General features: G+C 41.0%; 2 protein-coding genes across 3 annotated transcripts; one reads left to right on the top strand and one right to left on the bottom strand.

The window, feature by feature from the left end:
- Nucleotides 1-6,318: 6,318 nt before the first annotated feature.
- Nucleotides 6,319-15,858, bottom strand: LOC137024606 (protein mono-ADP-ribosyltransferase PARP11-like). 2 transcript variants are annotated; one of them, XM_067392350.1, is made up of 8 exons: nucleotides 15,727-15,858; nucleotides 15,334-15,487; nucleotides 15,101-15,221; nucleotides 14,909-14,984; nucleotides 14,728-14,800; nucleotides 13,363-13,490; nucleotides 12,832-12,983; nucleotides 6,319-11,211 (listed from the first exon to the last, which is right to left on the bottom strand). In XM_067392350.1, exons 2-8 carry the CDS (start codon nucleotides 15,484-15,486, stop codon nucleotides 10,895-10,897), a joined length of 1,020 nt encoding a protein of 339 aa, XP_067248451.1. In that variant the 5' UTR covers nucleotide 15,487; nucleotides 15,727-15,858; the 3' UTR covers nucleotides 6,319-10,894. The 2 variants fall into 2 exon arrangements, with proteins under 2 accessions (XP_067248451.1, XP_067248450.1); XM_067392349.1 differs by having other exon boundaries at nucleotides 15,334-15,523; nucleotides 15,727-15,823.
- Nucleotides 15,859-19,306: 3,448 nt separating this feature from the next.
- On the top strand, nucleotides 19,307-62,311 carry LOC137024604 (sodium- and chloride-dependent GABA transporter 2-like). The gene is made up of 16 exons (XM_067392346.1): nucleotides 19,307-19,349; nucleotides 19,724-19,943; nucleotides 20,554-20,688; nucleotides 22,080-22,220; nucleotides 30,974-31,082; nucleotides 31,671-31,733; nucleotides 32,575-32,704; nucleotides 33,689-33,823; nucleotides 50,025-50,128; nucleotides 50,232-50,356; nucleotides 51,325-51,437; nucleotides 51,608-51,739; nucleotides 51,942-52,044; nucleotides 60,189-60,289; nucleotides 60,845-60,988; nucleotides 61,863-62,311. Exons 2-16 carry the CDS (start codon nucleotides 19,745-19,747, stop codon nucleotides 62,022-62,024), a joined length of 1,896 nt encoding a protein of 631 aa, XP_067248447.1. The 5' UTR covers nucleotides 19,307-19,349; nucleotides 19,724-19,744; the 3' UTR covers nucleotides 62,025-62,311.
- The last annotated feature ends 9,778 nt before the right edge of the window (nucleotides 62,312-72,089 follow it).

The following is a 72,089-nucleotide window of genomic DNA, read 5'->3' as shown; positions in this document are numbered from 1 at the left end:
TTAGCTATCTGCTCGTCTCATGTTAACTGCTGTATTAACGCATTCTCTAGCAGAGCATGGCGAGGGCTCCCTCTTGTGGTTTGGATAGTTTACGCCACTGTTTACACATTAAAAGATATAACCTCCCTGCAGATAGTATCAACGTGTATATATATATTAAATAAAAGGAGCCAAAAACCGAGTTCAAACATATATATAAAACTCAACTCAAATTTTAAATGGGGGGGGGTCTTCCGTTTAAGTCTTTTCTTTACAGTACTGCCACACATACACATAACACATTATCAGTACATTAACATTTTTTCAAATCCGTTAAAGGATTGTTACGCTGCAATAATTAGGTCGGCCGGAACCGAGAACATTTCCTATAACACTAGATATACCTGTACATCAGAATAAGAATGGCATCTACGCTAATATCTGTCTCTCTGCTTATCCTGAGGTTTGCCGGGTGCTGGATCCAGGCCGTATCCAGATCAGATGGAGAACCTGTGTCTGGACCTGACTACAACGTAGCCCAGGAGACAATGGGCCTACAGATCCAGTTCTGGCTGCATCTATCGTTCAGATTTTTAATCCCCGTATCCGCTTACATATATTTATATATAATCTATTTTTAATCTCTATAATAAAAATGTATAATTCAGATTTTGATCTCCATATCCATTTACATATATTATATATATCTTCCAAGGGGTTTTTTCCCTCCTAGGAGTTTTTTCCCAGTGCTAGCACGCTGGGTTTTTCTCCTAGGGGTTTTTTTCCACCCCTGGGAGTCAGCCGACACTGGCTTAATGTAGCGCCATCTTGTATATGTTACATATTACCACGCTTGTTTGTACAGCTTATTTTTAACCACTTCCCTTTTTTCTGTGCTTCTAATATGTAAAGCTGCTTTGAAACAATTACCAATTGTAAAAGCGCTATATAAATAAATTTGACTTGACTTGACTGACAGTGGCATGCTCAGACCTCCGCTGGGGCAGGGGCGAAATTGCGTTGTGGTGGGGTGGTCCCCCTCAGTACAAATCGCGTTCTGGGGGCAGGAGAAATGGAAACGCGGGGGCACCCGCGTATTTAATAAGTGCTTATTATTTAAGTACTTATTACTTGTTTCCATTTGAAAAATGTGTTTATCAATCATTTTTACAGACATCTTTTTATATTTTTTATTTAACAATCACATAACCCATAATGGCACTGTTAGAGAGTTTGGGAATATTCACACATAATTTATACACATAAAAATCATGGTATTAGAGTTTTAAAATAAAACATTTTAAGAGATCAATACATCATGGTTGTTTAAACCAACAAGCATTGAGCTTTGTCAAAGAATATACACTAACAAGAAGTGACACTCAATAGAACGTTCCATTGCAACACCGGCACCCAGCAGCAGCCCTGCGTTTCCACCATTTTGTGGTAAAAGCCAGTCTGCAGTCCACTAGTTTCTATGGCAATATCAGCTGCTTTGTTAAAACAAAACGTATTAAAGCTGAAATCCAACCTGAATGATGACAGAATAAAATACTATCACTAGTGATCATCAAATCATTTTAACAGTTTATTTTACACACTTTGTGTTTAAGTCTTCAACTTTTTTCACAAAACCTTTGCTCTCTAGAAATCCAGTCAGTATGGGTTAAAATTTGCATTATAAACACTGAATTAATACCAACATATGAGATTAAATTAAGGACCTGCATCAGAAAAATTGGGAATGTTGGACAATAAATGCTTGATTTTGCAGTGTTGTCTGTTAAAGCAAAAGTGTCCAAAAGTAGAATGCGATAATGGACACAGCAATGCATCATGTATTATAAGATCATTAGCCTATGTTTGTAGCGTGATCCATTAAAACGTACAATATAGCCTATTTTAATTCAGATACTATTATTACTATTACTCCATTAGGTCTAAAATATATTGTTCACTGCAAACATGATGATCTTAAATGTATTAATTATTACTTTACTATTGAGATGGTTGGATTCCTCAACTGGTAAAATAAAACATATACAAGACAATACAACATTTACTGTAGGAGCCATACAATTTACTGATGACTTAATTTAAAAAAAACTGTTCTATTGCGCCTCTGATTTGGCAGTGAAATTCACCGATTTTGGGTGCATAAAATGTGAAGGATTCTATGGTTCAGTTAGTATTTTCACCTCATAATGGCGGCCGCACTACCGGAGCGCCATCTGGTGGCTGTTATCCCAAAAGTATCAAAGTGTCACCTCTTGGGTTCTATTCGGTTGTTAAGTCTGATGTCACGCGGCAGCGCTTCCGGGTCCAAACGCTCTATCTCATACTACAAGAAAACAACAAATGGTGCTAATATACACACGTAAAACTACAAAAAATATATAATTATAACCTTTATCTCCATACCAATATTCCAGATGGCCAGACAATGATTCATCTTTTATAAATTGTTAAAAAAATATTAATAACTGTGGCGCTGTGAGCACGGAGACTGTTGTGTAGACTGTAAGTATTTAAAATGTTTAACTTTTTTAAAATGATTGATGTTTAATATGAATAAATAGCGCTCATAAATGGCCGTTGATGACATTTGCCCGTGAAACGAGTTGAGGCTTGGACCCGGAAACGGCGTTCCTTACGTCATGACTTAATAAGCGGATACTCTTTGGCTGTGTCGTCAGCAAGTCATTTCCCATCGTGCTCTGAACATGCGCAGTTGGTGGAGAGCAAGTGAGGCATGTGTTGCGCAATCGCTCCAGCGGCCTCGTTCAGCTCCCACAGTCGGTCAACAGTCGGTCCTGCTCTGCTTCATACTACAGTAACGTTAATGATCGCATCCATGAACATGATTTCTGTCCGAGTCCTATCCTGATTATTTTCCACCGGCTGTGAGGTGAAGACCACATGTCCAAAGATTCCACGCTCAAACTTGACGTCATCAAGCTACGCCTTTGTTTTCTGATCTAAAAAATTATCTGATCCATGACTCGAAAACTGAATATGATCCGAACCATGAGTTTTGTGATCCGTTGCACCACTACTTGACTGTAGCCCTGTTTCCTGAAAAAGTGTGAACGAGATGCTGCGCTTCATTGCCGCACTGAGAGCATGTCCAGGATGTACTTCAGACAAAGTGACCTGATGAGCGCACCTGTCACACGTCTATTGATAGCCTTCAGTGTTGGGGAAGCTACTCTGAAACTGTAGTTTGACAAGCTACAAGCTACTCATAAATTAAAGTAGTTAAACTACAGTCAAGCTACCCTTCTTAAAAAAGTAGTTAGCTACACTACAAGTTACTAACAAAAAGTAGCTAGCTACATTGAAGCTACTTTTAATGTTTTTTTACACATTACACCTGCACTTTACTATAGCACCCTCACTTATTTCAGAAGCACCCTCAATGTTTTGATTCTGGAACCGGACCAGGGGCCCGTTCTTCGTACGTCGCTTATTACATCCGAGATCAAATGACACATCCAAGATGATATCATCGTGCTAATCATGATCCGGCCAATTGGGTTCTTCGAACACACCTGTTGTGTATGATTAGTATCGCTGGATTGAGTTATCTGAGATAATTGCGCGTTCATGTGTTGGTTTAAAAGGGGATATGTATCGATAGTAGAAACATTGATCAGCAATGCAGCGATTGGCTGGAGTCAAGACGGCAACGTAATGACATCATAGAATGAGAAAAGACACCTGACGAAAAACTTGACGAATTTCTAGACATTTATAAGGAAACAGCCAAACGAATAAATGACAGAAGAACGACATAAATGTTAGATAAATGAAATGTGCACTATTTTTTTTTTTTTTTTTTACATGATTACCCAATTATTTAGGCTATATTCACAATTTCTATTATTTGAACATTCAATTTTTTATTTCAATGTTGTAATTAGCAACTAATTTACCTTTGAAGCATATTTGACAGCATTAATTAAAGTTTCTTAAGGGTCAAGATCAAGTTATCTGCATCTCCTGCGCTTCATCAAGCCACTCCCATAATATATGTCGCGGTTCAAATGCACAAATGCATGTATGGCATAGACATCTGTACATCATGTGTGTAAAACTCCAATAAAAAATATTACGTAATTATTCCCTCACGAATGAATCTCAAAGTGTAAAACTGTCGGTGTCTATATCATGACACTACACGGCATTATAGTGTTATTTGCAAATTTATTTTTAAATCATTATTATTGTCCCTGGTTTACATTAGGGTACTCTTGTGGGAAAGTAGCAGAGGCTGGGACAGACTTTAAACATCACCTCCGCTTAAAAAGATGCAATCTAATCCTGTTTACATGAAATAAGCCTGCTCCCGAGCAGGTTTGAGCTTACAGACCTGTTGCTATGACAGCAAGTCTAGGATGACCTTCGAAGAACCAAACGATCCAAGATCATGCCAAATCGTCAACAATCAAATCCAGCTAACTGAGTTAGCGACGTACGAAGAACGGGCCCCAGCACTTAAACCGAACCGGAACTTAAATTGGATACACAGAAAAATGCACGTTAAACTCACAGCACATGCAGATGAAGCTTTGAGACGCGAATCATGTGCTTCTTGCGTCAACATTCTCATACCCGAGCAACCGATTTGATTAGATCAGCCTTTGTCGTGTGATAAGCGCACTAAACTATATTGCGTGCGAGTTTGTTTTCGGTTCAGTTGACGGATGTTTTGCCAATGCAATGATCTTATGTTCATTATAAAACTGGCGGGACAGATTAGACTAAGACGGGTCACCACTGTAATAAAATAGTTAGCATACATTTGATAGGCTATATACTGCAATAAAGCAGGACAATCCATTTAAAAAGGCTATTATTCACCTGCATGTGCTTAGCGTTTTAATCATTTGTTTATAAATTAAGTGTAACCTTTACTAATCGATTCGTGCAGTGTGAAACCCACTCCTTTACATAATCACCAGACGATTTCTTCTCGATGAACTGCTGATGAACTGATGAACTGATAAAGCCGCAAGATGAGTTAATTTATATAACAATAGATGGCGGTAATGGACTGTTTTACTTCCTGATCTGAAGACGCTGTGCTGCTTCAATGCATTGCAGGCTCTTCAGAACGCAAAGCTTGTAGCTTTTGGTCGCGCTACACCGATACTTGCTGGAAAATGTAGTTAACTACTGGAAAAGCTACACTGTTTTAAAAGTAGCTGAACTACATACAAGCTACTGAAAAATGTAGTTAAACTAGTAGCGCCGCTACATGTAGTTAACTACTCCCCAACACTGATAGCCTTTCACGTGCACATTCCGATGACGTCATCATCAGAGGTTATATAAGCCAAATTCTTGGCATGTTTGCAACACGTGTCCACAACCGGTCAAACAAAGAGGTTTTCCCACAGCGCTTAAATCAGCACAGCATCTCATTCCAGCTTTTTCAGGGAACAGGGTTACAGTCAAGTAAGCCCTTTACACAACACCATTTTCAACTAAAAACAGAAAACGTTTTATGCGTTTTGGCCATTCATTTACACGACAACAATGTTTTGGGGGCCTGAAAATGCAAACTTTTGAAAACGGGTTTCAAAGTGCAAGTTTTTGAAAATTTTGTTATTGTCTGATGCATCATATTTGATACATTTTAACACGATTTTTCTAAAAATGATGAATGGATAATCAAGTAAACTTATGTTTAAATGCATAAACTTCCTCTTTTTAAAGGAAGACAGAAAATTATATGTTGTAAATAACAAAAATGTTGTAAATAATCTTACATTTTAAGTACATTTGTATACTATGTTAAATTATATTTGAATGTATATATTTTGTAATAGTTCTTTTTCATTTTTTTCCAGATTTCTGCCAGCTCACTCTGGATCCAAACACAGTGAATAAATGTCTTTGTCTGTCTGAAGCAAACAAAATGGCCGATGATATTGGTACAGTCCAGCAGTATCCCGATCATCCAGACAGATTTGATAAATATCTTCAGATGTTGTGTAAAGAGAGTGTGTGTGGACGCTGCTACTGGGAATTGGAGTGGAGTGGTCGTGGTGACGCTTAGTCAGTGTCATATAAGAGTATTAGTAGGAATGGAAAATATGATGAGTGTGTGTTTGGATTTAATCGGCAGTCCTGGAGTTTGGAGTTCTATGGTCTGTCCACTTGCTCATTTTATTACGATAAGAAACCAACTAAACTCTCTGTACCAACCAGCTGCTGTAGAATAGGAGTGTATGTGGATCACAATGCAGGAACTCAGCCTCTCTATCCTGGGTTTTTACTTTCTTTTGGATGAACTGTAAAATTGCGCTTGTGAAAAATGTACTTTTAAGAAGAGTATTACTATAAAAGTAATGCATACTTTCAAAATTGAAATATCTTACTTAACCCTCTAAAGCCTGACATATGAAATAATACTCCAAAAACTATTTATATATTTTAAATGAAGCATTTTTTTTTAAAACCTTTAGTCAAAATCTAAAGAAAAAGTCTAAAACAAATGCATATGTTTTTCAGCATCATATTTGATACATCGGGTTTTTATGACTTAGATAGTACGATACAGGAGAATATGGATCTTATACTCAAGTAGAAAAAAGTAAAACAATAACAAACTGGGTAAAACAATAACAGTATAGGAGACTATACATAAAATGCATATGAATATTAGTTGTCACTAAAAGGCCTATTACTTGCTTCAGACAAAAGAAGGCATGTATAAATTGTTTAGATATTTTTCAGCAAAGTTTTGATCAGTTTTGAGGCCTTAAAAATGTGGGTAACACTTTATTTTAGGGTATTTTAACTAGTTGCTTATTAGCATGCATATTACTAGAATATTGGCTATTTATTAGTACTTCTTAAGCACATATTAATGCCTTATTCTGCATGACCTTATTCTACATTCTTAATCCCACCCAATACCTAAACTTAAAAAACTACCTTAGTAACTATTAATAAGCAGTAAATTAGGAGTTTATTGAGGGAAAAGTCATAGTTAATATATATATGTTAGTAAATATATGTGTTCCCTAAAGTGTTACCAAAATTTGTGTATCAAATATTATTCAGAAGGCTTTATAGTGTTAAGTATGTACTCAGCGACTTTGCATGCAACTTCATTGTTCAGTATGTAAGTGGTAAGTGATATGGAATTACTGGTAAAATTGGACTTAAATGCAACAAGTTCAACTTTTGAGGGCTTTTTAGTAGCTCTTGAGCAAAGCTAATGCACTTTAAATACTTGGTGTAGTATGTACTGACAGCAGAACATGATTTCACCATGTGCAACATGTTCCTGGATCAAAATCTTTGTAGATCCTGGAACAACATCCCAATCAGCCAATCAGATTTGAGGGACAAGTTTACAGTTTATATCAAGTTTAGGCTTACAACCAGGGCTAGGTGCTTCTACATCAATGTTATTCACCTATCAATTCCCTTTGATTTTAAGGATAAGTTATGGGTATAGTTAGGCTTAGGGATAGGACTACATTTTCAGACAAGAATGTTGATCCAGGGACACATTTTAGTGTAACCATGCAATTCTGAAACTTAAAATGTATTTTTATTATAATCTTGAATATGTGTGCACATATTCTTCAGTTATTTGCAATTGTACATTTGGCATTACATTTTAATGTCATTATACATCAGTACATTCAGTATATATTTGCTGTATTTTAAGCACAACCAAGAACAAAAAAAGTAAAATATAAATATCTAGTAATATCTAGTAATACTAAATACTAATACTCTTCATAAGCCATGAGGATATCACAAGAATTGGCTGAAAAACTACTATAAAAACAAACAAATAATTTCATTGGTGTTCAGTGAATTTGATAAATCAGGTCTGAAACTGACAAATAAATTTAGAAGTGCATGCATTTTGATATAGATTAATATATTGGGTCAATATGTTGTGCATAATATGCTTTATGTATTTATTTAAAAAAGAACAAAATCAGGAATAAGTTCTGCAGTATATACAAAAGTAGACATATGCCGTTTATAAAACTAAAATTATGATCAAGGATTATTTAATAATCTCTCATTGAGAGGAGGAATAAAAGTATAACTCTGTACTGGAGGTAACTATTTGCTAAAAAGTTGAAATCTTATGACAAGATGAGGAATTCCAACCATGTTGTTTTTAACACACATTTACACTCAATAGGGTCTACTAAACCTCAAAAACATCTCAGATTTCATCATACATCTACAATATCCTGCAAAGAACATCTCCAAAATAGCTTCTTCTCCACCTATACAAATCTCCTAACCGTTTTCTTGGAAATCGCTGTGTTTCGTTTTGTTTTGTTGTACTGTATATTGTCTGCTTTTCATTAATTTGATCATGGCTGCTTTCCCAACTGGTGTACTTTTACATGTCAAAATAATGTACTGCATTTTTTATAGTAATATCAAAGTAAAATCAAAAGCCAGTATTCCATTAGAATTATTCCAACCAAGATGCACAGAGAATGTGATCCAGGCACCTATGATATACTATTTTGATTTCAGATGCACAAATTCTTATCTGACATACTCTATAGAGGCAACTAGGCCCAAAATCTATTTTGCTTCCTCATATGTGACAGATCTATTTAGGATATCAGTGTGATAACTCTGATAACTGTGATCAATTCGAGTCATATTGTATATGGAAATAAATGTGATAGGTATTATCAGATTCTTTGTAATGTGACCATTGTAATCAGGCAGTATGGAATTCAAGTGATTAAACATCATCTACTCAGCATTAATTATTTGCATGCTTGATTTATTGGGAAGAAACCACCTGGCAGGACAATAGAGGCATTAGACCTCATTAATATATTACTAAATAAATATGTCACTTTAAAAACATTTAAATTATTACATTATTATTATTATTATTATTAGAATTTATCTACATACATTTTAATAATTATAATAAATGTTTTATGCTGGCAGCTTAGTTTAGGATTGTTGCCTGTTCTAATAGAGACAGAGCATATATAGGCCACACCCACATTGGAGGGGAAAGCAATCCAACCCTCTCCAATGACTTTGTGTTGCATGAAGCTGCCTCCTTGTCATTTCTAGACATAACAATGCCTGAAAGCTGCTGTGTGACAGGGTGTACAGCAAACAAGCGAAAAAAACAAACAAACAAAAACCCAGAACTAAGTTTTTTTTTTTTTTTTAAGCTTTAAGTAAAAGCCAACCTTTAAGACAAAAGTGGTTACAGGCAATAAGACATGCAGCATCAGCAGGAAGAATAGGTAAATTGTGGGATCCTGACACTCAGTATGCCTATGTGTGCAGTAAACCTTTTGTTACTGGTAAGTTAATATCCAAATGTCAGTTTTATATATTATATTTCCTGTCGCCAATTACGTTCCTCTCCTGTGGGCGTAGTTCTCAGAGTAATATGACATGTTGTGCTCTGTCTCAATTGCCTGTAACCACTTTTGTGTCCTTAAACGTTCTTTTTTAGGTTAACAGCCTATAAAAACTTCTCTGTTTTTGGTTCTGGGTTTACTGTACACGCTGCCACATGGCAGCTTTTAGACATTGTTCGTTTTTTGTTATAAGTCAGAAATGACAAGGAAGCAGCTTCACACAATACAAAGTCAATGGAGATTGGTGGATTGTTTCCCCCCCGGTGGACGTGGTTTTCAGATTACGTGTGTCGCTCTGTCTCTATGGGTGTCCGATTTGTGCCACATTTAAAATATGTGAATAACCTGGCAGAAAGAATTGGAACCGGTTTCTGTCTATAGTTTTACTAATTGTATACACCTGCATGTGACTGATGAAGAATGGTTTGGCAAAATGTATTAAACCTTGCTGAGAGTATCACAATGTTATTGCTGGTTTGAAGTATATATTACATTGGACAAAATGTTTAATTAATGAATGGGCAGGGGATACTTTTTTTTTGTCAAAAATTGACAATCTAAATAAATGCATGTTATTAAGCTTATTGGTGAACGATTTATCCATGCATGTTTAATTTTTTAAATTTTATTTATTTTTTTGACATTGTAAGTTTTAATCAAAATGTCAACTTTGTTCCGTGAAACTACAGACGTTTCTTTGGTGACGTATGCCAGACTTTAATCATCCGATTGTACAATCGACTGCAAGAGATCTGCCTCCATCCAATCAACAACTGATGGATAGAACCAAGTCCCTGCCCTACATTTTATTATTTTTCAATAATTTGTTTCACTCAGATATATGTCACAATACGGAAGAAAAGATCTGTCACTGACTCAGTTTCATTGCGACTTTAAGACGTCATCAGACTTCCATTAAATGCATGTTTAACAACTGGCCATCAGAGATTTGTCTTTGTTTTTGAAAATACATGACAAGAGGTAGAATTATGGAGAGGTAGATTATGAATAATAATAATAATATTAATAATAATGTTACGTGTGCAAATTTGAAAAACATAACTTGAGTACCCAGTCTTTATGGAATCACTTTCTGACATTTGTTTTTCTACAAGGCATGATTTCTGGATATTACAAAAGTAAATAATACAAGTTATGGCATCTTGTATGGAAGCAAATTTCAAATGAAAAAAAAAAAAAAAAAATGGCTGAGATAAAGAGAAAAACCAGTTCCCAGTGGAACATTTAAATAAATGTAATAATAAAACATAAAAGTTGATACAATCCGTATAAACTATAAATATATTACCCATGTATACTTTTTTTTCTTAGCCCCCTAGTCACAGTATATAGTTATATATTTCATAGTTTTTCACCAAAGGCACTTTTGCAGTAACTGGCCTCAGCACTGTTACAGCACTCTGCTCTATAGCTTCCACAACTCCACGGTACAGTAAGTTCTTCAGAATGAAAGAATGAAACGCTGTTAACCGTTTATGCTGATTTTCTTTTGATCTTTGACATCAGCAAAATTCAATTAGGTATTCCGGATAGATCTGGTTGCTGTCGAATATAACGAAGATCTTAGGGTTCATCATGTCATCCACACAGCTGTCGAAAAAGTTGGCAATGCTCATGTCTTTAGAAGGAGGTCTGCAGTACTGGGGGTGACCCAGTGTGTATTCCCCAACTAGAACCCGTGCAAGGAACATGCACTTGTAAGGTGGGTCACTCTGGAAAATAGCGGGCGTTAAACCGTGCTTCTGTAGAATAAAGTTATGCTTGCTAGTCGAATGGCAAAACTTGCTGGAATACCTTGCGTCACGTGCAAAATAGCTTCCTGTGAAGACAAAAATTGTATGCGTACAATATAAAATGTTACTATAATGACATTTCAACAGTAGTGAAATGTTTACAATAACATTTCTCTCATACAAAGCAGGAATTGACATTAAAGTCAAAATTTTGCAATAATAAGACAAATATGAGATAAAAAAGTCAAAATTGCGATATACTAAATCATAATGCGATTAAAAAAGTCAAAATTATGACAAAAAGTCAAAATTATAAAGACAATTATGACTTATGACATAATTGCAACTTTCTATCTCATACTGTAATTGATAAAAATGTGAATATTATTATTCTTTATGACTTTCATTATGACTTTTTATGACATTATTTCAACTTGTACTTCATAATTACAACTTATTTTTATGACTGAGTATCAAAAAAAAAAAAAAGATTTACCGAAGCATTTTTTTCATATGTCGAAGAAATTCCATATACAAATTTAAAGATGCAGTCTAAACATGTAATGTACATAATTAAGGTTTTGTCTTGTAGCAGTTCTTTTAATCATCATGTATGTTGAAACCTGTATTTTTCTGTGAAATACAAAAATAAATTATTAATAATAATAATAATAAATTTATATTATTTATACGCAAATGTTGAAGCTGTTCTTTTCCACACAATGATAGTGGACAGTGACCATGGCTGTCAAGCAAGATTTTCAGTGTAAAAGTTATGAATGATTTTTCAAATGTATGATGTATGAATGATTTTTTAAATGGTTTTTGGAGTATGACAGCCCTATCCACATCCACTGTACACTGTAAAAATGATTTTATGTTGAAGTAAATACTACAGAAAAAACAAATGTAAATTTTACATGAAAAAGTTAATTCAGGTAAGAATTAAAAAAAAGTAAATTCTATATTAGTACTCAATTCAAGCTTGTAGTAATTAAAGTGTAAATATCAACATGATAAAATTAAGTAAAAATACTCAACATTTCTCACACTGCTGTTCCCATCATGCACTGCACCTTGAATATTCAATGAGGTAGATTTTTCACTGTTTTATCATTGCTGTGAGACATTTTGTGAGATTTGGAGTTCATTTTCTACTCAAAATGGCACATTCATACTCAAAAACAATCTATCGAATGTTACCGTCATTGTATATTGTGTACCAAGTAGTGAGCTCTCTGTGTTCAGGTTCCGCATTACTTCTATTATTACTAGATATGGTGTCTACATGATATCTATTCTATTATTTACTTAGATGTTTCTAAGTAAAGCATACACTTTTAAAGCATGGCTTAATTCAGTGTTATATTGTTTGAGTAAAATGTATTGCAAAAGAAACTAAGTAGAAATTACTCAACCTTTTTCTGGCCAATTTAAATTTTTAAAATACTTACTGTCTTTGTTAATTTTGCTTAACTTAGTTAAGTAGAGTTACTTAATTCCAAGTAAATTTTACTTTTTTCAGTGTATCACTGTATGTAAAAGAGCTGCGTGAACATTCTTCAAAACGTCACTTTTTGTGTTTGTTGAAAGACAGAAGTATGACCTGTATGGTTTGGACCGACATGAGGATCCATAAATAATGACACTGTTGTCATTTTTTTTGTGAATCATCCCTTTAATGCAGAAAGACTCATAGACTGTACCTTTGCCATAGACGTCCCCATGACTTCCTGTGAGACGCCAATCAAAGTTGTATGTGCATATAGCCTGTATGTTACTGTGGCCAGTTCCGTGGAAAAGCATCTTTTCTTCAACGTTTACGACACGTTTTATCTTTCTCAGCTGGGCTTTTTTCCTGTAATATTTAAATACATGTAAATACATTAAGGCCCGGCTTCACAGACAGGGCTTAGACTAAGCCAGGATTAGGCCTTAGTTCAATTAGGACATTTAAGTAGCTTTTATAAATGTACCCTAGAAAAAAAAACATTACTGGTGTGAATCCTGAGACAAAACAAAGGCACTGAAGTATTTTAAGATATGTCAGTGCAAGTTGCTTTCAGTTAAAACAGCTCAAACATGCATTTTAGTCTGGGAGTAGCTTAAGCCTTTTCTGTGAAACCGGGGGGGTAAAATAATAATTTATTTGCTAAGAAACCTTGTAATAACTGTGATAACATGCAGACAGAGAGTCATTATTCAGGTTTGTTTGAAATATTGGAAAATGAGACAACCTGCAGAAGAACTCCCACAAGTCCAGGTTCTGTATTCTCTGAATGGATCTTATGGGCTGGCTCATGGTTCTCTCATATAACCGGGCCACTTCTTTGTACTCAAAGGTATCTCTACATAGAGCAATGAGCTGGAGGGAAACACAGTCAAACAACAACAAGATCAACATTCTTTTAATAAAGCACATTTAAACAAAATATGAATTGATCCATAGAGCTGTACAGTAATGCAAAAGCAAATCTACACTATAAAACCAACAAATACAAACTTCCAAAAGTTAAAGAATAATAATATGATTTAAGAGTAGATTTAAAAATGTCCAATGAAGGAGCAGAGCTCATATGTTATTCCAAAGATTTGAGTGCTCTAGCAGGACGGTATAGCTGAAGAAGGTCACTATTATATATTTTGGTGCATGGCCAGACAACAGCTTGCATACAAACATGAGAATTTTAAAATCAACCCTGAAATTAACAGGAAGCCAGTGTAGGTATGCTAGAATTTCCCCTGTTCTAGAATTAAAAGTCTCATGCTTATGTCTTGTCTACTCCTATAGTATAGGGCCCATGAACTGTTTGGTTACCAACATTCTTCAAAATATCTTCTTTTGTGTTCAGCAAAAGAAAGAAATTTATAAAGGTATGGAGCAACTTAAGGGTAAGTAAATGATAACAGAACTTTAATTTTTGGATGAACTATTCCTATAAGCTGCACAGATTTATTTGTCATCCAATTCTTAATATCATTTATGCATTTCAAAAAACATTGAATGAAACAGCGGTGTCAAAAGCCTTACTGGAAGGTAAAACAGAATCGTCAGCATAAAGGAAGCTACAAAGGGAAAACAATAAAGGTCTCAAAATGGATCCCTGGGGCACACCACACGAAAAATTTAGAGAATTTTTTTTTAACCTTTATTTATATAGCGCTTTTTTACAATACAGATTGTGTCAAAGCAGCTTTACAGTGACAACTGGTATATATTTTTGGCTGCACAGCAGCTCTTAAAGAAAATGGTGTCAGTATCTATCTTAAGTAAATTCAGTACTGATTCATTCCGACGTAAGAATCAATAGTTATTAATTTAGGTAATTTATCTATATCAGCACTGGAGTAAACGGTGATATCATCATCCAGCTCAGTTCAGTTCGCACACATTGGTGTCAGTGCAGGCAGATCAAAGCACTGTTGAAAATCAAGTGTCCCCAACTAAGCAAGCCAAATGCGACAGCGGCAAGGAACCCAAACTCCTATTCTCTAGGTGAGAAGCCTGTAATGTACCAGTGTAGTTCAGTCAAAAGTCATTCTGTGTCATTAGAAGACTGTCAATAATTTAACTGTTTTTACTTCATTTTAAATATTTTTACCTGATAGGGTTCCTCTGTATTAACTCTTTCCCAGTGGCTGGGTACAGGAAGGGCTGGGTTATCACAGATAAATCTGTGAAACACAAAATTAAAAACATTTATTTTTTTATTAATTTAATGTACAATATAAAACATTACAATATACATTTTATAATAATAAAAGCTGTATAAATGATCTTACCTGAAGTCAGTAGCTGATTGCAATGCCCTTTTGATTGGCCTTTCTTTTCCAGTAGTCACATTGACTTGTTTCATAGCTAGTGACATAATAAAGTGATAAAGAGAAATGACAGTCAAAACACATATCACAGTTCTCAGGGCATTTATTACCACAAATCTAGGTAACTAAAATCTGTTTTGCTTGGTAACTGACCAGAAAAGTCTAATTTATAGGTATATTTAGCAGTATAGAAGTCCATTGAAGCATGCTGATTCTTGCAGTAGCTTTGCTCAATTTGCTCATTGGTGACAGAACAACCTGTGCTTGGAACTTCCTGTAGTGAATAGGAAAACAGCATGATGTGACTAGCAAGAAGGCAACTTATGAATAGCCATTCATATTAGTCTAATCTATCAGACTGCAGTTTGATAAAAGGCAGTACATACTTCAAACATATGCCAGACGCCACACTCGGCAAGGTAAAACCAGTGCCACTTTGCTTCAGATGTGTCCATTTCCTCCTCACATAACTCTTCATCAGGGGGCTTGTGGAGGACCCCCGAGCTCTCCAAATGTTTGTCAGTGTCCACACAGTGCATCCTCAAAGCAAATACACAAATATGTCCATCTGCCCAACTTCAAGTGCATGACAACAAGTGCAAAATAACAAGCAATTATTCATCTGAAACAATTATTCATCTGATTTGATTTCACTGTACGCGATCTCATTCAAGCAAGATATTTTGTTTTCTAAAACATGATGAAATGATAAAAAATAACGTTACTTCTTAATTCAGATTATGATTTTGCATTTAACCGTATTAATGTATTGTGTATACCTTTCGAAAAAGCCTTGTTCCTCTTGCAGTAATGAACAATGTTGAATTCATTTAAATTCGTGGAACATCGTTTCTGATTACATGTTATGTTTCGTTTTCCTCAATCTCTTGTTGTTGTTCGCTTCACTTCCGCATTCGCAGCTATGACGTAATGCGCCCGTCAACATTTTTATTAAATAAAAATACCTAACCAAAAATAAATAAATAACAAAATAAATAAATAAAACCTAAGGAGATACATGGACTAATAAACAACACAATGCAATACTACTACTACTACTAATTATAAAACTATTAAATAATATGGGATTCATTGCTTTTGCATTTGTCACAGCAAAGGCGACTTATAAAAAAGCCTTACTAAAAATATAAAATGTTTCTTATGATAAATTGAAGAGTAGTGGGGTCATGCTATGAGGAAACACATTTTTCAGAACTCAAAACTTCCTCGGCAGAAATCTCCCACATCCTTAATTTTATTATTTTTACTACATTAAACATTATACATATCATAGCCTAATACCATTAGTAAAAAGTAAAACTTTTTAACTTCTATATTTTAAAGTTAAACCAAAATGTTGTTCAAATGCACTGAACTAAAGTTCGGGGAAACTGGGAATTCAGACTATATACTGAGGACAGCATTGTATCAATTTATTTAATTCCTATTCCTATTACCCCAAGACTTTTTCTGCTTTACTTTTATCAGTGTGGGCCTATAAAAAACAGTCTACATATATAAATATACGTATCAAACATAAGTATTTCATACGTATCAAATCTTTACAACATTGTAGGCCTAATTCATCATCTTTTTTGGTCAGCTGCCGCAGGATGGCGACAGAGAGGACCGTGTTGCATGGACGGGGATGAATGGTGATGGTAGAAGCTACTAGTACTTATTCGTCTGTTACTTTTTGACGCGTTTGAACCTTCCCTTTTAAAAACGCTACGCTTCCTAAAAGCCTCTTCTATGTCTGTGGTGCTGCTCGCAATAAGCGCTAACTGAATAAATCCGTCAAAGTGATTTAAACAAAGGTGTACTGATTCATAGATGCAAACTCCTCACTTTCAGTGACAACTCACCTTTTTGAGATCAAAATAGACCACCTATGGGATTTGCATAGATCCAGTGAGAAAGTGTTTTTAGAACTGCAGGCAAACCATTGTTGTTTCCGAAAGTACTGTACAGTGCGTCCTTTACTCTTTACTTAAAAAAAAAACTATAATATAAAGGGTAATATTTTATGTATGTGAGGTCTGTGATGTGGGAATGGTGAAGAGAGAGAGGGAAAATATTTTGCATTTCAGCTCAGTATTGCCGTCTAATCAGCCAGTATTGCCTTAATTAGCCTTGAATAGCACTTAACCTGACATGAGATTTTGACCAAATGTAGCTATTCAATCCTGATTTTGGTAAAATGTTGCAACAATGTTATTTTTTTTTGTGTGTGAAAAATTACAGTTTTGGACATATAAGGTAGTAAAAATTACAGTTTTGGACATATAAGGTAAACAACAACAAAAAAAAACCCTTAAAGTAACTACAAATGAAGCATGTAAAGTGAATATCTTTTTTAAAAAAATCCATGCGGAGCTGCCCCCACCAGACGCAATGTTCTCACCTTTTTCCCCTTTACCTGTTTGCATCCCTAAAACTGCGAATTTTCAGCACATTTTACTGTGCCAATATTGTTTAATTGACTCTTAAAATTTAAAATGGGACAATACACACAACGAACCGCCTATATTCCGCCATCACAGGGCGTTAGTGTGGACATAATGACATTGTAGGCTAGTAGAGCTAGTTTACTGCTCTACTGTAGGCTACAATTCTTTTTTATGAACAGTTGAACTTCTATAATAAAGCAAAAAGTCCCAAGAAGCTGTGGTTTACAGTGAATTTATAACAGCTAAGGGACATTGTTAGGCATGACGTAGAGCGGAGGAAACCCCCTTAGCTGTTATAAATTCACTTTATAAAATGGTTAGTCCTGTCTTTGATTCTATGAGGCTATGACTGCTTCACCCAACGGTTCTGTGTATCATTTACACAACACCCTTAGCAACCACTCTTAGCAACGTAAACTGCATGTTCTCAATTGATATTGTTCATTGAAGCTTACTGTATGCTTATGCTTCATAAACTCCTTCACTCAATCTTTTTCTCACAATACTTTGTGAGAAAAAGATTGAGTGAGCGAGTTTATTACCTGCATTCAGATTTAGCATTTTCCTTCAGGTCAGTCCTATGTTCATAATAAAAAATCAGTTTAAATTTCTGATGTATTATCCTGTCCTTTTAACAGTAAAGGGGATTTCCCGTGACTGACAGTGCTAGTCAAAGCATTTGTTAGTTGCGTCTTGTTCCATGCTCACAATAATTCAGTCTTTTCAGCGTAAAAGTCCTCACTTCTGACTGACACACTCATAAAGACATATTTGCCGGCAACTAATGGTGTAATAATGTAACTTCTGTTGCTGTTCACGGTCAGGTAGGCTACTATTTTTTTCCATCAGAAGGAAGGCTTCAATGAAAGTTTTCTTAAAGTTGCATTGATACATATTTTTGACTTTAATATTTGTATTGTGTGGTAACCGTTTTATAAAAGCAATAAGGTACTCGAGGCTAGTGCTGTATTGTGAATATCGTTGCACCTAACAATGCCCTTCAGATGTGACTTATTCACAATACAGCACAGCCTCTCATACCTTATTGCTTACGTAAACTACAGCTTCAGGACAGGAGGTTACCACACAATACAAATATTAAAGATGATATAAAAATAAAAATTTAAAAAATGAAAATTCCACACTCGTAAGACCTTTGTTCATCTTCGGAACATTAATTAATATATTTTTGTTGAAATCCGATGGCTCAGTGAGGCCTGCATAGTCAGCAATGACATTTCCTCTCTCAAGATGCATTAATGTACTAAAAACATATTTAAATCAGTTCATGTGAGTACAAATGTTCAATATTAATATTATAAAGCGACAAAAATATTTTTGGTGCACCAAAAAAACAAAGTAACGACTTATATAGTGATGGCTGATTTCAAAACACTAAAACACTTTAAAGCCAAAAAATATGTATCAATGCAACTTTCATGAAGTAAAATCATTAAAAGGCTTCCTTCTGCTGGAAAAAAAAAAGTTCCTGACCATGAACAGCAACAGAGGTTACATTTAATACCCATTAGATGGCAGCAAAGATTGTCTTTATGAGCGAGTCACTCAGTCGCAAATACTTTAATATTGAAACTTGTTCTGAACACGGAACAAGACGCAAATGACAAATGCTTTGACAAGCGCTATCAGTGTCAGCAGGCCATGGGAAAACCAAATTAAATGTTAAAAGGACTAGATCTATCTATCTATCTATCTATCTATCTATCTATCTATCTATCTATCTATCTATCTATCTATCTATCTATCTATCTATCTATCTATCTATCTATCTATCTCAAGTTTCACATATCTTGTACTCCAGATTGTAATGCTACACGACACCACTGCACGTCACGCCCATTCCCTCTCCTTATTGCGTACAGCACTCAAGAATACTGCACTCTGCACTGACACTCTGTGCATGCATGTTAGGGAACTGTCCACAAACTTCGGTAAGTCCAAGGACTTTTTTGTCTGGATTTTTAATTATTATCCATTTTTAAACTCTTTCTGTTATGTATCATTTCTCTTTGGAGAGTGAGATTCATTTAATAATTCCATGTAAACATTCCTTCACTGTTATTTCTTGAAAAAAAACTGTTTGTATATACAGCTACAAAATATTAAATTTGAAGTTGTAAATGTTATTCCATTACTGAATGTAAGTATACTTCTATGATCATTAGTTCAAAGCAAAAAAAAAAAAAATAATAAAAAAAAAAAAAAAAAAAAAAATACTTTGCTAAAACTTATCCACAAAAACTAGGCTCACTGTTCTGCATGCTAATGGTTTATTAATAACTCGTAATAAACTGAATGCTTACAGAGAGGTAAATAGAAAAGGGCTATGGAGGAGACTAGAGACGGAGGCATTTCTGATGGGGAAGCTATGGAGCCTGAGGCTCAGAAAGGGAGCACAGAAAGCATACCCGAGGCCAGGGAGAAATGGGCCAACAAGACTGAGTTTCTGCTGTCCATGGCTGGGGAGATTATCGGCCTGGGGAACGTGTGGCGCTTTCCTTACCTGTGCTACAAAAATGGAGGTGGTAAGTGAAAGTTTGTGGGAGAGTGAGGGTTGTGAAGTAGGGCTGTTGAAGAAGTGTATCTTAGAAATAAAAAGAGGCATTAAGTCTGCAGCGTTTTGAACCCCTGCACCATGAGATGGATATGACCTTTAAATTCCAGCACATTAGAGCTGAAGCCCATGCTTCATAAGATAATCAATAGACCACTGTGTTCTTCAGCAATGTTCAGAACGAATTTTTGTTACACATCATGGACTGTTCCCCCCGAGCACATGCTGATACGACCCCATACCCCTTTTAATGGTTTATTTTTTGCTTTATATTGGTGCTTACAAAAATCACTATTACAGTTGTCATACTTGAGCTTAGGGATTTTAAACCCAATATTCTAACTCAATAAATTAAGCATTTGTGCTCTCAACTAATTAACAAAAAGAAACAAACAAAATAAATAAATAAATACAATTTAACAGTATTCTTATAAATAAAAACAATAGTAACACTTTACAATAAGGTTTATAGTTAAACATTAATTAATTAACTAACCATGAGCAATACATTTGTCACTGTATTTACTAATCTTTGTTAATATTAATGAATGAAATTACAGTTGTTCATTTTGTCTCTCCAGGTGTTTTCTTCATTCCTTATTTCATCTTTCTCTTCTTTTGTGGAATCCCAATATTCTTCCTTGAGACAGCATTAGGTCAATACACCAGTGAAGGGGGCATCACTGCTTGGAGAAAAATCTGCCCCATGTTTGAAGGTGACTTATGCTTCCATAAAAGAATCTACAAAATAAACTATGTCTTTAAAGGGTTAGTTCACCCCAAAATGAAAATTCTGTCATTTCTCACCCTCATGTCGTTCCACACCCGTAAGACTTTCATTCATCTTCGAAACACAATTGAAGATCTTTTTGATGACAGAATGCTGTCAGATTTCCTTCCTTGACTGCCTTTGCAACTACCACTTTTATGCTTCAAAACTAATCCATATGAATAGAGCGGTTTAGTCCAAATTTTCTGAAGAAAATCAATGGCTTGTTATAATCTGGCTTGTCAAACCTCTTCCAGAAGCTCAGACGTGCTGTGTAACACATGAGAATGAACCTCATTGTTTACACAGCACGTTTGAACTCTCAGAAAAGGTTTGTTCCAGTTGAGCTTCTGCTTATGTTTGCTGATCAGTGTTTGTGAGTAAAAGCCTAAATGAAATCTGTTTATCGTAACAAGTGATCGATTCCCTTTAGAAAATTTGGACTAAACCACTTGATTCATATGGATTTGTTGCAGTCAATGGAAGGAAATCTGACAGCATTCTGTCATCAAAAAGATCTTCATTTGTGTTTCTGAAGATGAACGAAAGTCTTGGGTGTGGAATGACATGAGGGTGAAAAATTAACAGAATTTTCATTTTGGCTTTATAATAGCAGTGAGAGGTACCAATGAGTATGAAGAAAGTGTCTCCATCCACATCCATCCATCCATCCATCATAAATGTGCACTCCACAAGGCTCTGGGGGGGTTAATAAAGGCCTTCTTAAGCGAAGCAATGCATTTGTGTAAAAAAATATGTCCATATTTAATAAGTTATGAAGTAAAATATCTAGCTTCCGCCAGACCTCCTTCTGTATTCAAATGTAAAACTCTCGCAGTTCAAAAAGCTTACGCTACGTTCTATCAACTTACGCAAAAAGCTTAACTGACGTGAGGGCAGTTTAAATTTTTTCCATAAGTTGAATACAGAAGGTGGTTAAATATGGCGGTAGTTTAATATGTATTTTTTATTTTTATTTTTTACATATACACATCGTTTCGCTTCAGAAGGCCTTTATTAACCCCCCGGAGCCGCATGGAGTATGTGTATGATAGATGGATGTGGATGGAAGCACTTTCTTCAGCTTCATACTCGTTGGTCCCGCTCACTACCATTATAAAGCATGAATTCGTCAGGATATTTATTAATATATCTCCAATTGTGTTCATCAAAAAGAAGAAAGTCATATACACCTAGGATGGCTTGAGGGTGAGTAAAGCTTGGGTTCATTTTCACTTCAAAGTGAACTAATCCTTAAAATGAAGTTAATTTATGGTGAAGAGTGTGTATTATTTTGCACATGTGGATTTTCTCACAAAAACTAGTTTTTGTTCACAGGTGTAGGTGTTGCGTCTCAAGTTATAGTGATTTATCTAAATATATATTACATTGTGGTCCTGGCCTGGGCTCTGTTTTATCTATTCAACTGTTTCTGGAGCACTCTACCTTGGACTTCCTGTGACAACTATTGGAACACAGGTGTGGTTCATTGTATTATGTAATGCATTTATAAACTCTGTTCATGTGGGCTTAAGACATTGAATAACTGTCAAGCAGTTTCAGGCTTGCCCAATGGCACACAAATATTTCAGCTTTGAATACAAAAATATCAACAACTTCTTTTTGCTTAGGCAAGCATCATTGTTGTTCATACTGCAGAATTTTCAAACTTTTGGTTTGTAGCTCATCCACACTGTTTGTTCTCACATGAATGAAACTTCATATTGTATGGTACGTTGAGGAAAATTAGCACTTTTTCTAAATAAGACATGGTTTTTATGAAAGAAATGTTTATGAAATGTTCATGCATCAGCGTAAAAAAATAAAATAGTTCATTGGCAAAATTCAAAGTAAGAAATAAATTCAGATAAAAAGAGATAAAAAGTTGTGGTTCCCTATCAGTCGGTCACGTTCGACGTACGTCAGTAGTGACCGACGAATTGGGATATCGCTTAGAGAGCCCTATCATCTTCGTGTAAACTAAAACAAGCCAATGGAATTGGCGTGCGAAATTTGCATAATGCGCACCGCCCCCGTCAGGTGTATATAAATAGGAAGCAGATGCAATCGCACTCTGTCTTTCGCTTCGGAGCCATTCACTGGTGTCCTGTTTAGAAGACTCCTTTCTTCGTTTGTTTATTCTAAAACTTTGCCTAAACAGAAGAGGATTTACAGCGAGCTTTCAGTGCTGGTGAAAGGGCACGTTCAGCGAGGTCGCGAGTCTCCGAGGAGCTGAGCTATAAGCTCGAAAACTGCTGTTTTCACAGCAACACAAAGAGTGTGTGCGTGTGTAGCGATTTGGGCCGGTTCCTCGGTGTGTCAGGGAGTGGTGTACCTGACACATCGCGTCGCTCCCTGGGTGCTTCAGCACGAGTGAGTTGACTTCCCCTTCTAAAAGAGCTTTACAGATGAACCCTGACAGTATGTCATTTCGTCTGTGCGTTAATGGGTGCGCTCGTTCCCTGGTCCCTGCTGATGGGCACAATCGTTGCATCTCGTGTTTGGGCATTCTGCACGCTGAAGCAGCTTTTGTGGATGGTTCATGTTCCCATTGCGGGAACATGACTATCGCAGTGCTGAGGTCGAGGCTCTCCTTCCTGAAGTCTCAGGAAGCGGGGGTCCCCTCTCCTATGCCGCGTACGACCGTTTTTTTTCCGGCCCCGGGAACCGGAATGACGGTACGGCGCTGTATAGGAAGGGTGACCTGAGGATTACGGTCAGGGCTTCCCCGCCGAGCAGAAACGCTCCTCGGGCCCCTGCCGCCTCAGCACCGCCACCCATCGTGCCACCGTTGGTTTCCGCTGGGCCCTCTACAGACTGTCCAGCCGTTACCTTTGGTGTGCCGGCGGCGGATCGGATGTTGATCGCTGCATCGGAAGGTGAGCCTGAGTCCTCGGGGGAGGAAGATTCGGACGCGCTGCCGCCCGGGACGGTAGCGTTGCCAGAGTCGGATCCCGAGCTCACGGCTGCGCTCTCCCGGGCCGCCTTGTGCGTCGGGCTTGAGTGGAACCTTCCACCCTGTCCCGGCCCATCTTGGTTGGACGATTGGTACTTGGGGGGGGGGGGGGGGGCGCGCGGGTCAAAACCAGCGTCCCGCCCCAATGCCTTTCTTCCCGGAAGTACACGATGAGGTGACCGGGTCTTGGCAAGCTCCGTATGGGGCTCGTACAGGGCCTGGTCCCTCGTCCGCCTTCACCTCCCTGGATGGCGGGGAAGCCAGGGGATACGCGAGGATCCCGCCAGTCGAGCGGTCTGTTGCGATGCAGTTGTGTCCAGCGGCCGCTGGCTGGCGTGGTGAGCCGCGTCTCCCGTCCCAGGCCTGTGAGTTCTCAGCCGGTCTGACTGAGAAAGCTTACAGTGCCTGTGGGCAGGCTGCCTCTGCCCTGCACGCGATGGCCCTTTTGCAGGTCTATCAGGAAGGTCCTGACCAACAGCTGCTTGGGGAGCTGCGCGCTGCCACTGACCTTGCCCTCTGGGCAACGAAGGTGACAGCGCGTTCTGTTGGCCAGGCGATGTCTACTCTGGTAGTCCAGCAACGCCACCTCTGGCTGACCTTGGCAGACATGAGGGACACCGACAAACATCGGTTCCTGGATTCCCCCGTGTCTCCGGTCGGCCTTTTCAGCGACGCGGTGGAGAGCTGTGCCCAACAGTTCTCCGCTGCACAGAAGCAGGCTGAGGCTATCAGACATGTCATGCCACGGCGGTCCGCTGCTGCCTCCACCCAGCCGCCCGTGGCTCAGCCTCAGCCCGCTCGTCGCCGAGGGCGCCCGCCTGCGTCTTCCTCCGCCCCTGCTAAGTTGGCAAAGCAGCAGCCTACACCAGCCAAACAGCAGGGTGCTGGTCGCGGACATGGTGCGGAAGGTTCCTGCCCTTTGGGAGAGTATTCCATCTGCTCTCCCACCCCTGGAGGAGGGCCGGGGGGGATTTTGTGGCGGCTGTCCATCTACCGCCGCTGGCTCTCCGGAGTCCAGCGGTACCCACTTTGCCACAAAAAGAGCAGTTTACTCAAACTCCAGGTCACAACAAGGGGTGTCTGCCAGTGTGCCAGGCTCCGCCTCGCCGCTGACAGCTCCCTCCCCATTCGCCAGCAGGCGGCAGTGTGATGGTGCAGACCGCATCCCGTGCGCCGTCTCCCATGCACACTGCTGCCTCGCAGAGTCCGACCCCACTCCGGGCCGCTCCCAAGCCGGGTCCCTCTCTGCCTTGCTGCCCCACCCCCGGTGCGTCTGTGGTGCCTTTGGTCCCGCTGGCTCAGTGTCTGGAAGCGTGGATAGCGCTCCCCAGCCTGTCCAGTTGACTCATTCGTACTATCAGACTCGGCTATGCGATTCAGTTCGCCCGGCGTCCCCCGGGCTGTCCACTTCACTCAGGTGTCGTTGGACAGTGCACCTGTTCTCCGGGTGGAGATTGCTGTCCTCCTGGCGAAGGATACAATCAAGCCGATTATGAAGTCGGGGTTCTACAGCCCCTACTTCATTGTACCGAAAAAGGGCGGTGGACTACGGCCAATCCTGGACCGTCCCCAGGATTGGTTTGCAGCAATAGACCTGAAGAACGCGTGCTTTCATGTCTCGATTCTGCCTCGACACAGACCCTTCCTAGGTCGGTCTGCGTTCGAGGGTCGGGCATGTCAGTACAAAGTCCTACCCGACATGGTTGTAGCTCCCAGCCGGTTGGGTCTTCAGGTCAACTGGGACAAGAGCAAACTCGCCCCCGGGTAGAGGATCTCTTGTCTTGGTCTCGAGCTAGACTCGGTCGCACAGACTTCACGTCTCACCGAGGCGCGCGTCCAGTCGGTGTTGAACTGCCTGAGCTCGCTCAAGCGCAGGACAGCGGCTCCACTGAAAGATTTTCAGAGGCTCCTGGGGCATATGGCATCTGCAGCCGCGGTAACGCCGCTCGGATTGCTTCATATGAGACCGCTTCAACACTGGCTCCGCGGCCCGGTCCCGAGATGGGCGTGGCAGTGCGGCACGCTCCGTGTCCCTGTGACACCGAGCTGCCGTCGCACCCTTGTCCGGTGGTTGGACCCTTCGTTCCTGTGGGCCGGAGTACCCCTCGAACGAGTGTCCAGGCACGCTGTGGTCTCCACAGATGCCTCTGCCACAGGATGGGGGGCCACGTACAACGGGCATGCAGTGACAGGTCTTTGGACGGGGCCTCAGCTGCATTGGCATATCAATTGCCTCGAGTTGCTAGCGGTTCGTCTTGCGCTGGCCCGCTTCAAGAAGCTGTTGTCAGGCAAGCACGTTCTAGTCCGCTCACACAGCACTGCGGCCGTTGCGTACATCAACCGTCAAGGTGGTCTACGCTTCCGTCGCATGTCGCAACTCGCCCGCCATCTCTTGTTGTGGAGTCAGAAGGATCTGAGGTCCCTTCGGGCCACTCGTGTCTCAGGTGTGCTCAACCGTGCAGCCAACGAGCTGTCACGGCAGCATCCACTTGCGGGCGAGTGGCGGCTCCACCCCAGGCGGTCCAGCTGATTTGGCAGCATTTCGGCGAGGCCCAGGTAGTCCTGTTTGCCTCCCCGGAAACTGCCCTCTGCCAGTGGTTTTATTCCCTGACCGGCGGCACGCTCGGCACGGATGCCCTGGCACACAGCTGGCCCCCGGGTCTGCGCAAATATGCGTTTCCCCCAGTGAGCCTTCTTGCACAACTCATGTGCAAGGTCAGGGAGGACGGGGAGCAGGTTCTGTTAGTGGCTCCGTACTGGCCCACTCGGACCTGGTTCTCAGACCTCATTCTCCTCGCGACAGCACCTCCCTGGCCGATTCCTCTGAGGAAGGACCCCCTGACTCAGAGACGGGGCACCCTGTGGCACCCGCGTCCCGATCTGTGGAACCTCCACGTGTGGTCCCTGGACGGGATGCGGAGGTTCTGAGTGATCTCCCGCAAGCGGTCGTAGACACCATCACTTTCGCTAGAGCTCCTTCCACTAGGAATCTATATGCGTTGAAGTGGAACCTGTTCGTCGAATGGTGCGCCTCTCGCCGAGAGGACCCCCGATCATGTTCGGTCGGATCCGTGCTTTCCTTTCTGCAAGATGGGTTGGAGCGAAGGCTGTCTCCCTCCACCCTCAAGGTGTATGTTGCCGCTATTGCCGCACATCACCATGCAGTTGAGGGTAAGTCCCTGGGGAAACACGATCTGATCATCAGATTCCTGAGGGGGGCCAGGAGACTGAATACTCCTCGCCCTTCCTCCGTACCCTCTTGTGATTTGACCCTGGTTCTCACAGCTCTCCGGGGTCATCCCTTTGAACCTTTGCAATCAGTCGACCTGAAACTAATGTCTCTTAAGACGGTTCTTCTGGTTGCATTGGCTTCCCTGAAGAGGGTAGGGGATCTGCATGCATGTTCGGTCGACGAAACCTGCCTAGAATTCGGGCCCGGTGATTCTCACGTCATCCTGAGACCCCGGCCTGGATACGTGCCCAAGGTTCCTACCACTCCCTTCAGAGATCAGGTAGTGAACCTGCAAGCGCTGCCCTCGGAGGAGGCAGACCCAGCCCTAGCTTTGCTCTGTCCCGTCCGCGCTCTGCGCGTTTACGTGGACAGAACGCGAAGCTTCAGGACCTCAGATCAGCTCTTCATCTGTTACGGAGGCCAGCAGAAGGGAAAGGCTGTCTCCAAGCAGAGGATGGCCCACTGGATAGTGGACGTCATCGCCTTGGCGTACGAATCCCAGGGCGTGCCTTGCCCACTCGGGTTGAGAGCCCACTCCACCAGAGGGGTAGCCTCTTCCTGGGCGCTGGCTCATGGCGCCTCGCTGACAGATATCTGTAGAGCTGCGGGCTGGGCGACACCAAACACGTTCGCTAGGTTTTATAGCCTACGTGTAGAGCCGGTATCCTCACGTGTACCCGCATCCACTAGTTGGTAGACGTGTTGTACCCACTCTAAGTGTCGGCTTGCAATGCCATTCCCGCCACTGGCCAGATACGTGCATACTTCACTCCAGTCATGTTCCCCGCTTGGCGAACCCTGTCGAGTTCCTCCGCCTCCCCCTTCGGCTCGGACATTGCGGTGTGTCTGATGCCAGGCCTACATCCGTCGCTGACGCTGTCTGTTGGCTGGGGCCCATATGCCGTGACCCCTCTACGTGAGCGGTCCCATATGTGTATTTTCCACGGTTTAAAACTTCCTACGGGCCGAGTCCGTGTCTTTCCCTTAGCAAAGCCAGCTCTGCTGTCACCTGTCAGATGAGTCTCCCCCTACCAGGTGGAGCCATCCCAGGGACTCCATATGCGTACTGCCCCCCGGGCCAGTCCATATGTGTATTCCCACGTAAACTCCTCCCCCATTGGGTAGGTAATGGTCTCCGCAGCGTCCCTTACGGGTTCGCTTCCCCAGTGTGTCTAGTTTACTTAGTGGGTAGTGGTTAGACAGCAGTAGACTCTCTCGGTGTAAGCTCGCCCCCTTCACCGCCAGCCGGTGCTATGGGCGGCTGAGCTTGCGCTGGGCACTGGAAGGGGTTTCGTAACTGTGGCGCTTTAGTTGGGATCCCAATTCGTCGGTCACTACTGACGTACGTCGAAACGTGACCGACTGAAAGAACGTCTCGGTTACGTATGTAACCCTCGTTCCCCTGAAGGAGGGAACGGAGACGTACGTCCCGTCGCCACAGTTTCTGTACCCTCGCTGTAGCGCGGACACCAGTTGTCTCCTCAGCGAAAAACAGAGTGCGATTGCATCTGCTTCCTATTTATATACACCTGACGGGGGCGGTGCGCATTATGCAAATATCGCACGCCAATTCCATTGGCTTGTTTTAGTTTACACGGAGATGATAGGGCTCTCTAAGCAATATCCCAATTCGTCGGTCACTACTGACGTACGTCTCCGTTCCCTCCTTCAGGGAACGAGGGTTACATACGTAACCGAGACGTTAATTATATATATATATTATATATATTAGTGGTGGGCCGTTAACGGCGTTAACGTGCTGCGTTAACGCGAGACTCTTATCGGGCGATAAAAAAAATATCGCCGTTAATCTATTCTCAAAGTTGGGTTGGGAGCTGGGTCTATTCTACACAAGTTATGATGACTTTCACCTTGATATTTTAGCGCGGATGTATACCTAGCCGAACTGACCCTTCGCAAAGAACCACCAGCCCCCCTTAGTTACTGTTGCTTTGGTCGACAAGCCGTGGTGCTGTCAGGCCCGTCACGTCACACAGTGATAAATGCATCACGGAGCAGAGGACACTGACAAGACAAAGCAGGTAACTTATGATATTTAACAAAGTCCCAGCTTTAAAACTGTGTAGTTTTTTAAGAAATTCAAACAATAAAACCCGTTTTCTTTAATGTGTTGTGACCATGGTCGTGACAGATTGCTGTAGCGCCTCAGCTCAAGAGGCTCGTAAACTGATCATCTCTTATCAGGCCATTTATAGCATCAGATAAACATGAATGAACATCAGAATCAGTGTTGTTTCAAACGCGGTAAGATGTCAATATACAAAATATAACCTATACAAAAGTTTAACTCCACTGAGGTTAATCTTCTCTAGTCATTTGCTGCGTTCCAATTCGCCTACTTATACTACGCCCTAAAATATGTACTCTTTCTGTGAACAAAAAGTACTTAGGCTACTTTTGAGTGTGTAGCAAAAGAGTAGACAAGCTTTGGGACATACTATCACGTCATACAGTTGCGTCTTTGCTCTCTGTCGCATCCAGTCACCGTAAACTGCCCTGTCAATCATCTTACATCCTCCACATTTCATTTAGCTAATTTCCTGCCGTATCGGAGAGAAATGCAGCACGTTGATCTGCAGTCGCGAGTCTTTCATGTGGAGAACTCTCCTCATATTAATGCATAAAGATGCATTTAAAAGTTAATGGCCAATCTGATCTTTATAAAAGTCCACATTGGTATTTGCAGATGAAAAATAACACATATAACATTAAATAAATATTTAATAATTTTGAACTGATTATTAGTCACTCAAACAACCTCTCAGCGTCCATCGTGCATATTCGTCATGTTTTGTAGTTTTTAACATTTTTTACTTGTGTTTGTAGTTCTGAACTGAATCCTCGTACAACGTGCAATAGGTTGTGGGCAATATTAGCCTTTATAGTGTGCACGGATCCACACTTCGAAAATCTACCGGAAATAGTAAACCATCCGGGGTCTTTTGGCATACTCTTTTCAACATACTATGCTTTGGCACACACTTATTTTAATCTCACATACTATTTAGGATGGATAGTATGGACATTGGGACGCAGGGACAATTTGGGTATCTCACATATTCTGAATGTCTTCGGCAGAATTCAAATGAGCCATTTTAATCTAGATTAATCTAGATTTATTCCAAAAATAATCTATGCCCACCTCTAATATATATATATATATATATATATATATATATATATATATATATATATATATATACATATACATATACATATATATATATATATAGATATATATATATAATATATTTCACATTTCAATTATGAGAAACAATGTTGCAATTACAAGAAAGTGTCGCAATTACAAGAAAAAAATTCACAACCATAAGAAATAGTCACAGTTACATGAAATAAAAATGAAATTGAGGGATAAAAAAATGAAATTACAAAAAAAAAGTCTTAATGAGAAATAGTTACAATTACAAGAAATAGTCACAATTTCGAGAAACACAGTTGCAATTGTAAGACATCACAATTACAAGAAATAAAATTGCGATGAGTAATAAAGTTGCTATTGTGAGAAATACATTTGCAATTGAGAAATAAAGTTACAATTACAAGAACTAAAGCCACAGTTATGTGAAATAAAGTTACAATTCTGTGATATAAAGTCGTAATTACAAGAAATATGTTGACGGTCCCTTTAACCCTTTAATTCTGTTGACTACAAGTGACGTTACACCTACAAGTCTACTAACTCTCATTATAGTGTTAATAGAGTATTAGAAGACTGCGGTTAGGGTTAGAATAAGTTGACATGTTTTTGCAAATTTACTTATAGCATGTCTGTTGGGGAACCATCACAATAAAGAGTTAGCAGATATTAATCAGACAGTACTAATACTCTAATAACAGTTAGTTTATTTGTAGTTGTTACTTATAGTAAACAGAATGTTCAAAAGGGACCATCAAAATAAAGTGTTAATGAAATCACAATTATTTATTACTGATTTATTACAATTACATATTACTGACCCAAATAAATTTAGAGTAAATTTTGTTCTCCCATTTTATCAACAGTGAACTGCCAAAATATAAGTGCTACATATACAGGTGTGCACAAACCTGATTCTGACTGGTCATTCCTGTACAATGAGACGGATCTATTTGGTGACAACTACAGCATGAGGTAACCTCACTTAACAACAGAGTACAAAATAAAACCTCTTGCACTGCCTGTTGTTCTCCCAGATGTTTGCATGATCATGGAAGATGTTCTTTGGATTCAGGCTTTAGACGATTGCAAACATACTTGTAGGAAATGTTCCCAAACAAAGTCCCTTTTGTAATGCATTTAGAAAGAATTATTTATTCTTGGGACTTGCCTAACAGGTAAATGAAAAGAACCCACAGATAGATCCAGGTGTATTTGAATATGGCCTAGAGAGTTTTAACATTTCACTGAAATCCAATATCTATACTTGATAATATAAAGCTCTTTGTGTTTTTCTGTTAATGCGCTGCTGAAAGGAAATAGTTTAAAATTTGGAGACCAACTAGATCATCTTAAACCAGTAAATAACCAAATTAGGAAAACCAAATAGAAAACCAAATTAGGCAGGGTTAAGTTGTTTTTGTGACCAGAAGGTTTTAGAAATAGTTTTTAGTGTAGATAACTTATCTTAATTCAGAAACAGAAACAGTTGTTTTTGTTTGAAAAGAATGCGCTTGAAAAGCTTTGATAAACTCAACTCTCTTTATGTTTTTCTTTCATCAGTTTCCAAAATGAATCCGAATGGCCGCCTTTTAAAGTGACGTCCTCCGAACAAGAGTACTGGCTGTAAGATAAATAATTTCATACCTAAACATTTCAAATACTGTACATGCATTACTGTCACAAATTTCTTTGGCTCTCAGCAACCTATATCTATCTTTTGGATTTATGCATTTAATTGTAAGCTATTATTTAAACATTAATTAATTAAATTAATATCCTACATTCATAATACATAATAATATACTACATATTTTTTGGAACGATATCCTATCTATTTAAGGAGGGAATTATTATTTAATTATTTTTATTATGAAACCTATATCATCATTTTATGATTTTTTTTAAAACAAAGAATAAAATAAAAATAACATTATACAATTATTTCTATTTATTACCAGTTTCAGGTAGCAATAACTCCTATTGAAAATAACTGCACATTTTTCATTTTAACAATGTGAAACTTGATTTACTGTCAGTCAGTTACTTTCGAAACTTTTTGGTAATGTCAGAAAATTCACATAGTTTACTGTTAGATCTCTCCCAAGTCCTGAACTATGAGAGAGATAACCCCTACCCTTATAAAGGGTGGGAACAAATGAAAAACATCTAACATCTGTGAGACAAAGACCTTTAATGTTTCATCATGCAGACACGAGATATTGAGAAATCTGGGCTGAAGCACAGAGCCAGAGAACTCAATGAAAACAACATGTTTATAGTTTCCTAAACTAACCCCTACAAAACTAAATCACGGGAAAGAAACATCTGTATCTAGCATATTTGTATTTAATGCCCTAGGTTTATCCTAAAACTAGAAATATAAAACTGAGTCTTGATATGCATGGAAATAAAATGAAAATGTGTTGTTTATAATCTGTGTGTGTGTGTATCTGTGTACCCTCAGCCATCGTATGTTGCGGATAACAGACAGTGGTGGTTTGGGGAGCATAAATGCTGATCTTGCCATGTGTCTTCTGTTGGCTTGGGTCATCTGTTATTTCTGCATCTTTAAAGGAGTAAAGACCACAGGCAAGGTCAGCTGATGCTCATGTGTGTCCAACTGTTTGCTAATGAAATAATCAAGAAAAAACATATTTAGAAAACATGCCATATTTTGTACTCATCATAAACAAAAACTATGAAAAGTCATAGACTTACATTAAAAGGAGCTGAGACTTATCTAGGGACCAAAAGCTATGGACTGTTTTGAGCAACCATTCATAACACACTAGCAATCACTTTGTAAACACTTACAACCAAATAGTAGCAAGCTAACAGTCATTCAAATCATTTTAACAACAGCATAGCAACCACTCATCCCACCCAATGATGTATACTATAGTATCAAACTAAAAACAGCCCAAAATACCTCAACAACCACATAAAAACAACCTAGAAACCTTTCAGAACAACCTACAGTAGCAACCGCATAGCAGCATGCTAAAAAAAACAAAAAAACATAAGACCTTGGCAAACAACTTGCAACCACCTAATATCTTAGAATGCACATACATTCTAGATAGCAGATAGATATTTCCAAGATGTCTTTTAAAGAGTGTGTTTCATCTAGAAAGCCTCTGTTGTGGACAAACATCTGATAAAAATCACAAGCAAGCTACTTTACATGTTTTAAATCATAAACATTTTCTAAATTACCAATAACATCTGACAGGAAATGTTTTAGAGATGTATTGCAGATTGCGCTCTGAAAAAAAACATTTTCACAACATGTCTTTGCAACCTCAGTATAAACTCAGAATACCTTAGAAATGGCAATGCAATGTCTTGGCAATTACCCAAAAAGGCAGGTTCAAGCTGAAAGTAACGCAATATCGGCCGCACCCAGCGTAGACACAGTGTTAGCTGATACTTGTTAATTGTTAGCAAGTTCATAGCTGATCTTTTAATGAATTTAGCACTGCTGAAAGATCACTAGAAGATCATACAATGATTCCTATTCATGGAGTATTATAGAAAAGTCTCTTAATTAACTTGATATGTGTGTCGATGTTTCACAGGTTGTGTACTTCACTGCTACGTTCCCCTACTTAATGCTGTTCATCCTTTGCATCAGAGGAGTGACTCTGCCAGGAGCTGCAACTGGGATTTCTTATTACCTGTATCCTGACATCAGTAAACTCTCCAGTCCTGATGTAAGTGGATTCCTGCATCCCAATTTGCATGCTATCCACCCTAAATAGTATCCAAGATTAGAATTAGTATATGTCCCTGTAACACAGTTCGTAAATATGGGAAGGAGGAGGCGGGAACCGGCGAACATTCAACAAACTTTAATTCAAAATAAACATAGAACAAAACGAAAGTAATGCAGGCAGACCCTCGCGGCCGCGAGGGTCTGCCGGCCACACAAACATAATAAACCATAAAATAAAGTCCAGGCCTGGTACTCTCTCGTCCTCCATGGTTGTCGCTCCTCCTTTTATGCTCCCGGAGCTCCTCCATGAGAGACTCAAGGCCGGTGCGCCTCCCAGGTGATGCTTGTTATCACTTGTGTCACCGGCCTCGCGCCGTTCCCTCACGGCTCTCGCCATATACCCCCATCGCCCCTCGCAGGCCGGGGGGTACCTCCGAGACTGCGCTCTACTCCCCCCCCGGGGCCTGTCTCGGCGGCCGCAGCCCCTGGGGGTAAGGACAGATGAGACGAGAGAAAGGAGACGGAAGCAAGGGGAGCGACAGGACGAGAGAGGGGAGAGAGGAAAAAGAGAAAAAAAAAATTCTTGGTCCGGTTCCCCGACACACTGCCGCTCGGTCCTCAGCCTGCCAAGAGCCTCTTTCTCGCGGTGCCATGCGGTGGCACTGGACGCTCGGTGGACGGCCCGATCCTCGACCGCCTCCTGGCAGCCGGCGATGGCTCCTCCGACTGAGGGCAGCCGGCAGCGAGTCCCCCGTCCCCTGCTCCTCCTCTTCATGGCGGACGGCAGCAGGCTCTGGCCCACGGCAGACGGCGGCGACTCCTCCGCTCTCTCCAGGTCCAGGACGGCAGCCACCCCACCTCGTCCCAGGAGCACGGCATCCGGGTCTCCGTCCCACCTTTCACAAGGCTCCAGCACCACCGCCTCGGGCAGCCTCTCGCGGTCTTCACTTCCGCGCTGCCCGAACTCCGCAGCACCGCGATCCCCCTCAGCAGCGAGGGCTCTCCGACAGCATGTCCCTCCTTCCTCCCGGGTTTCGGCACCAATGTAACACAGTTCGTAAATATGGGAAGAAGGAGGCGGGAACCGGCGAACATTCAACAAACTTTAATTCAAAATAAACATAGAACAAAACGAAAGTAATGCCGGCAGACCCTTGTGGACGTCTGCCGGCCACACAAACATAATAAACCATAAAATAAAGTCCAGGCCTGGTCCTCTCTCGTCCTCCACGGTCGTCGCTCCTCCTTTTATGCTCCCGGAGCTCCTCCGTGAGAGACTCAAGGCCGGTGCGCCTCCCAGGTGATGCTTGTTATCACTTGCGTCACCGGCCTCGCGCCGTTCCCTCACGGCTCTCGCCCGCCCTGGTCGCCACAGTCCCGTACCATGGTATGTTGAATTAGTATCTCAAAGACACCCGGATAGTTTTCGAAGTGGAGATCCATGCACACTCTAATGCAACTCCATTTTCCTTCAGAGTTTAGCTCCAACCCTGATCAAACTCACCTGTCTGTAGCTTTCTTGTAAACCTGAAGACCTTGATTAATTTATTCAGGTATGTTTGATTAGAGTTGGGGCTAAGCTCTTCAGGAAAATTGGTTTTGAGGGCCAGAGTTGCCCACCCCTGCTCTAACTTGAAGCAAGCTGGTCTTGACTACAACACTGATTGATACATTTGGCCATTAACTATTAAGTGCATCATTATGCAAAACAAACAGGAACAGAATTCTCTGCATAAAAGACCCACAACTGGTAGATCAACGTGTCATCATATTTATTTGGTAGGAAGAAATTTGTTGAGTAGTGTAAATGAAATGAAGAAACTGTGTGAAGATGTTTATTGTGACAGGATGACTGACAGCTGGATGGACGTAGCTATGCGACAAAGCGCTCCCAATTTTATAATGTGTAGTATGTCCCAAAACTTGCCTACTCTTGCCTTCTCTTCTGCTACATATACAATTTCAATGCTCATTAGAAAAATGTGGCTGATGTGGCATTTCTGCAAAATTATATTGCATTGGTTCTTGCACATTTCACAGCACTTTCAAAGTGAAATATCCAGTAAGTGGCACTAAAATTGCATTCAATTTTAAATATGTGCTTGCAAAAATATGTACTTTTTCTTCACAAAAAACATTTAGAACAGGGGTGTCAAATTCTGGAGGGTCACTGTCCTGCAGAGTTTACCTCCAACCTGAATTAAATACACCTGAACCAGCTAATCAAGGTCTTCAGGATTACTATCTAAGCAAGTGTTTTTGGAGCTCTTTGGAGCTAAACTCTGCCTAGGAAACTGATTCTTGCAGAGTTTCATTCCAACATGCCTGTCTGTAATTATCAAGTGCTCCTGAAGATCTAAATTGGTGGCTTCAGGTGTGTTTAATTAGGGTTGGAGCTGAATTTTGCATGAAGGTAGATCACCAGGAAGAGGACTGAGCACCCTACTACACGTCATACTGCCAGACCAGTGTTTTCCAACCGTGTTCCTGGAGGCAACTCAACAGTACACAATTTTGGATACCTCCCTTATCTGACACATTCATGAGCTGTGTTCGAAGTCACCCCATACCCTCATTCACTATTCCCTACTTTATTCCACTAATATAGTCCACTTGAAGGAGTGAAGTGTTTATATGAACTATATTTAGATGTCAGAAAGTTTCTTGGTTCATTTATGAAAGGATGGTTGAAAGTAGGTCAGGGACAGAATGACAAATAAAATTAGGTAGACCTATCCAATGATTCAAAGAATCATTTTTTCAAGTCAACATGTATTGGCATTTACAGCCCAGATTTACTTCTGCAATGTGTTGATTTAAGAATGAACCTGGATATTTAATAAGAACAAAAAGTAGGACTGAAGTTTTTTCTATTGAGAATTGATTGGTTTGTAACAAGTCGTCTCTATTGATCTATCTATCCCGACCACTGGACCCATCTCATGGCGTAGAGGACTGGCGTCCAGCTGATATAGGCACAAAAAGCTGGCATCTCGAGGCCTTCGCAAGCCACAGCCCTCTCAAGCCCGCCACAGTGTTCTCAAGCCCGGCCGCTATAAATTTAAGCCAGCTGGTCTCAGTGCTCTCAAGCCCACCAGTCTCAGCACTCTCTAGCTCACCTGTCTCTGTTTCTACTGAGGTGGCGATGGCTTTCTCTTCTCAACTCTCTGTGTCCACAGCCGTGTCTGTTACGGCTGTGAGTGCCGTTTCTGAACTCTCTGTATCCCCTGATGCTGATGTTACGGCTGTGGCCGGCGTTTCTGAATTCCCTGACACCCTTGTTGCGGCCACGGAGGCCATTTCTGAACCAACTTTGTTCTCTGACAGTGCTGTTACAGGCTGACTTTGAATTCCCTGTGCTCACTGTCAGCTCTGTTACAGACACAGAGATTGATTTTTAACTTCCTGTCCGTTCTGACATGACCACGGAGATCGTCCCTAAAATGTTTGCCTGCCTTGACATGACCACGGAGGCCACCCTTGAACTTTCTGTCTGCTCTGACGTGACCACGGACGTTGTCCCTGAACTGTCTGCTTGCCCTGACAAAGACCACGGAGGTCACCCCTGAACTTCCTGTCTGCCTGGACACAACCACAGAGGTCGCTCTTGAACTTCCTGCCAGCCCTGTTATGGCCTCAAGGGCCATTACCAACCTCTCTGTTGTAGTACCGCCTGCTCCACCATGGTGGTCTTTAGCCTCACCAGCTCTGCCGTTGTGGTTACCAGTTTTGTGGTCATCAGTCACTGTTTTGCTGTAGTGGTCCGATGCTCTGCTGTTGTGCTCTTCTGCTCTGCCATGGGGATCTTCTACCCTGTCTACTCAGCAGGCGTGGTCTTCTGCTCAGCCATGGGGATCTTCAGTCTCCTCTGCCTTGCTGTGGTGGTCTCCTCTGCTTCGTCATGGTGGTCTCCAACTCTGCTGAAGTGGTCTTCAGTCCTGCCACCTGCCCAGCCTGCTCCACCCTCCTGCCCAGCCTGCTTCGCCTTGGCCACCTGCCCAGTCAGCTCTACCCTGGACCTACTCTGCCTGCTCCGCCCTGGCTCCCTGATCCGCCTCAACCTCCGGTCCCACCATCCCTACCCCCGTTCAATCTCCGCTCCACAACCTTCCTGAACTTGTGTTTTGTTTGATTGTGGAGCATCATATTATTATTAGACAAGCATAACTGCCAGGTTTGTATGAAGGGATTTGGTGAGGACTAATGTGTAGGAGAAGCAGAGTAATATGTTTTTTTATTAACAATAAAATAAAACAAAAACAAACAAAAAGTACCATGTGGGGAAAAAACAGGACTTGTAGCTGGACATGGCAGGACTGGTCAAGGCAAACAGGATCAGGCAGAGCAAGACAGGACATGAGCGGTACATTCAAAGATGAACTGGCACAGAAGTAAAAAAAAATATAAATAAATAGGAAATAAGGAGGTTAATGAGTAAGACCAGGTGGAACAAATGAACCAATAATCAGATAACAAGAACATAACATGACAAAAACAAGAGCACATGGCTAGTGAACACAATCACAACCCATGACAAAATGACAAATGACAAACAAAACATCACAGTCAATGTGAGCTCTCACCGACTGCGTGGTCACACAAAACATAACATGAAAGCTTGCGATGAAAAACATGGGCCGCATGCTACACAGCAACAAGAAACAACAAGAAAGCACAAGGCTGATATAAACACAAACCATGAGCCACACAAAACGCAACACATGTGGACAGAAGTACACACAGCTCAAGCGTACTCAAAACTGTACACTTACACAATGACACCAGAGCGCACAGAGCAAACTCTGAGCTGTAAACACTCCTATTGTCACTATACAATAGGTCACAATAGGTCAGAGCTCTGTCACCAAACCAAGAATAAACTGACCAAAGTGACAGAACTATGACACAAAAGTGAAATTTTATAGTTAAATTTGTCATATGCATTCATGTGTCTTTCATGGAATAGTACACTGCTATGTCGACTTGTAAGATAGGGAATATTTCATTGATGTATCATGTGTAGAATTAGGGTGGTTTGGTTGGATCAGAATCCATGGAATCCATGGAATTCATTCAGTGAATATGACCCATTAATTGTTTTAAAAACTTCTTGACTGTGATGATTTTATAATGGTTTCAAACAGGGAGGTTTATTTCTGTGTGCCTCAGGCAAAGCTGCTATGACTGGGTCTGTATACAGAACTAGAAGGGAAAACAGATGCACATGAGACCAAAATGTGTAACATTTGTTTTCTGAAAGAGTTTCTACAGTAGAAACAGATCTACAGTAGTAATTATTTTCTCAATGCAAGTGACAAAATTATTATTATAAATAGTTATTATCTTAGAGAGGGGTTTTCTTTGCTTTCACCGCAACACAAATTAAAGTTTGATGAGAAAATGAAGCAAAAAAGCGATGGAATGCATGGGAGGTGTGCTTTTGGTTGTGGAGGGGAGCCATGTTTGTCTCGTGGGGTTTGTTCTGGATATGCAGTATAGTAGGGAGGTATAAAAGAATATGTTTGTTGAATTTAGACTGAAGGCATCTGGAAAAGTGAAGTAGGGAAGCAGCAGACAACAAATATTGGATTGTGGGTTATGTAACAGTCAAAGAGTTGTTTTAGGTTGTCCTCCATTCAGTATTCCTTCTGCCACTCGCAACAGTTATGCCTGGTGGACATTGTAAAAATGAAGAAGCATGTAAAAATGAAGAGTCCATGCTCATTTTTGAGTCTAAAATGATTTTTCGTTCATTCTTTTTCATGTTTTAGCAGTTGGGCACAAATATTAATTTAAGGAATAAAAATAGAATTAGAACACACACACAAAAGAATAATGAAAAGAGTTTCAAGTATATAACCATTTTTACATTGTTTCAAAAATAATAATTACAATAATATAGTTGTCAGGGGTGCATCTCAGGACTGATGATGCATGACGCAGAATGAAACACAAAGGGTAATAACACTATACATAAACCCTACGTTAGTGCAGAACAAAAAACTAAGGTCTTAAATACACAAGGGAAGATCATTAACAGGACAGAGAACAGGTGAGACAGAAACCATGACAATTAATAATTAACTAGAACACAGGCAAAACAGAGAGAAAGAAAAACATGACTAGAAATTAAACAATAGCACAATAAAACTAAAAAAGACATGACTGTGATAATAGCAAGAATAAGAACAACTTATTTTACAGTGTCTTTGTTAAAGGTTATGTTAACACTTTACACTTTCCAGTTCTGGCTGCATCCATAATTCAGATTTTTAATTTCCGTATCCGCTTACATATATTTATATATAATCTATTTTTAATCTCTATAATAAAAATGTATAATTCAGATTTTGATCTCCATATCCATTTACATATATTATATATATCTTCCAAGGGGTTTTTTCCCTCCTAGGACTTTTTTTCCCAGTGCTAGCATGCTGGGTTTTTCTCCTAGGGGGTTTTTTCCACCCCTGGGAGTCAGCCGACATTGGCTTAATGTAGCACCATCTTGTATATGTTACATATTACCACGCTTGTTTGTACAGCTTATTTTTAACCACTTCCCTTTTTTTCTGTGCTTCTTATATGTACAGCTGCTTTGAAACAATTACCAATTGTAAAAGCGCTATATAAATAAATTTGACTTGACTTGAATATGGGTGCACTAATACTGTATGCATTAATTTCTGTTTAACTAACGCACAGATAATCACATTAATGTATGACTCATGAAGAACTAAAAACATTAATGAATGATTCCTGCATCTGCAACTAATAAAGAGTCTATATGCTTAATAGATTAAATAATATATGAATTGCTAATAATTAAACATCATAATGTATTGATTCCTTAATAACATATAGTATCAACTAATAGTGTAAATTAATGCGTTAATTACCACAATTGCTCAAAGCTATGTACTTCAACTTCCAGTTATCTAGTTTAATTAATCATTAGTTAATGATTTGCAAAGGTATCAATGTTATGATTTTACTTGTTGAGGCACATGACTATTAACTAATTGTTTAGTAATATGTCATTATGGTTATGGGTTTTGACATCCCCTCTAAAGGTCTGTGTGGGGCAGTTGTACATGCAGTGAATGTAATGTCAGAGAATGTGTTTGAAGGATGGACTGCACACAAATATCAGCACACCAGAATCTGAACTACTGACAACTGTTAGACCGGATTTAAAATGGACGCAACCATTATCGCATCTTGCTGCATCAGCTGTCTACACAGGACATGACAGACCATTGCAAGTCCATCTGTTCTTTGTAACAGAAGTAGCGCAAGAGCTTGTAGTACATCAGAAATAGAATGTAGCATCAGTTTTCTGTCGGGGTGTTGTGTCGTGTAGTGTCGCGCCACATCCAGTGTAGTATCACTGATTGGGTACAATTGACTTTGTACAGTCTAGAGCAGGGGCAGTTTTTTTATTAGGAAAATAGGGTGAAACACCAACAAAGTGTGAAAGGGATGGATTTTTTTCAATCACATTCTACCACAGAGTTATGCTAACTATCTGTTCTAGACTGTTTGTTCTGCCTCTGGATATATAGTCCAGTCAGCATCAAGTCACATTCTGTGAAGTACCACCCCTTTTTGGGCCCAGAGTGTTCTCATAGACCTTCATACTAATATGTTTTTTCTTTTTTTTTTTCTTTTTTAGACTGCAGGCACTGCAATATAATCTCTTTGGGTTCCAGGAGGGCTAGCACTATAACAAGCTTTTGTCATTATACGTAACCTTAACTTGTGCAGCGATTGGCGGGAGCAAACATACCTCTATTAATAATCTTTAAACTGAAGTGACATCCATTATTTCCATTTTGCTGTTAGGAGTGGACAAGCCCTCTGCAAGCACTAACTTCTGCGAAGGAGTGCACCAAACAGACGGAGTGCAATAGAACAGGAGCACAATAATTCTAAAATATGCTTTTGTTAAAATATTTGTTGTTGTTGCCATATGTAGAATTTTAAACCTACAAGTAAGTATATTTTTTTATCATAGCATTAACTGTATCTTATTAATATATTAGAATATTATTGCACCGGTTTTGTAAAGTGTTGTATAGTCAAGGCTATAGTTTTCCCAGTAGTAATGTATGGCTGTGAGTTGGATCATAAGGAAGGCTGAGCACAGAAGAATTGATGCTTTTGAACTGTGGTGCTGGAAAAGACTTTTGAGAGTCCTTTGGACTGCAAGGAGGTCAAATCTGTCAGTCCTAAAGGAAATCAACCCTGACTGTTCATTAGAAGGACAGATACTGAAGCTAAAGCTCAAATACTTCGGCCACCTAATGAGAAGAGGGGACTCATTAGAAAAGACCTTGATGCTAGCATTGATTGAAGGCAAAAGGAGAAGGGGAAGGCAGAGGAGGAGATGGTTAGATAGCATCACAGATGCAATAACATTGATTTGGGCAGACTCAAGGAGATCGTGGAAGACAGGGAGGCCTGGCATGCTGTACTTCATGGGGTCGCAAAGAGTCGGGCATGACTGGGTGACTAAACAAAAACAATTGTAAAGTGTTACGAGAAAATTTTGTTTAATATCTTTATTTAATATCTTTTATTTTTTCTAGTCCCTTTTTGTTTGACCCAGTACACACATTTCATATCCATTTAGCATAATTGAATTGTACTCAATCAAAAAGTTCCGTGGTTTTTAGAACGGGGTGCCGCGCCCATCTTCAAAGCTTTTTTTTTTGGAAGAAGATCAGGATACACCAGAATCACAGTCAGATTTCAGAGTTCTTCTACCTTCGAAATTACAGTCTCATCCCTGTTTTGGATCTCAACGAGAACACAATGAGCTTAAAAAAGGCATTAAAGACAATGTCTTCCTTTGAAACTTTTGAATATTTAGCAATATTTGTTTTATTTTTTTTCAGCTGTTTTATTCTCCTTTTTCCCACTTGCCTCCTCAGAGACACTGCACACACACAGGAAGTGTGTATAAATATATAGGCGGAGAGGGTGTCATGTATACAGTCTTAGAAAAGTTAATAAACACTAGCATTACGAAACTGAATTGGAGGATGTCAACCCTGTAACCCTGCTTATAGTAACCAGATGTGCAGTAGACTAGAGGCCCATTCAAGGAGTGCCTTGTTCAAACTGGTGCAAACAAAACTGGATATCTAAAGTAAATGTCTGATGTAAATATCATAAAGAAATGTCTGGGTCAAATTTCACCCCAAAATCTAAATTAAAAATTATATTTGCATACATAAAAGTAAGCCAAGTACACAGCTCCTTCCACATTCTGGAATCACAGTTCAATTCTAAACATATCCTGACCCAAAATGTACCATAAAAGTACTACTTCAAGGGCTTTTTCCCCTTTGTATTAGAATTATACAGTAAATTTTATCTTTTGGTTTTTGGATTAAACTGGGAAGAAAAATCTTCCTGCTTGATTAATTTACTTAATTAACATGAGCTAATGCAACAAGGTTCTTGATAATTCCATCACAAACTTTGTCACTGCATGCACATCCATTTAAATTTGAAAAAAAAAGGATTGTCATGGGACTACACGACTCATTCTACTGAAATTGGGCAGTTCCCAGCACACTTTTCATTGACTTGATGGGTAGAATAAATGTTTTGTGTGTTTTTGAGTGAGGGAAAAGTTACCTCTGGTAGTGTTTATTGACACATATATAATTACATTGAGGTTAATTAAGTGCATCACTTTATTCTATTATGTTTAATTTCCATATATTATATGTTACTTGGTTATATCTATAACTGTAGTATTATTCGATATTACATTTAAAGTGTATAGATTTTAAAGGGTTACCTCAGGATTTAGCATTAAGCTTTGTATTAGTAGAATACCACTAGTATTTTCGAATTACCATGCTTTCCCCCTTCATATCAGCCCGAGATGAGAGATTTATGCATTTTTATTCTGTAAAAAAGCCTCCGATGACGCAAAAATCGTCATTTTGCGTCATCTGAGGCTTTTTTGGCCAGAGGCTTAAAACTACAGCCAGTAATAGCAGGTAGTTCCGCATTTTTTCACCACGCCCATACATATGCGTGTTTGATGTTACTCACGGACATAGATCAAAGATTTTATCAAAAGTGGGTGTCAATTATATTTTATATGCTTACAGTAATTAACTTTATTTGTTATAGTCTGCACTACATCAGTGGTTCATCTCGCAAATTTATCGGTCTCTGCAGTCATCTCAACCAATACAGCAACAGGCTTTTGAGGTAACGTTAGCATAAATAGATAAATAGACTATAAATAAACTCAGTTTTACAGAACAGTGGCTTTACTTTGATAACAGTCAACTTATATGCAACTGATATGTAATTGTCTATCTAACGTTACTTTGCTAAGTTTGCAGTTTTACTGCTACCTACAACACTACATATAGGCTACTGTGTTATCAGTCTAGTATCCAATAATAACCAACTGCAGAACCGCAGAACCATACGTCATGACAGTCTGAGGACGACAGCGCCAGACTAACAGCCTGAGGGCGGAAGTGGGCGGAGTAATAGTCTCACGTTGGATGTGGGCGGAGTTGACGACAAACAAGCAAACAATCATGGCGGAAGAAGCGAACACGGTAAAAAGTTTCTTTGTGTTGTGCTTTTAATCGATCACGTTTATGTGTTGTGTATTTATTCGATCGTTAACACTTAACATGACTCAGATATTTTGTAAATGGGCTTCAAAGTCACTTTATCACGTCTTTTGATATTTTACAAATCGTCTCACGTTGCTTGCGCCCAGGTGAATAAATACTATAGTCATTTATAGTAAATACTATAGTGTTTTTGAACCATACTATAGTACTATAAATACTTGAATTAATTTATTGTGGTAATTCTATAGTTGCTGTGATAATATGGCAGCTATAATAATATAAACAAATTACTTTACCCAATATTGTACTAAGTTTTCTACAATTTTAGGGTATATTATACTACAATATACACTACAGTTTACTGTAGTAAAAACTAAAGTATACTATTTATACTAGTTTATCAGTTCACTATAGTTAATATTATAGTATTATGTAGCATTCATTAGTGTTGTAAATACAGTATGGTTCAAAAACACTATAGTATTTACTATAGTATTTTTTCACCTGGGTGTTTACATATTCATGGTTTGTTATTTTACTTGTTGTTGGTACTGTATTTTATTTAATTGGTTACATTTTACAATACTGATCAGTGTTTTTGTGGATTTTAGAGGCATATTAGTATCGGGAGATGCTCCGCTTTACTTCATTTACAGCGATGCAAAACGTGCTGCAACAACTTCCACTGCCCAGTGCTCTTAAACCGACCAGACGGCACAGGTTGAATGCACAGCTTCAAATTCACTTAAAAAAAACTGTCGTTCATGGAGGTATGAACGTTTCTTTGTATTCTGAATTTAAAATGTTGTTTTTGCAATGAAGTAAGTAGTAATTTTGACTTTAGAAGAATGAAACTTGTTTCTTTTATGCAATTTTTATGGTTATATATCTAAGTTTTTCTTTGATTTTGCAATGCAGTAAATTGACAAGCAGAATCACCCCAGAACAAGAGAAGCTGATCAAAAACAAGGTTAGTTTTATAAGACTTTCATAAACACATAAGCTACTTATACAGATGGTGTGTTATATCTGTCACATCTTTTCAGGAATAACTTAATAATATTCTATTGTTTTAGAAACAGTTGACCGGCTGTGTGGGATCTTCATGTTAATGGTAAGCAAAAAAAAAAGGAAAAGTTAAAAGTTTTTAAAAATGTATGAACTTCTCTTTTCATTAGAATGAAAAACATATATGAGGGCTTTTCATACTTTAAATAGTTAACCCTGGGTGATTGTTAACCCCAGGTAAACAGAATCCTGGGTTATCTTGATTCACGTTTCACACTGATCATCATTTACCTGAGGTTAACAATTAATCCTGAGTATTCATATGCACTGTACATTACTAAACCCTGGTTAACATCCTTATTTGCAGTGTCAGTGTCACTGATTGGATGAACAAAGCACACAATATGTTTTCATAAATGCTTAGGCATTGCACATCCTCATTACATATAGTCAACTTCCTCATTACATATAGATCAAGTTTATCCTGAATGAACATTTCAGACTATAAAAGAATTAAACAGTATTTTCTGCTCTGCAATTGTTGCATTTTCTGTCAGCATTTTTTTTTTTTTTTTTCTTTCCAATGCTGAATTTTCTATTTATATACAATGCACAGTGTTTCTGTGACTGTCAAAAGCATGTAAATATACAAGCAATATGTGGAGCGTTACTTTACCCACGGTTAAAAGTGGTGTTTAGGACGACGATCACCCGGGGGTAAATGTAGCGTGAAAAGCCATGTGAATTGCTTGCCTTTTAAAAAAAAAAAAAAAAAAAAATTATACTGAACATAACTGATTAATTTCATTGGTGACAGAGTATGATTTAAGTCTTCAATATATAAACATGAGAAAAACAGAATGTCAAAACTTTATTATACATGCTGTGCTGCATCCTGACTACAACACAAAGTGTTGTTAAATACACTTTTAACATCTCATCCCATTTGTTTATACCCTTCTCTCATGAAGGAACCACGGATCACAGAAGACTTCTGCGCTGCACAACAATCAAAGGTCTTTACGGGTTTAGTGGAAGAGCTGTGCTTTCTGATATTGAAAGAAAAAGACCAGGAACAAGAACTTTCACAGGCTGAAACAGATGATGACAGACAACTGGCCAAAGAGCCTTTAGTGTTTTGCTTTCAAATTAAGGATGATATGGACATTTTACAAAAAAAGTTTATTTTTTTAGATTTAATTTGTCATCATGTACCTGCTGTTCAATCTACACTCAATTTGGTTTGATTTTGTATTTTTTTAGAGCAAAGCACAGCTAGTGGCTATATAATGCTTTTGCTCTTACATTTTAGTACATTTTATTAAAATTAAATAAATATCTTTTGTTTTTGGGTTTGATGGATCTGAATGTGTTTAATTCATGCATTCTAGTGTACAACCGTGTAATGCGTATTATATATTATGAAAAACAATGATTCATTCTGAAATGCTTAAGTAAAATATTTTATGACAAATTAATAAATGTTTATCGATTTTAGTGTTTAAGCTTTGTTGTGTTCAATTTATATTCAGTTAATCATTTAAGACATAAAACAAATTTATGAACTTTTAAAATATTAAAAGGTTACAAGGGGATTTTAATACACACATAGGCTATATATATATATATTAACGTGATTGTGTATATGATTAAGCTATTAACACAATGTGAATCTATATCTATAATTTCAGTTAGATCGTTTTAATACAATATTTCACATTAACATGGTTTTAAACTTTAAAATGCTCCAAATGGAGCGATGCCTACGGAGATAAATTGGCTCCGCCCACTTCCGCCCTCAGGCTGTTAGTCTGGCACTGTCGTCCTCAGACTGTCATGACGTATGGTTCTGTGGTTCTGCAGTTAGTATCAGCAAGTCTTACCTCTGGGCGAATACGCTTAGTGCCAGATGCCCAGGCTGTTCGTCCTCTGGGAAAGTGAATATCGATGGTATCGCGGTGTCCTTCAGAATGGTTCTCTTCATTGCAAGGATATTTGGTTCGTAGTCCTCGTGCTTGAAATGGAGACTACATATTCTGGGTTTTTTTAGGTTTTCTATTACGGTGTCATCTCCAAATTTCGGGTGTTTGATGGCCCGCAGCCACTGTTTACATCACTCCAAATCTTTAACTTAATCGGAAAATGATGGAAACTTACTTGTCCTTTCCTGGTTTTGGGTGTACATCCAGGTACAAAGCAATTTAGCACCATTTCGCTGTAAATGTATGAACTAACTCACGATTTAATATGTAATAAAGCAAGCCTAGTTGTTTGAATTTTCCTGGTAAAGCCGCCTGTAACCGATAGGCGTGGTTTGGGTGTGGCCTCGCAAGGGCAGCAAAACAAGTGCATTCTGGGAGTTGGTGTCTTTCATCCACATTAGTCAAAAATACATTTTCTGCCTTTTCTCAGTCTAGAAAGCTCTAAATTCAAAAATAATTTCACATTTCTACTACATAAATGACCAATTTTAAATACACATTCAGCTTTCCAGGGGTGAAGTACCCCTTTAAATGTACTGAAGTGCAACTTCATTATTACAAATGTGTATTTAAGCACATGAAATACAAGTTTGAACAGAAATGACATTAAAGTATATTTTAGTCATAAATGCTTTTTTTCAGTACATTTGGCAGCACATTCAACCCGTTCAACATTTTAACCATGTTAGAACCAAGAACCAAGATGTTTATGTCTTTCTTTCTTCAGTCGAAAAGAAATGTATGTTTTTGAGGAAAACATTCCTGGCTTTTTCTCCATATAGTGAACTTCAACAGGGTACAACGGGTTGAAGGTCCAAATTGCAGTTTCAATGCAGCTTCAAAGGGCTCTACATGATCCCAGCCGAGGAATAAGGGTCTTAACTAACGAAATGATCATCACTAGCTCTGCGATGCGCCATACTCCAAGTATCTGAAAGCATATAGGTTACTCATGTAACCCTCGTTCCCTGATGGAGGGAATGGAGATGTTATGTCGACTGACAAACTGGGTCACTTGAGACCCCAATCCTCTCTGAGTTAGAGAGAAATGGCCAATGGAATTGGCAAGTGGAATTTACATGCCATGGCACTCGAATGTTTGACCGAGTAGGGGAATTTCACTGCACTTAACTGTGCACTGCTCTTTTAGACTAGCGAAACCTCTCCACCAGCAAGAATGATCTCCGTAGCACTCGTCTTTCTTTTGCTGCTTTGGTGATTGGAAAAGTGATCGCTGTGCAACCACTCAGCTCCGAAGCAAAATTCTGAATGAGTGGATGCGTGACACCATCTTATATACCAGTATGTACAGGGGAGTGGCTTGCCAATTCCATTGCCTGTTTTTCTAAAACTCACAGGTGATTGGGGCTCCAAAATGAGACCCCATTTGTCATTCGACATAATGTTGTAAATCTGTGACTGAGAGATAGGGAACATTATATTCAGTTTGCACTATATTCTTTAAAGGTGCAATATGTAAGATTTTTGCAGTAAAATATCCAAAAACCACTAGGCCAGTGTTATATATTTTGTTCACTTGAGTACTTACAATATCCCAAATGTTTCCAACTATTTGTAAATTGTGAGAAAATTGCAATTTTAACCAAGGCTCCGGGACGTGTGAGGAGTCGCCTGTCAATTGCGTCATACCCGCGTTACCCGGTTTTATTTTGCAAAAAACATGGAAACCTCAAAGACGCTTTAATATATTACATGTTTTAATAGACAAGGGAACTACTGTTTGGTTATGTTTATAGACAGAAAACTAATTGTTGTTATATAGCTCAACAAGTTTAATCTTATTGTTTAAATCTAATTTTCTTGATTTTTTTTTTTACCATGCTTTACCATGCCTCAGAGAAAAACAAGTAGCTAACATAGCATAATCAGATACAGCTTTATTTTTAGTAACAGTAATACAGAATCTTCTCCATCATACAGTACGTTTTAAAATTAATTGCTTGCCATTTATCAACACAAGCCATCCAGTATTTAATATGATATTCTAATATCGATCTAGCTTACTGCAGTGTGCAGCTGCCGAGCGAATGCACAGTATAATGTTATAACATCATTTTCAACGCACTCAAATGTCTCTAATATGATAAACAGAGCTGTGTTACCTCATACTCATAACCGGAAAAGCAGAAGTGACGCCGACGACTGTGGCATAATTAAAGTACTGCTGCTTGTGAGGCGTGTGTTACGCAGTCGTTCCAGTGGCCTCATTCAGCTCCCTCAACACTCGGTCCTGCTCTAAATTCATACTACAGTAACATTAATAATCTCATCCATGAACATGATTTCTTCCAGAGTCCTGTCCCGATTGTTTCCACGGGCTGTGATGTGAAGACCACATGTCCTAAGATTCCGCGCTCAAACCTGCCGTCATCAAGCTACGCCTTTGTTTTGAATAGGCCTCTAGCGACCTCTAGCGGACAGAAATTTTACATATTGCATCTTTAGTGTGTATTATTTCCATAAAAATGACTCTTTTAATGTATGCTAAAGTGTACTACTTTTTCCACCAAGGGAAGCTAAATTGGAAGAACAACTTACTTTTATATGTTCTTTATGTCTTTTTCTGCAGGTATGGTGTGATGCTGGCACTCAGGTGTTTTTTTCATATGCTGTGTGTCAAGGAGTCCTCACAGCGCTGGGCAGTTATAACAAATACAACAATGACTGCTATAAGTCAGTAACCTTCTGCATTAATGTTCAGCACCCCACCCATTTTACTCCCTGATACATACAACAGTCATCATTCATCACTTTATCTGTATTCTGTGTTCCACAGGGACTGTATAGCACTCTGTCTTCTGAACAGCTGCACTAGCATCTTTGCTGGGTTTGTGGTCTTTTCTATTCTGGGGTTCATGGCCCATCAGCTAGATCTACCAATGGAAGACATTGCATCATCAGGTAGATATTGTTATTACGAGAATATATTAGCTGTCGAGATATAATACAGTATGGGTATGGAGCCCCTAATGGGACATGGTGATGGAAGAAAATGTGAAATGTTTTTTTTGTTCATTTACAAAACTTTTGTGTTCTCTCTGAAGAAAAAAATTATTGTATTCCCCAGAGAAACTTGGCGTTTTCTTACAAAACATTTGTGTTCCCTGAGAAACTTTGCTTTATGAAGCCCTGGCCTAAAGGGACATGGTGATGAAAAAAAATATGAGATGGGAGGAAAAAATATAGTTTTCAAAGTTTTTGCGTTCTTCAGTGAAACTTTGGCTTCACTCACAACACTTTTGAGTTCTTTGTGAGCGAACACAAAAGTTTCTTGGGGGAACATAAACGTTTCTCATGGGAAAGCAAAGGTTTTGCGAGTGAACAATATATATATATATATATATATATATATATATATATATATATATATATATATATATATATATATATAAAATTCACTCGCAAAAGTACTGAAATGTATAATATTCTCACCTCAAATCATTTCCATCACAAAACTTTCAGATGCAATCTCTAAATCAAATATTTACAGTGCAATGGGGTGTATCAAAGAGCACAGTGACTTTTATGCCCCATGCATATTTTGAAAAAAGAAAAGGAAAAAAAATGTATGGATTGTGGTGGGAAAGACCTGCACTAATCTCAGATCTGAACCTCACTGAACACTGCAAGTGAGGCCCTGTAGTGTATTACGGTCTCTTGCTATGTTGCTTATGACCACAAGAGAGCATCTCAGACCAACACTTGTGGCTTGTATAGTCTGAATATTATTTAAGACACAAAATATTGATGTCATTTATTAATAAAATTAGCTATTAAAAAAAATAGATAAAAAAAATAGGAAATAATTTAATTTGTTTTTTAATAATTTGATGTTTATTTTTATTATTATTATTATTATTTTATTGCAGGTGTTGGATTAGCTTTTATAGCATATCCTCGAGCCCTCTCTCTGTTACCTGGACCTCAGTTCTGGTCTGTTCTTTTCTTTCTTATGGTACTCCTGCTGGGCCTTGACAGCCAGGTACAGTTATTCAACATCACTTATGCAGAAAAAAGCAGGTTCATCAGGTTCATTAGTTCATATACAGATATTATATTATATATAACATATGATATTTTATATATATATGTATTTTGTGAGTCTTTATGGTTGACCACATGTATGAGGTATTATATTTATGTCTTTTAAAGTTTGTGTGTGTGGAGAGTTTAGCCACAGCTCTCACAGATCTGTTTCCTGGAGTTCTAAGGAAGCGGCGAGAAGTTTTGGTGTTGGGGATAGCTATCATCTGCTTCTTACTGGGACTGCCATTCATCACAAAGGTATAAAGAAGATGATAGATAGATAGATAGATAGATAGATAGATAGATAGATAGATAGATAGATAGATAGATAGATAGATAGATAGATAGATAGATAGATAGATAGATAGATAGATAGATAGATAGATAGATAGATAGATAGATAGATAGATAGATAGGTTGGTTTAGATATTGTCTAACTTTTATTTATGCAATATTTTAGGGAGGAATCCATCTGTTCATTGTGATGGACACCTACGGCCCGAGTGGAATTAACTTGCTCTTTATCGCCTGCTTTGAGACGATTGTTGTCGCTTGGGTTTATGGTATGAGACATTAACACTTTCCTGTGAAATTCCTAGTATTTGACATAAAGTACAAGTACAGTACAAGTATTATTCTTATTGAACATCTTGTTTCTATACATCACATTATGGAAATAATTGGTTTGTAAATGCTGTTTCACACACAAAAAAACACTATTTACATTGTATATTAAAAATAACTTTTCTAACCTTTGCAGCAAATACATAATTATCATACTAAATAATAAATAATTATTGTACTAAATAATTATTACTATGTAATTACATTGCAGTATGACTAAGTAACTATGCAGGAAGTAACGCAGGACAAATGAGTAGTACTACATTAACCCTTCAGCTACTACTATTAACTAATACAGAAATAAGCTTAAATAATCGAAGTAATATCGAATTTAGTACTAAGATAGTTCCTTATTAGCTAATCAATAATTACAGAAGGCGTTTCTCAGTGTCAAGGATACTTCCTTGGCAGGACTGGTCCTTCCAAGTCACTTCCTTCAGAGGCTAGGCGAGGCTCCTCTTTAGTATTCAGAGAACACGTAAATTGAACAGACTAGCAAGTGCACATCATTGCGTCATTGCGTCATTACGTCAGTGAAAAGGTCTAAAAAAGACGAGAAAGCTATGAATAACGCTGTGAATGGTATAATTGTCACGTAAATAATGACGGATGCAATAGCAAGTTAATCTCTTTTATTAAGAGCTTCACACACAGATGGTCAGTCACAGATAACACAACGAACACAGCAGGAGAGTGGTGACGCAGGGACCTCGATGGGCGCTGAGAGTCCAGATGAATGGTGACTGGTGAAGTGCGTCCGTGAACCAGTGCCGTGTAATCCGTGGGTGAAATCCAGAGAACAATCCAACGATGAAACAGGAAACAGGAAACAACAACGAGAAATCCAGTCCAAGGAACAAACAACACAAGCAAACACGAGACAACAACACCAGGACTCCAAACAACGATCTGACAAACATGAGACGAAAAACAAGGCGTTATATAGGCAGGTGTGATTGCAAACAGCTGCTGCTGATCATATAATCAGCGGCGACGCCCACACGAACAATCAGGTGACACACTACAGAACACACAGACACCAGAATGAGACAGCGGATTCATGAACCGTGACAGTACCCTCCCTCCTAGGAACGCCTCACGGCGTTCCCAGAGCTCCTTACCTGTCGATTGTAATCATCGATGAGGGAGTGATCCAGGATGTCCCTGGCAGGAACCCAACTTCTCTCCTCCGGACCGTAACCTTCCCAGTCCACCAAGTACTGGAATCCGCGTCCCCTCCGCCTAGAGTCCAGAATGCGATTGACCGAATAAGTAGGTTCCCCATCTACGAGTCGCGGCGGTGGAGGAACCGGAGTAGGCGGATTAAGATGAGAGTGAAAAACGGGTTTAATTTTGGAAAAATGAAAGGCGGGATGAATCCTCCTGTACGCTGGAGGTAATTTGAGTCGGACTGCCACCGGACTAATGATCTTGGTGACAGGGAATGGGCCGATGAATTTAGGAGCTAATTTATTGGCAACGGAGCGGAGCGGAATGTTCTTAGTAGAAAGCCACACTTTTTGACCAACGACGTATACGGGAGGCTTCGACCGGTGGCGATCAGTCTTAGCCTTGATGCGCGCCCTCACCTGCAGCAGAGTCTCACGGGCTCTGCTCCAAGTGCGGTGGCACCTCTGGACAAAGGCGTGAGCGTAGGGGACCGTGACTTCAGATTCCAGACTGGGAAACACAGGTGGCTGGTAACCTATACTACATTCAAACGGAGAGAGGCCCGTAGAAGACACTGGTAATGAATTATGTGCGTACTCAATCATAGAGAGTTGTTGGCTCCAGGAGGAAGGATTCTTGGACGCCAAACATCGCAACATTCGCTCCAAATCCTGGTTGGCTCTCTCGGTCTGCCCATTGGTCTGGGGATGGAACCCAGAGGAAAGACTGACAGTCGCGCCCAGCAGTCTACAAAACTCTTGCCAAAATTTGGACACAAATTGGGGACCCCTGTCGGACACCACATCTATCGGGAGGCCATGTAACCGAAAAATGTGGTCTACGACGGTAACCGCTGTCTCCTTAGCAGAAGGTAATTTGGTTAAGGGAACAAAATGAGTCGCCTTCGAGAACCGGTCCACCACGGTCAAAACGACCGTGTACCCCTGGGAGGGTGGGAGGGCGGTAACGAAATCTAGCGCAATGTGGGACCAAGGTCCCGAAGGGACAGACAGCGGTTGGAGTAACCCATCTGGGGGGTCGATTGGAAGTCTTACCAGTGGCGCAAACCGAGCAAGCCAAAACAAAACTGTGAATGTCACGAGCCATAGCAGGCCACCAGAATCGTTGCTTAAGCAAAAACCTGGTCCGATTAACCCCTGGATGACAAGCCACGTTGGAACAATGACCCCATTTGATAACGCAGGACCTTAACTTCTCCGGCACAAACAAACGGTTCGGTGGGCCTCCGGGCGGAGGCGTTACCCCTTCTAAGGCCGACAGGACCTTCGATTCGACCTCCCATGTAAGAGTGGAGACCACTAATGTCTCGGGAAGAATACACTCGGGAGTAGACGGGCGTTCGGAAGGATCAAAAATGCGAGATAAAGAATCGGGCTTGATGTTTTTGGAGCCCGGGCGGTACGATAGAGAAAAATCAAAACGTCCGAAAAAAAGTGCCCACCGAGCCTGCCTGGAGTTAAGTCTTTTAGCCGATCGAATATACTCAAGGTTCTTATGATCTGTCCATACGATAAAAGGTACCCCCGAACCCTCCAACCAATGACGCTACTCCTCCAACGCTAATTTGACTGCCAACAACTCTCTATTACCAATGTCATAGTTGCGTTCGGCTGGAGATAAACGATGGGAAAAATACGCGCAAGGATGCATCTTATCGTCCGTGGGAGAACGCTGGGATAGAACTGCGCCTACCCCCACCTCTGACGCGTCAACCTCCACCACGAACTGACGCAAAGGATCAGGGGCAATGAGGATGGGAGCCGAAACGAAGCGACTCTTCAGTTTAGCAAATGCAGCTTCCGCTGCATCTGACCACCTGAAGGTCGTCCTAGGGGAGGTCAAGGCGGTCAGAGGTGCGGCTAGTTGGCTGAAATTGCGAATAAAACGCCGGTAAAAATTGGCGAACCCCAGAAACCTCTGTAGGGCCTTACGGGAATCTGGACTTGGCCAATCCACCACAGCCTTAACCTTGTCAGGATCCATGCGAACTCCCTCAGACGAGACGATGTACCCTAGAAAAGAAACAGACTGTGCATGAAACTCGCATTTCTCCGCCTTGACAAAAAGCCCATTCTCTAACAGACGCTGAAGCACTCGTCTGACGTGTTGAACATGTTCCTGGAGAGACGAGGAAAATATCAATATGTCATCCAGGTAGACATAAATGAACTGATCGACCATGTCCCTCAACACGTCATTGACGAGTGCCTGGAAGACCGCTGGACTGTTGGACAGCCCGAAGGGCATGACCAAGTATTCAAAGTGTCCTCTGGGGGTGTTAAACGCGGTCTTCCATTCATCCCCCTTCCTGATGCGAACCAAATGATAAGCGTTCCTTAAGTCCAATTTAGTGAAAACGGATGCTCCCTGCAACCTCTCAAAGGCTGAAGACATCAACGGCAAAGGATAAGTATTCTTTACCGTGATGTTGTTCAGCCCTCGGTAATCAATGCAAGGTCGCAGAGACCCATCCTTCTTCCCCACAAAAAAGAACCCCGCCCCCGCTGGAGAAGAGGAAGGGCGGATGAATTTCGCTGCCAGAGAATCAGTAATATATTTCTCCATGGCCTCCCTCTCGGGAGCGGACAGAGAGTATAATTTGCCTTTAGGCAGAGACTTACCGGGTACTAAATCTATGGCACAGTCATAGGGACGATGCGGAGGGAGAGGAAGCAGCCCGGGACTTACTGAACACTTCCCTCAGGTCTTGATACTCTGCGGGCATGTTAGACAAATCCACCGCCTTCTCCTGTAACACAGAAACAGACACAGTGGGACAAGCAGACAACAGACAAGACCTGTGACAAAGAGTGCTCCACTCGGTGATGGTGTGCTGCTGCCAGTCAATCCGAGGGTTGTGTTTGGTGAGCCAGGGGTGTCCGAGAACGACAGGTGCCTGAGGTGAGTCCATGAGGAGGAACTGAATGTCTTCATTGTGATTGCCAGAGGAGATGAGAGTAACGTAGTCCGTAGAGTGAGAGATGCTGGGAAGTCGCTGTCCATTGAGTGCGTCGACAGTGATCAGGCGGGTGAGTGGGATGATGGGTAAACTGTTAAGTTGTGCAAAGTTGGTGTCCATGAAGTTCCCCTCAGCCCCGGAGTCGATGAGTGCCTGGCAGGTGATGTTGTGAGTCGCCCATCTCAGTCTTACCGGGAGGAGGGTGGATGGTGAGGACTTCTCGGCGGAGATCCCACCCGATAGTAGCCTCAGATTTACTACCGGACTAGATCTTTTTACTGGGCAAGACCTGAGGAAGTGAGCTGATGCTCCGCAGTAGAGGCATAAGCCTTGGGATCTCCGCCTTTCTCTCTCCTCCCGGGAAAGCCGAGCTCTCCCTACCTGCATGGGTTCGGGATCTAAAGAGGAACCGACCGTGTCCACTGTATTGGCCAACCGGCCCTCCGCTCCATGAGGCTTAGCGTTAGCAGATTCTAGACGTTCCAGTCTCTGAAGTCGAGCATCCACTCGCAGCGCGAGATCGATGAGTCCGTTGAGTGTCTGAGGAAGATCCAAGACATGGATCTCTCGATTGACACGGTCGGCCACCCCATGCAGGAACACATCCCACTGCGCCTCCTCATTCCAGCGGCACTCCGCCGCGAGAGTGCGAAACTCGATGGAATATTCTGCGACCGTGCAGTTACCCTGCTTCTATCCTGGTTCTCCCACACCGCCGTTCCCCACAATGCTGCCTTCCCTGTCAGGAGCATGATCACAAAAGCCACCTTGGATTCTTCCCTCTTGAAGGTGCGTGGCTGCAACGAGAAATGCAAGGAACACTTGTTCAAGAACGCTCTACATAAGTTCGGCTCACCGGCATAAATCTGAGGAACAGGAAGGCGTGGTTCAGGCTGATCCCACCGCTCCAGCGGCGTGGGGGGAATCGGCGGTGGGGGTGGTGCAGTGGGAGTTCGAAGCTGTTGAAGTTGCTGGGAGAGCTCAGACACCTGCGTCACCAGCGCTTGAACTGCGCGTCCGGTGGAAGAGATACTCTCCTGCTGTTGGTCCATGCGGGAAATGCTGTGGTTGATGAACTCCGTCAAAGCTGCTGAGCTTGCTGCATCCATAGTTGGTCAGATCGTTCTGTCACGTAAATAATGACGGATGCAATAGCAAGTTAATCTCTTTTATTAAGAGCTTCACACACAGATGGTCAGTCACAGATAACACAACGAACACAGCAGGAGAGTGGTGACGCAGGGACCTCGATGGGCGCTGAGAGTCCAGATGAATGGTGACTGGTGAAGTGCGTCCGTGAACCAGTGCTGTGTAATCCGTGGGTGAAATCCAGAGAACAATCCAACGATGAAACAGGAAACAGGAAACAACAACGAGAAATCCAGTCCAAGGAACAAACAACACGAGCAAACACGAGACAACAACACCAGGACTCCAAACAACGATCTGACAAACATGAGACGAAAATCAAGGCGTTATATAGGCAGGTGTGATTGCAAACAGCTGCCGCTGATCAGATAATCAGCGGCGACGCCCACACGAACAATCAGGTGACACACTACAGAACACACAGACACCAGAATGAGACAGCGGATTCATGAACCGTGACAATAATGGTATAATATTAACGTTAAATTACTTTGGACAACCTAACTAGTTATTTATAAAAGAAATGCCGGGGACGGCAACCAAGCTAACAATTGTTAAATGACGGTCCGGTTCAGTTAGCCATCAATAACGTAATTTGTATTTGTATAATTTATAATATCAATACGGTAGTAATTTGTACTGGCATTTAAACGTTAAACTTTATTTATCTGACATATTTACTACAGTTATAACAAATGTCTGACGTTAGCGGGCAATAAGCTTTCAAACGTAAGTTAAATATACTTACATTTGAAAGCATACTGCCCGCTAACGTCAGACATTTTTTTTTTTTTGAACAAGATCGCAAAGCTGCGTACATTGTGGGTGATTTGAGACAGCGAAGAGCGCGAAGGCTACACATATGCATCCTTTCCTGTATGTGAGATATTTTTCGAATGAATTCCGAGGATCCTCGACATTGGAACAGTCCTTCGACGGATGCCGATGACGTAGCATCCTCGAAATTCTGGCTTCCGAAGATCCTTCCTTGACATTGAGAAATGCCTAGAATGAGATTGGCATCATGAATAACTAATAGGTAACTATGACAAATTATAAAGAATTACTAATTAATTACTAATCACAACATTAAAATGTCTGAGATGTGAGTAATTGTCTTTTTATTTTTTTTTTATTTTTACTCTCAACATGATCATGAAATGCATAATTACTCAAGTGTTACGTAGTCACTATGCAGGAACTACTAGTGATCTGGACCATTATTTTAAAGTGAAAACAGTACCTAGTCATTCTTGAAGAATGACTAGGTACTTGATAAATTAGTGATGCATTTTATGACCATGTTCTGAGTAAAAAAAAAGAGAAAATCTTCAAGAACTACTAGTGATCTGGAGCATTATTTTAAAGTGAAAAAGATGTTTTTCCACTGTATATATATAATAATGGTCCAGATCACTAGTTCCTGCATAGTGACTAGGTAACACTTGAGTAATTAGTGATGCATTTTATGACTATATTCAGAGTAAAAATGATGACTGATTATGTCTCAGACAGACAATAATGTTCTTTACAATTTGTCAGTTATTAATGATGATAATCTCATTCAGTAATTAGTGATTAGCTAATATGGAACTATCTCCTAAATTTGATATTTCTTAGTGATTAGTTAAGCTTGTTTCTATATGAGTTATTAGTAGCTGAAGTGTTAATGTAGTACTACTCATTAGTCCTGCTTAGATCAATATTCTAAAGTGTTACCAGCATATCTTTTAGCCCTATGCTAAATAAAACTAATAAAATTATCCCTGGAATTTAAAGACACACAAACAAACACACACACGTTTTATCGGGACTTTCCATAGACATAATGATTTTTATACTGTACAAACTGTATATCGTATATCCCATAACCCTAAAGCCCTGGACACACCAAGCCAATTTCAAAGAACTATCAGCGACAAACGACGAATGTTGCCTGTGTTATCATCTCTCGTTGGCTGCGTCCCAGCCAAAAAGGTGCACTTGACCACACCAAAAGTACTGAAGGTGAATGTCAACTCGCATGTGCGTTCTGCACCTGTGTGTAAGTAAATATCTGTCTATATCGGCAGGTATCACTAGTCTATTTTCATCATTCAACAAGGGAAAATGAAACTAGGACTGCAGATATACAAACCATAAATAAATCAGCACTTGCTTATCATTTTGAATATAAATCACGCTGATCACTTTCTTCATTCCAGTTGGCTCGTGTTATTATGAAAATATTTGTGCATTCAAAGGTAAGATGAATGAATGATTGATGATTCAAATTATAACAGCCTTCTGTCTGTACGTTTTTTCTTTCGCATTTATTCTCGTGCACTGACTCGTTCGCTAAGCTGAACAGCCAATCAGAGTTCTCTCTCTCACTGATGGCCTGAGGCTGATTCAACATGCTGAATTGGCCCAAAAAACCCTGACAGCGTTTCAATGGTGGAGAATACCCCGAAAAAACTAAGCTGACCAACGCTTAAGAATGGCTCGACATTTCCCGACGGCCTACCGTCTGCTTGGTGTGTCCCGGCTTTAAACCTACCTATTGCACAAGACTTTCTGCATTTTATAAGCTGTTTTCCTCATGAGGACCAAAAAATATCCCCACAAGGATTTTGGATATTTCCATCTTTGTGGAGACATTTTGTCCTCATAATGTAGGGTTTAACAGGACTACACACCCACACACACAAAAACTAATACTGTGTAATAACTGCAAAAAGAAATCTTCAAAATGGGTGTAAGATAAACAAGAAAAAAAAAGTCACACAAATGACTGGTTTTCAGGTGCAAACCGTTTCTACGACAATATTGAAGATATGATAGGATACGCACCATTCATTGTGCTGAAGTACTGCTGGCTCTTCATTACCCCTCTCATCTGTGCTGTGAGTTCACATTTTGTCTCTAGCACTGCCACACTATAACTGTTTTGGTTTACTGTACAATCTGCATAGTTTGCTAATTAGTTTACCATTGATTATTTCACGTTTTATTGGCCATCCAGCTATGCATCAATTCCTTCAATAATCAATATGTGCAGTATGTCTGCCCCAGTTTGAAGCTTTATTTTTTAGTTTTGTTGGTTTTCTGTCTCTTTTATTTTTATTGGTCTTTGTTACACACTTTAAAATGACTAGTGCCAAACTATAACTACTTAAAATTTAGATTTACCCATTTAGCAGACACTTTTATCCAAAGCTATTTTCAAATGAAAAAAATAAAATGACTGAGTAATCATTTTGAGGCTGGTATTGCAGAGCTCAGATTGTTCAAGGTCTTTAGGTACATTAACAATATAGGATGTTAATATATATTTTGTGCAGTTTATACTATGCACGTTCATACTGTAAAACATATTTCGTTAACCATTGTAAAATAAGTTCTTTATTGAATCCAGTATAAATTTTGAAAGCAGGAATTTGTTTCTTTTTTCCCCTCAGGCTACTCTGCTGTATAGCCTGCTGGGTAGTAATTCTGTGTCTTCAGTTCAGTCTGTGCCAGACTGGAGTTACAAATTTGCACCTCTGCTCACAGTCATTCCTATGGTCTGCATCCCAATCTTCCTCTTCGTCTCTTTAAGAAGGGTAAGAGAAACCCATCAATTAATCAACCCATTCGTTCATTATCCAGTCATGCATTCATTCATCCAGTCATGTATCTCAGTCAATTCCATCTGTCACAGCATCTGCTTTCCGTTCTTTAGTACTGATATTGACTTTTTACAACACATTCTCACTTCCAAATCGTCACTTATGGAAGCTTATTCAGGACTCATTGCCATCCCTTTTTTTAATGCAGGGTACTCTGTTGCTTTCATTGAGAAAACTATGTTGATACATATGACATATGACATATATATATATATATATATATATATATATATATATATATATATATATATATATATATATATATATATAACACATATAATACATATTTAACACATAATTGTGGGTGTAAATATATTAAAATAAAACTTATAATTAAACTACCAGCATTTTATATCTACCTAATACTCAACAGTGATCACTAGTATTTTCCCCCATTCATTTCTCAATAGGGAAATTATCATTAGGTTGTTGAACAGGTTCATTAGTTTATATTTCCATGGTAAAAGAGACTTTTCTGATTGGTGGATCTTTCTTCAGGATTGTGGGTAATGTAGTCCTTCATGTGAATTGGGCTAATGAACATGATTTTATAAAAATGCACTAAAAATCACATTGACTTATGGTTACAGAAGCATAAATGATGTAATTATCTATATATACACATACATACATATATATTTTATATAATGTACTTAATTGTTAATAATCACTTTCTTTATTAAGAAGATGATTGGGATTTTAACTTTAGGAACCGTACTGATGTGAACTATAACAACCCATAACTTCAAACACACATTTAATGTAATTTAAAGAAATTAATGTAACAGCCTCCTTTCTATCTCCTCAGGGTCGTGACATCATCACCCCCTCTAGTGACCTGAAGCAGCTCCGACCAAACAGTCCACGCCTCACACTGTTTAATCGTGTAATCATTAAACCACAGAGATCTCGACACATTCAGGAAGATGGAGCAGAGAAAGCAAACACAGAACACAGTAGTGGAGTTTGAGAAGGCAGAATGATGATTTCATTTTAGGTGATTATATATAGAACTTTAGATACTATAAAAAGCGATAACATATTAGTTATATTTAATAACATAATTTAAATATAAACTATAAATTACCTTACAAACCATTTTATTGCAGTGTATAAGGTTGTTAATAAATATCACTCAGGATGTCAAATGAACAAAATTAGGTTCAGCTGTTAATATGCATAATTAAGGGTATTTAGTTTGTTTTATTATTTATGCTGATGTTCTCAGGAGAACTAGAACTGTTTTTATGAGTTCAAATTGAGACCATTAAACCATTAAATATATATTTTGGGTGGGGGGTGGGGTTGAAGAAACACTGAAAAATAGTATCCTTTGGGGTTTGACTATTGAAGCAAAATGACTATATTTCAAGCTTCAAAATTACCATTTTATGCAGTAAACTTTTTAGTTATTAGCAACTTTATATATGAAATTTCATATAACATAATAGCATGGATCTCTTTTAGTATGTTAAATATGTTAAGTTGTCTGGTTTACATCATTATGTTGTTTTTCTATTTAAAAAATTGTAATTTGTATTTTAGTTTTAACCATTTGACAAAAAAAGAAGTCTCTGTAATTAAATTGGTGACTGAAACACTAAAACGTTTCTATCTTTCTTTCGTTTACTGTAGCAGTTTTTTTTGTAACCATCATAGTTATTATATTTTTTTGGTGTACACAATAGTTAAAGACACCTAATATACAGTTGGAACGATAAGACTATAAAATGCACTGATCGCTCTGGATCTTTGTCTGAATCCTCTGTAATCTCTGGGTATTGTGCAACTAATGCAATTTTTTATGACCTAAATCTGCAGTGAATAATTCGTTTTGTTTAAACTACACTTGGGGGCATCATTCTCTTTCCACACAGCATCCATTTTTTACAAAAGACCTGTTCTCAAAGTGCAGCAAGAAATTGGAATTCCACTCAATGAGGCTCTTAGGAGGGACAGTTTGCTGAAGGTGCAAAATTGCTGCAGGGTTTGTGGCAAATCACACCACACTGTCATCTGAGCATCTCTCATTCCCTCCTTCTTGTCTCTCAAATACACACGCTCTCTTTCTCTCTTCAGGTCCTGTGATGTAGATTTATGTCCCCTGTCACAGTATTAAAAGACGAAATTCCTCAATGTTACCCTGCTATCTGTGCATGCCAAGGACCCATGCAGCTCAATAACTTCTGCATTGATTTAACGTATCTGCAGGCGTGAACTGCATTGCCACACATGCAAAATGAGAAGCACTACAAAACCTCTGACAAAAATAAATCTTATTCTTAATAAGTATTTTTGTCTATAATTAGAAAATAATTAATTAAAATATCTAAAAATCCTTGAAATTAGATGAATATACTAGACACAGACCCATTGGAAATACAGGTATGTGCCTCTGCTGTAGGTACATATTCCTATATACAATTCACTGCATTTCAGCTGAAATGAACACTAGTGGCAGTAAAACACCAATTTTTTTTTCTTTTCTTTTTTTTCAAACAAATTATGATTACAGGACTAGATTATTGATTAATAGACTTATTTTCACAGTTCCTTGTGCAATCCTACTATGTTATTGTTACAGCATTTGTGGTAAGCAGCCCTTACAAACAGAAAAATACTAGAATAAATCTTTAATATAGATCGCTGGAGATCAACATAAATGCAAACAGCACTGAACCAAAACCTGTGAGAACACAAGGTTGAAATACACAAGGGACGCTACTTAACAGAAAGTGAAAAAGGTGTGTAATCAATACTACTTTCTAATCAGTAACTGAGGGAACTAACAAGGGAGTATAGACAGGTAAACAGACAGAGGCCCGGTTTCACAGACAGGGCTTAGATTAAGCCAGGATTAAGCCTTATTTCAATTAGGGTATTTAAGTAGCTTTTATAAACATACTCTAGAAAAAAAAAAAAAAAAAAACATTATTGGTGTGCATCTTGAGACAAAACAATGGCTCTGCCATATTTTAAGATATGTCAGTGCAAGTTACTTTCAGTTAAAACACCTTGTCTGTGAAACCAGGGGAGGGAAAAACTGAACATAAATCTGACAGTTATGACCTCAAAACACTTTTACCATAGCCTATGATTTGTGAAATAATATACATTTTTATGTTTACATCACATAATCAGCTCCATATGGTTTTTCTTACATACTAAACTTGCTCAGTATAGCTCACCTGGTACAGCAGAGGTCTCCAAACTCGGTCCTGGAGAGCCTCAGTCCTGCAGAGTTTAGCTCCATCACACCTGCTTGAATGTTTCTTCTAGTGCAGTGGTTCCCAATCCTGGTCCTGTCTCGTTTCTCTGACACTATTTTCAGGTCTTGGAGTCTCTACTAATGAGCTGAAGACCTGGATAAGGTGTGTTTGATTAATGAGACATGCAAAATGTTTAATTGTGTTTAATTGTTGTTGGAGCTAAACTTTGCAGGACCTCAACAGACCGTCCATACTGGCATGATGAATACGATCCTCAACTGAAATAAATACTTTGAATGTTGTGATCCTATCAAAATTATGATAGCAACCTGAATCGTATAAGCACTGTTCGCCAGAGGAGAACTGGCCCCCGACTAAGCCTGGTTTATCCCAAGGTTTTTTTCTCCATTTTAACACCTATTTTCCACCTGTTTGCCACCTGATGTCACCTGTTGGAGTTTGGGTTCCTTGCCACTGTCGCCTTTGGCTTGCTTAGTTGGGGACACTTGACATTTGACTTGACATTTGATATTCAACAGTATTCTTGACATTTATTCAACAGTGCTTTTGATCTGCCTGCATTGACACTATTCTTTAAGAGCTGCTGTGCAGCCAAAATTATATACCTGTTATCACTGTAAAGCTGCTTTGACACAATCTGCATTGTAAAAAGCACTATATAAATAAAGGTGACTTGACTCTGCCCTTCACAAGCGAGATTGGAGACCTCTGTTGTCAGGATCCTGCCCTGACAGTATTGTCAGCTTTGTCCTTGTTTAATGTTTCCTTGTTTGTCTTGTGTTTGAGCACATGGCTCTGTCTTTGTGTTGGCCATGTGCTCCTCTCATCCCACTTTCTTGTTTCCAGTTACCATGCCCCCTTAGTCCTGGTCTGGTCCTCATTTATCTAATTGTGTTCACCTGTTCCTCATGTGCTCTGCTCCCTTTATATTGTGCTCCTTTCCATCATTCTCCATTTTTGCTCTGTCCATTTTTGTCTCCTGTTGTTCACCTAATGCCACCTGTTGGAGTTTGGGTTCCTTGCCGCTGTCGCCTTTGGCTTGCTTAGTTGGGGACACATGATATTCAACAATGTTTTCGATCTGCCTGCATTGACACCATTGTATGCGAACAGAACTGAGCTGGACGATGACACCACTGTTTTCTCCAGTGCTGATATAGATAAATTACCTAAATTAATCTATTGAATTTTACAATGGAATGAATCAATACTGAATTTAAGCTGAACAATGACACCATTTTCTTTAAGAGATGCTGTGCAGCCAAAATGATTTGCCATTGACATGTCTATGCATGTGTTCTTTGCGTGCATTGTGTTTTGCCAAGCCTAGTTTTGAATTTATTCTCTTGATAGTTTTTGCAAGTTTCAGTTTTTTTTTCTATTTTTGCCTAGCTTAATTTTTGGGGGATCTCTAGTTTTTGCTAGTTTAAGTTCCTACTTTTCTCTTTAGTTCCCTTTCAGTCGGTCACGTTCGACGTACGTCAGTAGTGACCGACGAATTGGGATATCGCTTAGAGAGCCCTATCATCTTCGTGTAAACTAAAACAAGCCAATGGAATTGGCGTGCGATATTTGTATAATGCGCACCGCCCCCGTCAGGTGTATATAAATAGGAAGCAGATGCAATCGCACTCTGTCTTTCGCTTCGGAGCCATTCACTGGTGTCCTGTTTAGAAGACTCCTTTCTTCGTTTGTTTATTCTAAAACTTTGCCTAAACAGAAGAGGATTTACAGCGAGCTTTCAGTGCTGGTGAAAGGGCACGTTCAGCGAGGTCGCGAGTCTCCGAGGAGCTGAGCTATAAGCTCGAAAACTGCTGTTTTCACAGCAACACAAAGAGAGTGTGCGTGTGTAGCGATTTGGGCTGGTTCCTCGGTGTGTCAGGGAGTGGTGTACCTGACACATCGCGTCACTCCCTGGGTGCTTCAGCACGAGTGAGTTGACTTCCCCTTCTAAAAGAGCTTTACAGACGAACCCTGACAGTATGTCATTTCGTCTGTGCGTTAATGGGTGCGGTCGTTTCCTGGTCCCTGCTGATGGGCACAATCGTTGCATCTCGTGTTTGGGCATTCTGCACGCTGAAGCAGCTTTTGTGGATGGTTCATGTTCCCATTGCGGGAACATGACTATCGCGGTGCTGAGGTCGAGGCTCTCCTTCCTGAAGTCTCAGGTAGCGGGGGTCCCCTCTCCTATGCCGTGTACGACCGTTTTTTCCGGCCCCGGGAACCGGAATGACGGTACGGCGCTGTATAGGAAGGGTGACCTGAGGATTAAGGTCAGGGCTTCCCCGCCGAGCGGAAACGCTCCTCGGGCCCCTGCCGCCTCATCAGCACCGCAACCCATTGTGCCACCGTTGGTTTCCGCTGGGCCCTCTACGGACTGTCCAGCCGTTACCTTTGGTGTGCCGGCGGCGGATCAGATGTCGATCGCTGCATCGGAAGGTGAGCCTGAGTCCTCGGGGGAGGAAGATTCGGACGTGCTGCCGCCCGGGACGATAGCGTTGCCCGAGTCGGATCCCGAGCTCACAGCTGTGCTCTCCCGGGCCGCCTTGTGCGTCGGGCTTGAGTGGAACCCTCCACCCTGTCCCGGCCCATCTCGGTTGGACGATTGGTACTTGGGGGGGGGGGGGGGTCGCGCTGGTCAAATCCAGCGTCCCGCCCCAATGCCTTTCTTCCCGGAAGTACACGATGAGGTGACCAGGTCTTGGCAAGCTCCGTATGGGGCTCGTACAGGGCCTGGTCCCTCGTCCGCCTTCACCTCCCTGGATGGCGGGGAAGCCAGGGGATACGCGAGGATCCCGCCAGTCGAGCGGTCTGTTGCGATGCAGTTGTGTCCAACGGCCGCTGGCTGGCGCGGTGAGCCGCGTCTCCCGTCCCAGGCCTGTGAGTTCTCAGCCGGTCTGACTGAGAAAGCTTACAGTGCCTGTGGGCAGGCTGCCTCTGCCCTGCACGCGGTGGCCCTTTTGCAGGTCTATCAGGCAAAAGCGCTGTCGCAGATGCCCCAGGAAGGTCCTGACCAACAGCTGCTTGGGGAGCTGCGCGCTGCCACTGACCTTGCCCTCCGGGCAACGAAGGTGACAGCGCGTTCTGTTGGCCAGGCGATGTCTAGTCTGGTAGTCCAGCAACGCCACCTCTGGCTGACCTTGGCAGACATGAGGGACACCGACAAACATCGGTTCCTGGATTCCCCCGTGTCTCCGGTCGGCCTTTTCGGCGACGCGGTGGAGAGCTGTGCCCAACAGTTCTCCGCTGCACAGAAGCAGGCTGAGGCTATCAGACATGTCATGCCACGGCGGTCCGCTGCTGCCTCCACCCAGCCGCCCGTGGCTCAGCCTCAGCCCGCTCGTCGCCGAGGGCGCCCGCCTGCGTCTTCCTCCGCCTCTGCTAAGTTGGCAAAGCAGCAGCCTACACCAGCCAAACAGCAGGGTGCCGGTCGCGGACGTGGTGCCCAGCCCGGTGGCAAGCGGTCGGGGAAAACTCGGCCCTGAGACGGGCGACCTGGAGCGGAAGGTTTCTGCCCTTTGGGAGAGTATTCCATCTGCTCTCCCACCCCCGGAGGAGGGCCGGGGGGGATTTTGTGGCGGCTGTCCATCTACCGCCGCTGGCTCTCCGGAGTCCAGCGGTACCCACTTTGCCACAAAAGGAGCAGTTTCCTCAAACTCCAGGTCACAACAAGGGGTGTCTGCCAGTGTGCCAGGCTCCGCCTCGCCGCTGACAGCTCCCTCCCCATTCGCCAGCAGGCGGCAGTGTGGTGGCGCATACCGCGTCCCGTGCGCTGTCTCCCATGCACACTGCTGCCTCGCAGAGTCCGACCCCACTCCGGGCCGCTCCCAAGCCGTCCGAGTCGGGTCCCTCTCTGCCTTGCTGCCCCACCCCCGGTGCGTCTGTGGTGCCTTTGGTCCCGCTGGCTCAGTGTCTGGAAGCGTGGATAGCGCTCCCCAGCCTGTCCAGTTGGCTCATTCGTACTATCAGACTCGGCTATGCGATTCAGTTCGCCCGGCGTCCCCCGGTCTTCAGGGCTGTCCACTTCACTCCGGTGTCGTTGGACAGTGCACCTGTTCTCCGGGTGGAGATTGCTGTCCTCCTGGCGAAGGATACAATCAAGCCGGTCCCTCCAGCCGATATGAAGTCGGGGTTCTACAGCCCCTACTTCATTGTACCGAAAAAGGGCGGTGGGCTACGGCCAATCCTGGACCGTCCCCAGGATTGGTTTGCAGCAATAGACCTGAAGGATGCGTACTTTCATGTCTCGATTCTGCCTCGACACAGACCCTTCCTAGGTCGGTCTGCGTTCGAGGGTCGGGCATGTCAGTACAAAGTCCTACCCGACATGGTTGTAGCTCCCAGCCGGTTGGGTCTTCAGGTCAACTGGGACAAGAGCAAACTCGCCCCCGGGTAGAGGATCTCTTGTCTCGGTCTCGAGCTAGACTCGGTCGCACGGACTGCGCGTCTCACCGAGGTGCGCGTCCAGTCGGTGTTGAACTGCCTGAGCTCGCTCAAGTGCAGGACAGCGGCTCCACTGAAAGATTTTCAGAGGCTCCTGGGGCATATGGCATCTGCAGCCGCGGTAACGCCGCTCGGATTGCTTCATATGAGACCGCTTCAACACTGGCTCCGCGGTCGGGTCCCGAGATGGGCGTGGCAGTGCGGCACGCTCCGTGTCCCCGTGACACCGAGCTGCCGTCGCACCCTTGTCCGGTGGTTGGACCCTTCGTTCCTGTGGGCCGGAGTACCCCTCGAACGAGTGTCCAGGCACGCTGTGGTCTCCACAGATGCCTCTGCCACGGGATGGGGGGCCACGTACAACGGGCATGCAGTGACAGGTCTTTGGACGGGGCCTCAGCTGCATTGGCATATCAATTGCCTCGAGTTGCTAGTGCTTCGTCTTGCGCTGGCCCGCTTCAAGAAGCTGTTGTCAGGCAACTGCGGCCGTTGCGTACATCAACCGTCAAGGTGGTCTACGCTTCCGTCGCATGTCGCAACTCGCCCGCCATCTCTTGTTGTGGAGTCAGAAGGATCTGAGGTCCCTTCGGGCCACTCGTGTCTCAGGTGTGCTCAACCGTGCAGCCGACGAGCTGTCACGGCAGCATCCACTTGCGGGCGAGTGGCGGCTCCACCCCCAGGCGGTCCAGCTGATTTGGCAGCATTTCGGCGAGGCCCAGGTAGACCTGTTTGCCTCCCCGGAAACTGCCCTCTGCCAGTGGTTTTATTCCCTGACCGGCGGCACGCTCGGCACGGATGCCCTGGCACACAGCTGGCCCCCGGGTCTGTGCAAATATGCGTTTCCCCCAGTGAGCCTTCTCGCACAACTCATGTTCAAGGTCAGGGAGGACGGGGAGCAGGTTCTGTTAGTGGCTCCGTACTGGCCCACTCGGACCTGGTTCTCAGACCTCATTCTCCTCGCGACAGCACCTCCCTGGCCGATTCCTCTGAGGAAAGACCCCCTGACTCAGAGACGGGGCACCCTGTGGCACCCGCGTCCTGATCTGTGGAACCTCCACGTGTGGTCCCTGGACGGGATGCGGAAGTTCTGAGTGATCTCCCGCAAGCGGTCGTAGACACCATCACTTCCGCTAGAGCTCCTTCCACTAGGAATCTCTATGCGTTGTAGTGGAACCTGTTCGTCGAATGGAGCGCCTTTCGCCGAGAGGACCCCCGATCATGTTCAGTCGGATCCGTGCTTTCCTTTCTGCAAGATGGGTTAGGAGCGAAGGATGTCTCCCTCCTTGGGCCTTGCCCGCTCGGGTTGAGAGCCCACTCCACCAGAGGGGTGGCCTCTTCCTGGGCGCTGGCTCATGGCGCCTCGCTGACAGATATCTGTAGAGCTGCGGGCTGGGCGACACCAAACACGTTCGCTAGGTTTTATAGCCTACGTGTAGAGCCGGTATCCTCACGTGTACTCGCATCCACTAGTCGGTAGACGTGTTGTACCCACTCTAAGTGTCGGCTTGCAATGCCATTCCCACCACTGGCCGGATACGTGCATACTTTCACTCCAGTCGTGTTCCCCGCTTGGCGAACCCTGTCGAGTTCCTCCGCCTCCCCCTTCGGCTCGGACATTGCGGAGTGTCTGATGCCAGACCTACATCCGTCGCTGACGCTGTCTGTTGGCTGGGGCCCATATGTCGTGACCCCTCTACGTGAGCGGTCCCATATGTGTATTTTCCACGGTTTAAAACTCCCTACGGGCCGAGTCCGTGTCTTTCCCTTAGCAGAGCCAGCTCTGCTGTCACCTGTCAGATGAGTCTCCCCCTACCAGGTGGAGCCATCCCAGGGACTCCATATGCGTACTGCCCCCCGGGCCAGTCCATATGTGTATTCCCACGTAAACTCCTCCCCCATTGGGTAGGTAGTGGTCTCCGCAGCGTCCCTTACGGGTTCGCTTCCCCAGTGTGTCTAGTTTACTTAGTGGGTAGTGGTTAGACAGCAGTAGACTCTCTTGGTGTAAGCTCACCCCCTTCACCGCCAGCCGGTGCTATGGGCGGCTGAGCTTGCGCTGGGCACTGGAAGGGGTTTCGTAACTGTGGCGCTTTAGTTGGGATCCCAATTCGTCGGTCACTACTGACGTACGTCGAACGTGACCGACTGAAAGGGAACGTCTCGGTTACGTATGTAACCCTCGTTCCCTGAAGGAGGGAACGGAGACGTACGTCCCGTCGCCACAGTTTCTGTACCCTCGCTGTAGCGCGGACACCAGTTGTCTCCTCAGCGAAAAACAGAGTGCGATTGCATCTGCTTCCTATTTATATACACCTGACGGGGGCGGTGCGCATTATGCAAATATCGCACGCCAATTCCATTGGCTTGTTTTAGTTTACACGAAGATGATAGGGCTCTCTAAGCGATATCCCAATTCGTCGGTCACTACTGACGTACGTCTCCGTTCCCTCCTTCAGGGAACGAGGGTTACATACGTAACCGAGACGTTTTCTTGCAAGGTTGCAGTCTAGTTTTATATTCTTTTGTTTTAGTTCTTGTCATTTATTCCTAGAATTTATTTATTTTTCTTGTCTCTCGTTTACTAGTCAAGGTTACTTTTTGAATTTCTTTGTCTTTCATTTCTTCTGTTTCCTTTTCTATTGCAGTTATAGAGTTAGTTTGCATTTTTTTGATTTATTTTTTGTATTGTGCTCTTGTTTTTGTTATCTCTTGTCTTGTCTCGAGTCTGTCTAGTTTTGTCTTGTTGGTTCCTGCCCTGCTCCCTGTGTCCTCCATGATAGCTTGCGCTCCTGACCTGGCAGCCTACTCTGGTTCTTCAGTTACATCTTCCAACCTCATCCAAACCTCTGGGTCCTTGAGCCGCTGCCTCGCTGCAGTTGTGTTTGGAGCTGTTTCATCTCTGACCAGCCTGTTCTCAAAGACTTGTAGAAGCAAGCTGAAATAGCATGGTTGCTTCAGTAAACTCGTTTTTACCTCAAGTTTGCTTTTGTTCACACCATCTGTTAGGTTTAGGGCAGGGTTTGTGTATGTACATTAATTTCAAATGCTATAGAGCAATAACATTTTTGTGTTAATCACTGTATATTTCATTTCTGAACTGTCATGATATATAATAAAACATTGCCAGATTCACATTCATCTACATTAGATAAACCTTAACGCACTTTTAGGGCAACTCAATGGGCATTTCACTTTGAAGGTTTTGTGCAACCTGCAAGAAGAAACTTAATATTCCAACTATCATTCTGCAACATGCACATTCGTCTCTGTTTTCTGAGAATGCATCTTTAATAAAAGTTTATTTGTTCTTACTGCATAGATTTTTTCACTTTAAGTACAAACAAGTACTGTTGTTTTTTTTAGTTCAC

This window comes from Chanodichthys erythropterus, chromosome 8 (assembly GCF_024489055.1).
Source record: "Chanodichthys erythropterus isolate Z2021 chromosome 8, ASM2448905v1, whole genome shotgun sequence".
NCBI lineage: Eukaryota > Metazoa > Chordata > Actinopteri > Cypriniformes > Xenocyprididae > Chanodichthys > Chanodichthys erythropterus.
This window is presented reverse-complemented; position numbering and strand designations above follow the sequence as displayed.

What these genes read in the sequence shown, in the direction of transcription:
- LOC137024604 (XM_067392346.1), top strand. Translation starts at nt 19,745, where the DNA reads ATGGAGGAGACTAGAGACGGAGGCATTTCTGATGGGGAAGCTATGGAG. An exon ending in TCCGAACAAGAGTACTGGCT is followed by an intron (nt 31,734 to 32,574) that starts GTAAGATAAATA and finishes GTGTACCCTCAG; the next exon opens with CCATCGTATGTTGCGGATAA. An exon ending in TGCTGGGCCTTGACAGCCAG is followed by an intron (nt 51,438 to 51,607) that starts GTACAGTTATTC and finishes TGTCTTTTAAAG; the next exon opens with TTTGTGTGTGTGGAGAGTTT.
- LOC137024606 (XM_067392350.1), bottom strand. Translation starts at nt 15,486, where the DNA reads ATGCACTGTGTGGACACTGACAAACATTTGGAGAGCTCGGGGGTCCTC. An exon ending in CAATCAGCTACTGACTTCAG is followed by an intron (nt 14,801 to 14,908) that starts GTAAGATCATTT and finishes TGTGTTTCACAG; the next exon opens with ATTTATCTGTGATAACCCAG. An exon ending in TTGTGGGAGTTCTTCTGCAG is followed by an intron (nt 12,984 to 13,362) that starts GTTGTCTCATTT and finishes TAAATATTACAG; the next exon opens with GAAAAAAGCCCAGCTGAGAA.